General features: G+C 38.7%; 3 protein-coding genes and 1 long non-coding RNA gene across 6 annotated transcripts in view; 1 reads left to right on the top strand and 3 right to left on the bottom strand.

Moving 5' to 3' along the window:
* LOC104224535 (ATP-dependent zinc metalloprotease FTSH 12, chloroplastic) overlaps positions 1 to 13,576 on the top strand; it is a 16,658-nt gene extending 3,082 nt beyond the window's left edge. Inside the window, exons 3-20 of one of the 2 annotated variants that reach the window (XR_710371.2) lie at positions 1,872 to 2,092; positions 3,470 to 3,747; positions 4,108 to 4,185; positions 4,276 to 4,518; positions 4,627 to 4,767; positions 4,854 to 5,021; positions 5,746 to 5,858; positions 6,905 to 7,121; positions 7,424 to 7,495; positions 8,255 to 8,374; positions 8,458 to 8,574; positions 8,660 to 8,836; positions 9,304 to 9,423; positions 9,532 to 9,606; positions 10,245 to 10,352; positions 12,568 to 12,648; positions 13,043 to 13,298; positions 13,405 to 13,576. Coding sequence is in view for 1 of the 2 variants with exons in the window: in XM_009776218.2 (XP_009774520.1) it covers positions 1,872 to 2,092; positions 3,470 to 3,747; positions 4,108 to 4,185; positions 4,276 to 4,518; positions 4,627 to 4,767; positions 4,854 to 5,021; positions 5,746 to 5,858; positions 6,905 to 7,121; positions 7,424 to 7,495; positions 8,255 to 8,374; positions 8,458 to 8,574; positions 8,660 to 8,836; positions 9,304 to 9,423; positions 9,532 to 9,606; positions 10,245 to 10,352; positions 12,568 to 12,648; positions 13,043 to 13,120 (2,407 nt within the window). In the remaining variant the exon portion in view is untranslated. Of the gene's footprint in view, positions 1 to 1,871; positions 2,093 to 3,469; positions 3,748 to 4,107; positions 4,186 to 4,275; positions 4,519 to 4,626; positions 4,768 to 4,853; positions 5,022 to 5,745; positions 5,859 to 6,904; positions 7,122 to 7,423; positions 7,496 to 8,254; positions 8,375 to 8,457; positions 8,575 to 8,659; positions 8,837 to 9,303; positions 9,424 to 9,531; positions 9,607 to 10,244; positions 10,353 to 12,567; positions 12,649 to 13,042 lie in introns of both variants that reach the window. The other variant, XM_009776218.2, reaches the window with a different exon arrangement.
* Positions 13,577 to 23,957: 10,381 nt separating this feature from the next.
* LOC138870608 (uncharacterized mitochondrial protein AtMg00810-like) lies at positions 23,958 to 25,896 on the bottom strand. The gene is made up of 2 exons (XM_070148430.1): positions 25,800 to 25,896; positions 23,958 to 24,874 (listed from the first exon to the last, which is right to left on the bottom strand). Exons 1-2 carry the CDS (start codon positions 25,894 to 25,896, stop codon positions 23,958 to 23,960), a joined length of 1,014 nt encoding a protein of 337 aa, XP_070004531.1.
* A 17,166-nt stretch (positions 25,897 to 43,062) lies between these two features.
* LOC138872170 (uncharacterized) lies at positions 43,063 to 44,812 on the bottom strand. Its single transcript, XR_011400628.1, has 2 exons — positions 44,435 to 44,812; positions 43,063 to 43,474 (listed from the first exon to the last, which is right to left on the bottom strand). It is a non-coding gene; the product is annotated as an uncharacterized lncRNA (long non-coding RNA).
* A 600-nt stretch (positions 44,813 to 45,412) lies between these two features.
* LOC104239619 (uncharacterized) lies at positions 45,413 to 59,803 on the bottom strand. Of its 2 annotated transcripts, XM_009794297.2 has the most exons (11): positions 59,637 to 59,803; positions 59,504 to 59,565; positions 53,733 to 53,869; positions 52,583 to 52,641; positions 52,308 to 52,331; positions 51,660 to 51,742; positions 51,487 to 51,551; positions 51,264 to 51,313; positions 46,781 to 46,882; positions 46,010 to 46,069; positions 45,413 to 45,734 (listed from the first exon to the last, which is right to left on the bottom strand). In XM_009794297.2, the coding sequence occupies exons 1-11, from the start codon at positions 59,637 to 59,639 to the stop codon at positions 45,618 to 45,620; spliced, it is 762 nt and encodes a 253-aa protein (XP_009792599.1). In that variant the 5' UTR covers positions 59,640 to 59,803; the 3' UTR covers positions 45,413 to 45,617. The 2 variants fall into 2 exon arrangements, with proteins under 2 accessions (XP_009792599.1, XP_070004048.1); XM_070147947.1 differs by lacking the exon at positions 46,781 to 46,882 and having other exon boundaries at positions 59,637 to 59,752.
* Positions 59,804 to 72,089: the final 12,286 nt, after the last annotated feature.

Below are 72,089 nucleotides of genomic sequence, written 5' to 3' on the forward strand. Positions count from 1 at the left end.
TCACACTTTAATTGAGTTTTGCACTTAAAACCCCAATAAAGCTGGAGTGCATTTTAGAGCTTTTCACATTTGACAATACTGGTACCTCCCAAAGACAACTATCTTTCCAATAACTTCCATTAAATATAAGAGGTATACCCAAATAATTAGTTGGAAGATACTTGATGCTACAGCCTAGCCAATTCCTCTACAATGAGAACTTCATTTACAAGAAAATGAGAACACTTGGCCAGATTTATGTGGAGCCTAGAAATGGCTTCAAAGACAATAAGAATTGCACCCTGATACCTAAGTTGTCTTCTGTCAACTTCAGACGTTATAAGGGTGTCATCAGCATACTGTGGGATGTGGGAAATATGCACTGAGCTAGCACCTTCTCCTCCAGCTTCAACACCTCTGGTCTACTCCATATATTTTTTTATTGGATATGGTAAACCTCACTCCTATGAACCCCTGCCCAAGAGTTAATATTGGCCTTGGATTATGATTCATAATAAAACACCATGAATTATAGTTGATAACTTAACTATAGTAATTATTTCTTGCGGTAGTACTATTAATGTACTGCATGTCTTCCTCTATACTATTGTGTTTATGCATGCTAGCTTTGAGCCGAGGGTCTATCGAAAATAGCCTCTTTACCTGCATAAAGGTAGGGGTAAGACTGCGTGCTCACTACCCTCCATAGACCCCACTTGTGAGACTATACCGGGTATGTTATTGTTGTTGTTGTTGTTGTTGTTGTTGTTGTTGTTGTTGTTGCTAGTACTACTAATGTACTATTTCTAAAATATATCAATGAGCATGCACCTCGGACATCGGTCATACGGGATCAGGGTGACTTGAACTAGAAATTTGATTAAACTAGCATAATTTGGCACAAACATGAGGATATGACTTGAAAATAATTATTGAATAGAAACTACGACTTGAAGTTAGCAATTACTTATAACTACGAAGTACGAGTAGAAGCAAGCAATTATTTTATCAAAGAAAAGTAGAAACAAGCCTTGGCGGATAAAGTTATCTAGTACCTGTTGCTGGTGGGAGGTGGCAGATATCCCGTGGAATTAGTCGAGGTGTGCGCAAGTCTGCCCGGATATACCATGGTTATAGGAAAAAAAACCCAGAAACAACTACAAGTAAGCAATTGAAAAAGCCAGGAAAATGATCATGCACTTGAAGTTAACAATGAGGAGTGAGTGTTAACAATGAGGAGTGAGGGTTAACAATGAGGAGTGAGGTCTAGGCTGGCAAATCACTCACACAGACTCCTTAAGCAACCGCATTTGATAGGTCTATTACTATTCGGTCGAAATATTAACATGAGATTAAATTACCTAGCCCATTTTTCGATCAGTCTACAGGACTATCCTAACCACGTAATCCAAGCATGTCTATGTGAAATCACTCAATTAGGACATATTAAGCTTAACCATAAAGGATTGTCTCGGGTGCTTTTTAGTGTGTCCACTAAATGCATAAAATCTCTAAATAGAAGTCCCATCTAACGAGACCATAGATTGCCTAACCTCGGTCCAACCTTAATTTCCCTTTTCATTTCGATAAGGTTCCTAAATACCATTAATTTGGGCTAAACAACTAATAAGCACAATTGAGCACATGATTAAGCAACAAAACCCTTTGAGCACGTGACCTTTTGTTAAAATGGGGACAAAACCCAACAAAAAAGTCTAGACTAGTAGTTTGATCTGGACCATTATAAGATATTCAACTCAATGCAGTTTATGTTATAGGAGGACACATTTACCTGGATCACCTTATGCAAATATATGTTGTTACTTGATCCATTGGTGCTTGAAGATATTTTTTGATCTCTCAACTCCGTTCTTGGACATTTATTCTTATAGATTCAAGAAAGGTCTGTGGAGGAAGACTACCCCCAAAGGTCTAAAGTTAAAGAAGTTCATTGAAGCAGCAGATGGAACTCTTATTCATGACAGTTCCTACATTGGTGAAGATGCTTGGGAAGATGACACTGGCAGTCATAATATGAAAGAGGTGATAGAGCGTGATACTAGATTGAGAGTAGAGGATAAAGAGGCTCTGAAAGAGAATCTTGGAATTTCAGGTGAGTTTTGTTATTACGCTTGCATAATGTTGTAAGTACTTAATTATCCTTCCCTCTTCAAAAGGAGGTGCAAATGATAATAACAGTATCATAAGCTATTCTAGTTCCTCACTGGAAATGTATAGGTCGTATGCTAGCAACATAGTTCTGTAGTTTCCTATATATTCTTTTTATTTCTTATATAGGATGAAAGAAGAACCTTCTTGATGGTTTCCTGTTCAATGAACAATGAGAAGAATTGTGTAGTAGTATATCAGTATTTTTGACTTTATTTTACTTCAAAATGAATAAGCTGCACTCTGCAATCTTGTTCTTTCTACTTTTTCACTCCCCAAAATATTAGTGAACTTTTAAACTGGTGGATTGTTCTTTTTTTTTTCGGGGAGTGGGGGGTGGGGGTGTTTCAGTATTTTTAAAGGTAGAGGTGCTGCGCGGAGCATTTGATCTATTATGGGGTGGGGTGTAAATCTCAAGGCATGGGACATAAGTCCCACGGATTTTGAACTTTTAATATGAAAATTAGTTTAAACAATAAAAGTATATTAAAATATGAAAACAACCTGGAAACTTGGAAAATAATTTAAACGTATATGTTTCAGAGTGTACAATAAAATCAATGCATTCCAAGGTGTAAAAGCGCGCACAGGGCATAAGGGAAAAGAGTCAAGGTGTAAAGCGTGCATGAGGGGGGAATGCCTCACCTATTGAGGCGTTAGCCCCGTTATCACCTCGGGCTGTGGTAGAGGCTACCTTGCCCCGAGGCTCCTGATTTTTCTTCTAATTTTCTTTGAGATTATCAGTTACTGCGGAAGGAATCATACATCATAAAATGAGGAAAATTTATATCAAATGGCCTCATCAAATATAAATGAACATATAATAAGAGATGTACTTACTACCTTATCAAACATAAGAGATGTACTTACTGTCAATTTTCTGGTTCACCATATCACATAGAAATCTAAATTCACTTTTGGGTGCATCCAGATTAAGGTAATTTCAAGGAGCTGGATTGAACATTGTAGGTTATGCCTGGGTCTTCCTCCAGAAAGGCCGAGCTAATTTTGGTTAAATACGTATCTAATACTTTGTAGTAAAATGCATAAATAACATGGTGCTAAGGTTTTTTTTTTATATGTTTTACATGATACCACTCCTAAACTTTTAGGTAAGTTTGTCAAGCAGAGGTGTAGTAAGTAGAGTTAAGTTCAGAACTTATTATGTTAGAACTGATCAGATTAAATTCTTGAGATTCCCAGAATAATCTTTTAGACTTCAATGAACAATTAGAGTGAATTGTGTTTTTTCAGTTGCCTGGGTGAATCCAGATCATCTTAGTTGCCGTTTGAAGCATTTCTTTTCCTGTTGTTTTTGCAGCTGAAAATCAGGATATGAGTGGAACATGGCGTGAAAGGCTTCAAGCATGGCACGAAATTCTTAGAGAGGAGAAGATAGCAGAACAATTAGATTCAGTAAATTCAAGGTATGTGGTTGAATTTGACATGAAGGAAGTTGAGAACAGCCTTCGCAAAGATGTGGTTGAGAAGACGAGAGAAACCCAAGGAGCCAGGGCATTGTGGATCTCCAAAAGATGGTGGAGATATCGTCCTAAACTTCCTTATACCTATTTTCTTCAGAAGCTTGATACTTCTGAGGTAATTATTCCGCTTTCTCTGTTCCGTGTTTCTTCATACTCGGATATGGTTGTCCCTTTATGTTCTAATGCTTTCAAGTGGACATAAATGTTGGATACTTCTAAGTCATAAAGCGTTATTCATGAATGATGTTATAAGGGAATTGTACTTCAAGTAGTGATGCCACCCCATTCTTCATTCTTTTGAATGATGTTATAAGGGAAAATAGCAAAAGTTATATTTGTGAAACAAATATTTGCCTTTGCTTGAATTCTGGCTGGAGACTGTAATTCTTTGGTTCAGGTGGAATCAAACTAATGCATTATCTTGACGTAGATATGGATTCACTTTCTATTAGATTTGCTAACTTAATATCCGCAGGTGGCTGCTATAGTATTCACGGAGGATCTGAAGAGAGTGTTTGTCACAATGAAAGAAGGATTCCCACTTGAATATATTGTGCGTAAGATATATATCTTTTGTAGAATAAATTCATTACTGTTCCTGAACCGACCTATTTACTGGTTAATGTATTCTCCTCCTTTTCAGGTTGATATTCCACTAGATCCTTTCTTATTTGAGATGATATCAAGTTCTGGAGCTGAAGTAGATCTACTTCAGAAGCGGCAAATTCATTACTTTCTCAAAGTTCTTTTTGCTTTATTGCCTGGCATACTGATTTTGTGGTTTATAAGAGAATCTATGATGCTTCTGCACATCACAACAAAGCGCCTCCTCTATAAGAAATATAATCAACTTTTCGATATGGCTTATGCTGAAAATTTTATTTTGGTATCTTTTCATCTCTATTGGATCTAATCTAATACCTGCCTCTTTTATTTTTCTGAATTTGTTTTATATACCAGTCCCCTTTTAACTCCTATTCCCTTGCCTACTTAGCCAGTTGGAGAAGTTGGTGAGACGAAATCGATGTATAAAGAAATAGTATTGGGAGGAGATGTTTGGGATCTTTTGGATGAATTGATGATTTATATGGGAAATCCAATGCAATATTATGAGAAAGATGTCAAATTTGTGCGGGTAAACTCATACAATCTTTTCAAGACTTACTAAAACTATGTATTATGCAAATCTTTTTCAGTTTGATTCATTTTAATGCATGGCAGGGTGTGCTTCTGTCTGGGCCTCCTGGAACAGGCAAAACATTGTTCGCTCGGACACTTGCAAAGGAAAGTGGGATGCCTTTTGTATTTGCTTCTGGTGCAGAGTTCACTGATAGTGAAAAAAGTGGTGCTGCACGAATCAATGAAATGTTTTCTATTGCTAGGAGAAATGTGAGTTTATTTCTTCTAGTTACAATATTGACGTATAGGGATGAGAATGTTCCTCAGAGTAACAAATTTTCCTCACATGATCTCTGCACCGAAACAGCCACTGGATCACCAGTCTAAAACAAGTTGGAGAGAGGGAGGGGAGCTTGGTCACTGTTTAAGTTATAACCTTTCTTGTAAATCTTAACCTACTGGTGACATGAATGTAATCTCCAAAGAAGCTTCTAAAGCAATAACAAGATGTTCAGTCTAACTAAAAATCTGAAGCTCATTTTATCAAGTGTGCTTTTATGATGAAGTCTGTGCTTTTATGATGAGGTCAATGCAGAAGTTACTTTAAAACTGTTACGCTCCTTTAAATGCATGTTAATGTAACCTCTTGGCTTCACTATTTGCACCATACACGAACTAACAGGTCTTGAGGCTTGGTTGAATTACTGTGGATGAAGTAACTAACAAATTTTTTAACATACTGTGTTGCTGGCTTCGATTCTGATGATAAAATCTCCATCATTGGACAAAGAAATCATGCCCTAATGTTATACTGTTAATGAAATATGTTTTTCTGATGTCATTAGCCTTCAAGTAATAGGACCTGTCACTTCTCTTGAGAATTCTCACTATGATTTGATTTCTGCCCCCTCCCTCCCTCCCCTCCCCTGCCTCGCACGATGTACTCGTGCTAATTCAAGGGGATAAAATTTACGTTCTGTTATCCTCTTTGTAGGCTCCAGCTTTTATATTTATAGATGAGATTGATGCTATTGCTGGAAGGCATGCAAGAAATGATCCGCGCAGGAAAGCAACATTTGAGGCTCTGATTGCTCAGCTTGATGGGGAGTGAGTATCTTAGTTTCACTCCATGGATATAACACTCTTCTTTGCAAAGAAAATTTCATATTAGAGAGCAGTATGATCTGCTGCTTTTGATGAGATCTGATATAGAATCTTATTCTGCAGTGCTGGATATGGGTTCTAAAGAACATTTTCCCCTTCTCATCATGAATTTTTCCGCGCTTCTTCCCTACACTGTCTAAAGTCTCTGGACAGTGAAATCTTTTGCCATTGAGTCATGAGTTTTCTGATATGATAAAACAAAAAATCTTTTGAACTTGGAGTTTTGTCAAACTATAAACAAATATGAGTTGAAATTAGTATCTTGGCAATTGACTAACTTGCAACACCTAACAGTTTAATTAGTATGCTGACATCACTTGCACTTATGTGGACCGTTTGGAAAGAGAGAAATGCGAGAGCTTTTGAAGGAGTAGAAAATGATGAGGAATGGTCTCTTATCCCTTATTGCTTTTTGGTGCACCCACAAGGTTCCCATATATATAGAAGATTGCGTGTTTCCTATCTTTTCGTAAGGTTTCTACTTTTTGGTGTACTAGTATACGGGCCTTTTATGCCCTTCGTTAATGAAATTTATTGCTTTATCAAAAGAAGGGAAAGACATGGCACATATGCTGCTTGCATCTTCTAAGGCATGTAATGGTTTCCTCGGGTTGGACAGAGATTGGCCCCGGGACAAAGGATTGCGATCCCGTAGGGTGAGCTACTGGCCCCACCCCATCTCCACTTGTTCGGGAAAAAACATCAAAGCTTCTGTGATGTAGTTTTGGTTTATATGTTTATCTACTAGTACACTGCCAGAGTAGGGATAAGGCCTGCATACACACTACCCTCCCAGACCCCCACTTGTGGGATTCCACTGGGTGGTTGTTATTGTTGTTGTAGTACACTGCCAGAGCTAGAAGGTTACAGTAATATACATACCAAAAAACGTTATGCTAATATTCTAGAAGTACTGAAGGCAAAGCCACTTTGCCCTCCTATGTTCTTGTTTTGTTTTGCACAAGATAATATTGGATTTGTTTGTGCAGGAAAGAAAAAACTGGTGTTGATAGGTTTTCACTAAGACAAGCTGTCATATTCATCTGTGCTACCAATCGGCCAGATGAACTCGACTTAGAATTTGTCCGCCCTGGACGTATTGACAGACGGGTGTATATTGGTTTACCAGATGCAAAGCAACGAGTGCAAATTTTTGGAGTTCACAGTGCTGGGAAGCAGCTTTCAGAGGATGTTGACTTTGAGAAAGTAAATTGCTTGCTTTACTCGTTCTTGTTACTAGCTTGGAATTTCTTCATCTCATTTGATTTCTTTGAACAAAAAATTACTTTCACATTATATACTGCCTATTTTGAAGGGGTCAGGAGCAACCCTACTACTTCACAGGCCAAAAGGCAGTTGTTTCCTTTTCTTATACCTAGTGTGGGAAGACAATGGACTTCTTTTCTTATTACTTGATGTATACTGATGAAACCCTCCATTTGGAGCCCCTGATGTTGAGGCTCAGGTTTAGGAATTTGATTGAATTGTTTTCCTTTGCGGTGTTGCAGCTTGTCTTTCGTACAGTTGGATATTCTGGAGCAGACATAAGAAATCTAGTCAATGAAGCTGGAATAATGTCTGTAAGTTTGTTCTTTGTATTTTGACCCAGAAACTTCTGTAATCACTGTTGGTGCTTCATAATATCTATTGATCTATTGTTTCCTCGACTAGTATTGTTTTCCTAAATCAATGTTGGCAAGTTATTGGCAATTGACTTAAAAATCACATTATTACCATGGAGACTTGAGAGCACACCATGCATTTCTTTTCATAGAAACAGTAGATTGGCGGATTTGAGATCATGTAATTAGCTTTTTGCTGTAGCGGTTGACTTCACAGTATTATTTTAAAAAAAAAAATTAGAGGGTGGATAGGATAGCATATAATATTCTAAGAACAGAGTAAAATATGGCAAACTTAGGTGGCTGTGACTGAAAGTTGTGGAGCAGATGCCAGGGAAATTAACCAAAATCAGAAGTTAAATATAAGAGCTGTCACCACATGTGAGAGTAAACAAGCAAACAAGTGCTTTTTAAGAATCACCAATCTCAACAATAAATTTATCTAGATAGGGGCAAATTACAAACCCCAGAATTGAACAGATATAACTTAAATTGCATGCATGGCCTACTCTCCAACTTAACTCCTTTATCGCATATCTATGTCAAGCAGTACACCAAAGTTTCCAGACTTTGAGAACTGATTAAAATAATTAAAACTTGAAAATTTACTTGATATATGCTAACTATGTCCTCATTAATCTTCGGTATGACTGAAAATGTTTTCTGGTTTTCCATTTCTCGAGGGTATTTGCTTAAGTAATCAAATTTTACACGCAGGTAAGGAAAGGACATTCTAAGATTGGCCAGAAGGATATTATTGATGTTTTGGACAAGCAATTGCTTGAGGGTATGGGTGTGCTCCTGACAGAGGAAGAGCAGCAGAAGTGTGAGCAGAGTGTATGCAATCTTTCCCTGTTGCTCCTAGACGAGAGACATGATGTATCAGTTTATTGTTGTGATCATTTAAAATCTTGTAATAGGTATCTCGTGAAAAAAGACGATTGTTGGCAGTCCATGAAGCTGGTCACATTGTCTTGGCGCACTTGTTCCCTCAATTTGATTGGCATGCTTTTTCTCAGCTTCTACCTGGTGGCAAGGTATTATGTTTTACATGAACATGAGTTATGTTATATTCAATCCGGCTTTTGTTGATTCAGAACTATTACTCGTTTGAATGAGCAGGAAACTGCGATATCTGTTTTCTACCCTAGAGAAGATGTGGTTGATCAAGGTTATACAACCTTTGGCTACATGAAAATGCAAATGGTAGTAGCTCATGGAGGGCGCTGTGCTGAACGTATTATATTTGGTGATGACATTACTGATGGAGGAATAGATGATCTAGAAAAGATTACAAAGGTAGACCACATTTCTTCAGCTGTTGCAGCATTCAAGCAGCGACAGAGCAAGTACTCTTGATTTTACTGTGTTTTCCTCTTTTGGGTTGTGGTGGGAGCGATAACTATAGGGTGGTGGAGTAATACAGTTTTATCGTTAACGAATATTCTTGAGGTGTGGAGGAAGGTATAATTAAAGGTATTGAGAAAAATTACAACAAAACAAAATCTTTGCTGCCCATCTACATACATTTAGACAAATACCTGCATGCCTCCATATGTTAGTACAAATATATATATATATATATATGTGTGTGTGTGTGTGTGTGTGTGTGTGTGTGTGTGAATACCCGCATTCAAGCTTCTTTGCTTTTATACATGCTAGATTTGCTAATGCTTGTGCTAGTATTAGTAGTGGGGGAGGTGAAAAGAAACAACTTTTTAGTATGTAATTGATGTCAACTCAAATTTATACGGCATCTATGCCAGATTGCTCGGGAAATGGTGATAAGTCCTAGAAACTCCAGGTTGGGCCTTACTGCTTTGACAAAGAGATTAGGATTGGGTGATCGGCCTGACAGTCCTGATGGTGAGATTATAAAATATAAGGTATAATTCTTTCGTGGAACATGAACTGGCTCAATTTAATGCTTGATTTTTTATTTTTTACAACATATTCTCGTTTCACTTACCTGTTTACTCCTCTTGATGATTCAGTGGGATGATCCTCATATAATTCCTGCTAATATGACAGTTGAAGTTTCTGAGCTATTTACTCGTGAATTGACAAGGGTAACTAAAATTTTCCTTTCTTTTATGGTTACATTTGTTATTTCGGACAGGAGAAATGGTTTTGTTTCCATATTGCTAATCTTTCAATATATGACTATTTGCTTGTTATGCTACACGTTCCACTTGTTAAATGCATCAGCAACTTAAAACCCGTCCAAGGTGTATGCAACCAGCCACTACCCGAGTCTCCCAACACCAATAAAAAAAGGAAAAGAAACGGAATCAATCCGAGCTTCTTGATTATACATGCAAGTTCTTTAAAAAGTTACAGTGTCATGGGCCTCCTTCCTGTGTTCTTTGGTAATAACTTGTGGAAAACTCGTCCAACTGCTTAAGAACTGTGGTACTTCTATTACAAACTTTACTCTGGTTTTCCTTTTCCTTTTTGTTTGTATTCACTTTATCGCTTATTGGTGTCGTGCATATCAAAGCTTTTGGTCCACCTTTAGTAGTATCAGCCTATTCCCATCAAAGTATTATTAACTGCTACAAAAGATTTGAATTCTGGGGATTACTACAAATCCATAAGGAAGATAGCAAGCTTATTTAGTTTTGTGATACAAGTTTGAATTATGCATCTGTTACCAGCAGTTCTTATTCTGCTTTTTCGCAATAATATAACTTAATTGCTATCACAGTATATTGATGAGACAGAAGAACTTGCAATGAGGGGATTGATGGCCAACAGGCATATACTGGATTTAATTTCCAATGAGCTTCTTGAACACTCGAGGATAACTGGATTGGTATGATAAACCTGCAGTTATATTCTCTACTATGTTAAGTGTATATTTGATTAGAAATCGAAGTATATTTATGTACCTGCTTTTTGCAAATCAATTCTCAATCTCCTCGCAACAATCAATATTTTCCATACCACGTGCACTTGTTTTGCTTTCTTCTCAATTATTATGCATCGTATAGAGTATCTACTGCATGTTATGTACCTGTTTCCCCACCTATTCAATTGTATGAGTTGTTACATGCCATCTGATTTTTGTGAATAGTTCAGGCCTTTCCTTCAAAAAGTTACTGAAATGCTTGATATATCTGAACTTTAAAACATCTTTCCAGGAATAGCTCTCAAAATAATGAAAAAGAACATATAAAGTTAGAAACATTGTGACAAAATTTTATAGGAGCCAGCAAGTGGATTGACGCGTGAAATCACACCTAAATATTTTGAAGTTTCTTTATAAGCCGGAATGGCATTCCCTAAACGAGAATAGTTTGTGAGAATTAATTTTCCCTCCATCCCAAGTTATGTGGTACTCTTTCCTTTTTAGTCAGTCCAAAAAGAAAGTCGCCTTTACTTATTAAGAAACAATTTATCTTTAGAATTCCTAATTTTCCCTTAATGAATTGATTTAAAGCCACACAAATATCTATGGTTCGTTTTAGATCACAAGTTTCAAAAGTCTTCTTTTGTTTTTTAAACTCCGTGCCGTGTCAAACACCGCCACATATATTGGGACAGAGGGAGTAGATCACTATAGCACTATAAGATGTTCATGGCATGGAAAAGTAGGTCTTTAATGCAAGCACAAGGAGTCTTGACCAGGAATAGAATGTATAATGCATCGAAAAGCCTAAACAAAAAATATATGTACTAGTATGAGTACTCGAACAACCAGAAGGTACTTTGATAAATTTTTGACTATGTTTTTCGTTGTGGTTCGAGTGTCTTATGATGTGATTGTTGCTTTCGGGGTTGAAATGTTAGATTAGAGGATTGAAATATCTGGTAGAAAAAGTCGGAGTTAATTTATTTCCTACTTGAGACACGAAAATTTGACGGGACTTGGAAGTGCATATAGATTTGTACCGCAAGTAGAGGAAAACGTATTTCATGTTACCTCATGATAAAGTCCTAGTCGACTCATCGACACGTGGTAATTTGGGGAGATAATTTATGGATTATTTCTGGTGTTGATAACAATATGCTAAATCTGGTTTCAGCTAGAATATTCTTCATGCTTAGAAGCTCCAAAAACAACCTATCGTGAACTATTTTATTGAAAAAAACCTATTATAAACTGTATGTATGTTATATTTTGACAAAGAAATCTGGCATAGAAAATCTTAGAAAACATGTTGTAATTGGACCAGTATATGCTATAATAGAACTAGCAGATCAAAGAGCTATGTAATACCTAATGTGGCTGACTTAAATCAAATAAGAGATATATATGTATATACACCAAATGCACACTCAGCCTATTTTAAAGGAATCGTTAACTTATTTGGTTCAGAAAGATATAGTTTAGAACGTCGAAAGAGATGGTTCCTTTATATCTTGCTAAAAGTAGGAGAGATCAAGTGCTAGAGCATTCACAGTACTAAAGAGGATCTTCTTTATAGATAGCAAGAAGAGGATGTTGCGGTCTTACGGAACAAAAGGAGCTTATTGTTAAACAGATACTTAAACATACGTGCCAATTTAAATTTATTCCATCGTCGCTCCTCAAGCTCTGTCAAACAGTGGTAAATTCAAGATGGATATTAAAATTTGAGACTTGGACGGAAAATTTTAAAATGCCTAGCAGACATGCCTCTAATGATGTTTAACAGTGGTAAACACCATACTGATTAACTGTTTTAAACAAACCTCAGTTTTCATTTTGTTTCCGCATTACCGAGATTCCTAATTGGATTGGCTCATTCAGGAAAATGGTAGTTTGCATTCCAGGGAGAACATTGGACATTTTAATTCTTATTCTCTGACTGCATTATTTGGGCGTACTATCTGAGTGGTAAAACCCGTATATATTCTTTAATTTTATCTTAGTGCCTACTTGTGGACTTCTTTTCTATTTTATAACTTCTTGTCTGGCATACTAATCTACGCTTTATTTTTTTCATCAAAATCTGGGATGTACTTTCAGTTTTTATTTTTGACTTGTCAGCATCTTTTGTTTGCATCCTTGTTTCTGTTGACATCCTCTGCTGGTTCTTCTTCAGGAAGTAGAGGACAAAATTAGAGGGTTAAGCCCTACCATGTTTGAAGATTTTGTGAAGCCTCTTCAAATAAACATGGAGGAGGTAATATTCTCATCTTCATATATATGTTCCAGTTATTATGTGAAGTCTTTATAACAACCATTTTCCATAACAGCAATAATACTAGTTCTTTACTGCCTTAGAAGCGTGAAGATAGGGATCATATAGAATGTGTACATTGCACCCCGGTTAAATGTCTGCTGTTATTTTATTTAAAATATTCTTTCAATTTGCATTACGGAGAATTAGCCCTTTCAAAGTGGAAGACTTTACAATAGCTTAGCACATGCTGTTATTATGTTGCTGCTTTCGGGGGCTCTTTCTTGTGAATATTTGAGCTGGCAACCTTATACTGTCATCCACATTTTTATCAGGTGTCTTGGTTTTGATTCTTGTAATTATAATGCACATAACAATCTGTTTTTAAAATTCTCAGGAAGGACCATTGCCTCATAATGACCGTTTGAGTTACCAACCGCTGGACATTTATGCCGCACCCCTCCACAGATGTTAAAATCAGTGGTGGCTGTTGGAATTTTGTGGTCAGACTAGTATGGAAAGTCGTCGAGTAGTGAAATTTGGGGCGCAGAGAATAGAGATAATTACATTTTTTCGCATCAACTCTGACCAATGCCTTCGTCAAATCCAACGCAAGTGCCGATGGAAATACTGCTAATAGATAGATACGTTGGGTAGGCCTGTGCACTGTTTCATTCTTGGCTCTAGTATTCATCTTTTTGTCTCTCGCTTTTTTCTTCTCTTTTTCCTTTCCCTTATATTATTTCATGCTTTATTTAGAGGAACTTTGTATAAGAGAAAAGCAGGAGGAAGAGAATAGAGAGCTCAGCAGTTGGAGATTTTGATGATCGATCACGTGCTTTGTATAAAGGATGTTTTCCCCAATGCTTTGTATAACTGATTTTAAGACTATTTATGCATCATTATATTGCAAAGCTTATGTTTTGCTACCTATCATTTTCTTTTATAAATCGTTTACTCATTCATCAATGACGTTAATCGTTCTTTTACATCCTTTTCTGTTGATTACGTACGCCAGAAAATCACCCTCTTCTCCCAATTACTAGCAGCTTGGCAAATATCCAAAACATATATAAAAAGACCAATAAACAAAATTGGTAGCTAAAGCAGTTTTAGCTCATTCATGGGTCTTTTGCAACTCAACTCTTGGATCTTTATTTAACTTCGCAAGTGAAGATACTGATACAATTCCAGTACTTCGCGATACAAATTTGGAAAGAACTTGAGTGTTCCTAAAGAGTAAAGCAAGGAATTACTCTTGAACAGTCCACTCGAGCTGGTAAACCTAGATGAATTTAGAGAGAAGAGAGATTTTATTGATTATCTTCCAAAAAAAACAGAATGAATACAAATTAAGTCTAGGTTAGCTAATAAAGGAAGAGTAGTTTGGGCGGGAAATTAGTTGTAACTAATTTCCGGACCCATGTGCATAACATGTGCTCTAACTACCCTCTAACAACCTCCTAACTAATTGAGCCAGCTTAGCAACTAACATTAGCTAATTTTACTAACTAAAATCGATTACAATCAACAGAAATGGAAGGTGACTTAATTGGATCATATCAATACCACGCTCTTCAAAACAATCCTTGTCCTCAAGGAGTGAAATGTGGAAACTGCTTCTGAAACTCTAGCAAATCCATCCATAAACTGTCTTCTGGAGCAGCATTCAGCCATTTAACTAAAACTTGGGTGGCAGGTTTGCCCCTCCTTTTGACTAGACGTCGATCCATGATTGCTTCAGGGGCTAAAAGGAGGTGGCCCGAGTCTGTATGGACTGTTGGAAGTGTCACAGATGCCACATGAGAGCCTAACTTTTTCTTGAGTTGTGAGATATGGAATGTAGGATGTATCTTTGACTCAGTAGGTAGAGCCAATGTATAGGCTACTAAACCAACTCGGGCAATTATCTGGAAGGGACCAAAAAACTTTGCTGAGAGCTTCTGGTGTGAATGATCTCTTAAGGATAGCTTCATGTATGGTTGCAACTTGACATAGACCCAATCACCAACTGAAAAAACTCTATCAGTTCTGTGTTTGTCAGCCTGAACCTTCATTCTATTCTGAGCTTGCCCCAAGTGGAGCTTCAAAAGTCTAATGGTGGCTTCCCTTGCTTGTAAACTTCTGTCCACCAAATCTTGAGAGTCAAAAGGCAAATATGGTAATAAGGGTGGAGGCTTATGTCCATAAACCACTTCATAAGGGGTAGTATGAATAGAGGAGTGGTATGAAGTGCTGTACCACCATTCAGCTAAGGTTAACCAGTGAGGCCAGTCTTTAGGCTTGTCAAATGTCATGCATCTCAAATAACACTCTAAGCATCGATTTAAAACCTCAGTTTGTCCATCTGTTTGTGGGTGATAGGTAGTGGAAGTGAGGAGAGACACTTTCTGCAGGCTGAATAATTCCTTCCAGAATTTGCTGATGAATATGGTATCTTTATCTGACACTATGGACTTAGGCATCCCATGGAGCTTAAAGATTTCGTCCATGAAAAGTTGAGCCACATCTAAGGCAGTGTATGAGTGTTTAAGTGCTAGGAAATGTGCTGATTTACTAAGCCTATGCAACACCACATATATGACTTCTTTGCCAGCAGCTTTTGGTAAACCTTCAATAAAATCCATTGAGATGTCCTGCCATACTTAATCAGGAATTGGGAGGGGCTGTAGTAGACCAGGGTAGGCTGTATTCTCACCCTTGCATCTCTGGCATGTGTCACATTCCCTTACAAACGAGTAAATATCTTGTCTCATTTTCTTCCAATAGAATTCCTGTCTCAGCCTGTTCAAGGTTGCACTGATCCCTGAAGGACCACCCGCAGAACTCTCATGGAAATAGGCTATCAACTTTCTTCTCACAGCAGCATCAGAACCCACCATCATCCTCCCTTTTTCTGCTCAATATACCAGACTGATACAGGTAGTAAGTTTTAGGACTTTTAGATGGTTGGATTTGCTGAATGAGTTTGAGCAGATGAGGATCCTTGTTCCAAGATTGTTTGACTTCCTCCAATACTGTTGATTGAAGGCCATAGATACTGAAGAGCTGCACTGTATCACCTCTTCTGGAAAGTGCATATGCAGCCAAATTCTCCTTCCCCTTTTTGTATAGTATAGTGTAATCATAGCCCATCAGTTTGACCAACCACTTTTGTTGGCAAGGTGTGGTGATTCTTTGCTCAAGTAAATACTTAAGGCTATGATGATCAGTTTTAATGTTGAAGTAGACCTAACAAATAAGGTCTCCATTTTTGTACAACAGTGACCAATGCTAGCAACTCTCTTTCATAAACAGATAGAGCCTTGTTTTTGTCTGATAAACCTTTACTGAAGAAGGCTATAGGTTTGCCTTCTTGTATCAGAACATCCCCAATACCTTCTCCTGAGGCATCAGTCTCAATAGTGAACTCTTTGGAGAAGTCAATCAAAGCCAGCACAGGGGCAGTAGTTAAGGCTGCATTCAGTTTCTCAAAACTTGCAATAGCACTTTGATTCCACTGAAAATTTTCCTTTTTAACCAAATCATGAAGGGGCCTAGCAAATGGTGTCATAGTCTTGAATAAACCTTATATAGTAGCCAGTCAACCCAAGAAATTCCCTTAGTGCTTTGATTGTGTTTGGTTGAGGCCAGCTTAGGACAACTTCCACTTTGAGCCTATCCATGGACACCCCCTCCTCAGAAATAACATGACCTAAATAATCTATCTTTGTCACCCCAAAATCACACTTGCTCTTCTTCACATATAGTGTATTGGTTCTCAAAATATCAAAAGTAGCTTCTAAATGCTTTAAGTGATCAGACCATGAAGAACTGTAGATAAGTATATCATCAAAGAAAACTAAGATGAATTTCCTAAGGTGAATGTGCAATATATGGTTCATGAGGCTTTGAAATGTGAAAGGTTTATTAGTTAAACCAAAAGGCATAACTAGGAATTCATAATGGCCATGATGTGTTCTAAATGCAGTTTTGTGTATATCAGCTTCAAACATCCTAATTTGATAGTAGCCAGACCTAAGGTCCAACTTGGAAAAGTACCTTGCTCCATGCAATTTATTCAGTAATTCTTCAATGATTGGGATGAGAAACTTGTCTTTGATTGTGCAATTGTTCAGCTCCCTGTAGTCTACACACAACTTCCAGGTCCCATTCTTTTTTTAACCATTACAATGGGTGAAGAATAAGGACTAGTACTGCTTCTGATAATACCAGTAGCTAACATCTCATCCACCATCTTCTCTATTTCATCATTCTGAACCGCAGGATATCTATAGGGTCAAATGTGCACTGGTGAAGTTACCTCCTTCGGAACTATTTTGTGATCATGAGTTCTAGAAGGTGGTAGCTCAGTAGGAGTCTCAAACAAATCATTGTACTTCTTCAGTATCCCCTGCAATTCCTGGTTATCCATATCCTCAACAACCTCTCCTCCCATAGCACATAGGCTAGCTCCTATTGTCTGCTTCTCTTGCGCAAACAGTCCCATTGAAATCATGCAAAGCTCAACAGGTTTGGCTAACAGTTTGTCCATTCTTCTTAAAGCAATCACCTTCACAGCATGAGGTTGGATTCCTTTGAGAGATACCTTTCTTCCATTAAAGTTGAACTCCATATTGAGTTTCTTAAAATTCCACACGATATCACCCAAGGTGATTAACCATTAGGTGCCCAACACAATACAACACCCTCTAATAGGTAATATCAATATCTCTGAGTTGAAAGCCACTCCTTGCATCCTCCACTCCAGGTTCTTGCAAATGTAATGGCTCTGCACCTTGCTACCATCAACAACTGATACATTAAATGGAGCAATAGCAGTCATCAAATACCCCAGCTTGTTGGCAATATTGATGTCCAGAAAATTATGTGTGCTCCCAGTATCAATAAGAACCTGTACAACCTTAACTTTGACAGAAACTGTCACCCTCATAGTTCTAAAATCATGAATTCCACTTATAGCATGCATTGACACAAGAGGCAAAATGGATCCATCTTCATCTGTTTCTAACCCCTGGGCCATTATTGTTAAAAGTTCAGTTGCATCCAACATTACCTCCTCTTCTAATTCAACTAGATCCTGTTGTTCCTCTACCTCCATGTAGAATAAATGCCTCTTATTTTTGCACACATGCCCAAATGTATATTTTTCATTACAGTTAAAGCATAAACCCTTACTCTTTCTTTCCTCCATCTCAGCAGGGGTTAATAATTTGGGTTTATTGTATGTTATTTTGGGATTTCCCACAGGAGTGGGAATAACTTTGTGCGACAGACTAGGTTTGGTATAGGGGATATTTTGGTTTAATGAGTTTGGAAATTTGGGAGTGTTTCTGGGAGTAGGCAATATAGATGCAGAGGTGAAGACCTCCTTCTGCACAACTAAAGTCTGCTCCTGTATCCGAGCCAAACTAATAGCCTTAGCTAGGGTTCTAGGACCTAACATTTTAACTGGCAGTCCAATCTCAGATTTTAACCCTCTGATGAAACAAATGACTACATAATCTTCAGATAACTCGACTCTAGTAAGTAATTCATCAAAATGATCAACTTAATCTTGCATTGAACTCACTTGTCTAAAGTCCTTCAGATCTCCTATAGGATCATCAAACAATTCCGATCCAAATCTGGCATATAAGCACCTAAGATATTCACTCAGTCATGCGATGCTTCATAAAAGACTGGTGCCATTGAAGGGCCCTGCCTTCAAGTTTGCAAGAAGCAAGTTTCACCTTCGAACTTTCAGGAGTTCCATCGACATCAAAGAATTGCTCAAACTAGTATAGCCAATCCTTCATCCCATCTCCATTAAATTTTGGAAATTCAACTTGATAACCCCTAGTTAGCAATTGGTAATCGTCATTCCTGGTTTGCACAACTGCTGGAACTTGATCTGCAACTGTGGCTTCTCCCGACGACTGTGCATCACCTTCCATGGTCAAATTGCCTAATATCATTTTTCTGATTTCCTCCATAGCCTGCGCCACCCTTGCATCCATCATCTGCCTCAAATCAAAAACAGAACTGACCACAGTATCCATGGAACCTTTGAGATTATCGACCTCTTTTCTCAATTCCTATATCCATGTGTTCTGATCCCCCATTGATTGGTCTAAGAATAGAGTGTTCTGATATCAATGATACAATTCCAGTACTTCGCGATATAAATTTGGAAAGAACTTGAGTGTTCCTAAAGAGTAAAGCAAGGAATTACTCTTGAACAGTCCACTCGAGCTGGTAAACCGAGATGAATTTAGAGAGAAGAGAGAGAGTTTGATTATCTTCCAAATAACAGAATGAAAACTGTGAACGAAATAGAAAGAATAACTTGTGTTCTCATTCCAAGAGGTGAGCAATATAAATACATGTACATCATATGCTAACTAAGGAAAGAAATAAAAGAGATTCCTACAAATCTGCTATTTATGTACACTACTAAGAAAGAGTCTACATTCATTCTATAATAAGTGTCTAGATTCATCCTATAATAAGTGTCTAGATTCATTCTATAACACTCCCCCTCAAACTGGAGCATATGTGTTGATCATGCCCAGCTTGTTATAAAGGTAACCAATTCGAGTACCATTCAATGCTTTAGTGAACAAATCAGCTAGTTTCTCTCCTGTCTTCACGTAAGCAGTGGAAATCAAGTTCTCTTGAATTTTCTCACGAATAAAATGACAGTCAACTTCAATATGATTGGTTCTTTCATGATACACTGGATTTGAGGCAATATGGAGCGCAGCTTGATTGTCACACCAGAGCTTTGATGGAGTAGGATGCTTCAACCCTATTTCAGTTAAAAGATGGTGTATCCACATTATCTCACATGTTGATTGTGCCAAGCTCTATACTCTGATTCTGCACTGGACCGAGATACAACATTTTGTTTCTTACTTCTCCATGATATCAAGTTTCCACCAACAAATACACAGTAACCAGTAGTAGATCTTCTGTCAATCTTGGATCCAGCCCAATCTGCATCTGCAAAACAATCAATGCAGGAATGCCCATGGTTGCTATATAATATGCCAAATCCAGGAGCTCCTTTTAAGTAACATAAGATCTGCTCCAAAGCCTCCCAATGTTTGATTGTGGGTGTGGACATGAATTGGCTAACCATACTTACTGCAAAAGCAATATCTGGACGAGTCACAGTGAGATAGTTTAATCTCCCAACTAACCTCCTGTATCTATACGGATCATTAAATGGCTCGCCATCATCTTTCATATGATGCAAATTAGGAACCACTGGAGTACTGCAAGGTTTGGAAGCCAACTTACCAATTTCTGCCAGTAAGTCAAGAATATACTTTCGCTGAGATAGAAAAATCCCCTTCTTGCTTCTAGTTACTTCTACTCCCAAGAAATATTTCAGTTGTCCCAAGTCTTTTGTATGAAACTTAGTATGCAAGAAAGACTTGAGAGAAGAGATTCCTGCATAGTCACTTCCTGTAATCACAATGTCATCAACATATACAACAAGAAAAATAGATCCAGCTGTTGATTGCCCGTAGAAGACTGAATGATTACATTTGCTCTTTTTTAGCCCAAATTCTTGAACTACCTCACTAAATTTACCAAACCAAGCTCGAGGACTCTGCTTCAAGCCATATAAGGACTTCTTTAAATGACAGACCTTTCCATACTCCCCCTCAGCAACAAAACCTGGTGGTTGCTCCATATACACCTCTTCATGAAGATCACCATGAAGAAATGCATTCTTAATATCCAATTGATGCAAAGGCCAATTCTCAAAAGCTGCTAGAGAAATGAACAAGCGGACATAAGTAAGTTTGGTAACCGGAGAGAATGTGTCTGAATAATCCACTCCATAAGTCTGAGCATACCCTTTGGCCACAAGTCTGGCCTTAAGTCTTGCCACAGAGCCATCTGGATTAACTTTGACCGTGAAGACCCATTTGCATCCCACTGCTTTCTTTCCACTAGGTAAATTCACTAAATCCCAAGTATGGTTTTCCTCTAAGGCATGTATTTTCTCAAGTATTGCTTTAGACCATCCAGGATTATTCAAAGCCTCTTTCATCGCTTTGGGTATAGAAATGGAGTCTAGAGACGCAATCAAAGATCTAGACGCGGGGGATAAGTGGTCGTAGGAAACAAAATTAGCAATAGAATATGTGGATTTGCAAGTACGTGTACCTTTGCGTAAAGCAATGGGAAGGTCAAGGTCTTCTGGAGGATCAGGCGTAAGAGGAACAGATAATGAAGGAACTAGGGCAAGAGACGAATCATTTGTCTCTCGCCTGCGTGAGTAAACTTGAACAATTGGTGGTCTTGCTAACATAGTTGGAGCAGGTGTTAAAGGCACAATAGTCGGTTGGTGCTCGATAGAAGAGCTAGGAGAAGAAGGAACATCATCTGATTGTTCTGTCAAAGTACGGGTAACCTGATATACTAGCCACTCATTTTCATCCCCCTGACTTGTAGTGGCGGGAGGTGCATAGAAGAATGGTATAGTCTCTGAAAACACCACATCAATTGACACCAGATATTTGCCAAGTTCAGTAGAATAACACTGATACCCCTTCTGAAGGCAAGAATAACCAAGAAAAACACACGTCAATGCCTTGGGATCCAACTTGGTAACAGATGGTCGGACATCTCGAACATAACATGTGCTTCCAAACACCTTAGGTTCCACAGGAAATAATGACTTATTTGGAAAAAGAATACTGTAAGGCATATTACCTCCAAGCACAGTAGATGGCATGCGATTAATCAAAAAGCAAGCCGTCGAGACCGCATCAGCCCAGAACTGTTTAGGAACTTCCATTTGGAATAGAAGTGCCCGAGCTGTCTCAAGTAGATGCTTATTCTTCCTTTCAGCAACTCCATTTTGAGAGGGTGTAGCAATACATGAAGACTGATATAGTACACCATGTTGTCTCATGTAGGACTGAAATAACTCTGACATGTATTCTTTAGCATTATCACTCCTTAGAATACGTACCGAAGCATTGAATTGAGTTTTGACTTCAGCACAAAAGGCAGAAAAGTGAGTAAACACTTCAGAGCGACTCTTCATAAAGTAAATCCAAGTCATTCGGGAAAAATCATCTACAAAAGTGACAAAATACTTATGCCTAGTTTTAGAAACAACAAGACATGGTCCCCAAACATTAGAATGAACTAACTCAAAAGCTGACTCAACTCGCTTGTTAACCCTTGGACCTAACGAGATGCGATGATGTTTTGCAAATCGACATGACTCACAATCCAATGAAGAAATATTCTGAAATTGAGGACAGAGCTTCTTCAACAAAGGTAAAGAGAGATGCCCCAATCGACAATGTGCTTCAAAAGGAGACACGATACTAGAGCATGCAATAGACTGTGGCTTTCATTCATCAAGGATATAGAGATCACCAGATAAATACCCTTTACCAATAATTTGCTTCGTCGTAAGATCAAGAAACAAACAATGATTGGGAAAGAACGCTACACAACAATTAAGGTCTCTAGTGATTTTACTAACAGAAATCAAATTAAAGGCCAAGTTTGGTAGACTTAATACAGATGACAAGGTAATAGAGGAAGTCGGTTTAACAGTCCCAGATCCAACACTGCTACATGTTCCATCAGCTACAGTAACTGAAGAGGGTGCTTTGTGTGATCGAAAGCTAGAAAAAATATTTAGATTACCTGTCATGTGATTTGTGGCACCTGAGTCAATCACCCATTTATTTGAAGAGGTGATAAGACATGTCTTATCTGGCCCGGCAAAAGCAGTAACTGAAGAAGATTCCTTAATTGATTTATGATATTGAAGGAACTCGAGAAACTCATCTGAAACTAGAATTGTTGGACTAGAAATTGTATCACTATTTCCTCCTTGCTTACTATTTATAGTCATCCTATTTCCAACTAATAAAACTCACTGTATCAAAATAAGTGATGGAGAATCCAACTGAAAGACCCAAACAGAATATATTCGAAAGCAGAAATCAAACAATACTTGAAAAAGACAGTAACCAGCGCAATCAAAAACCTGAGAATAGCCACACTCAAGGTTGCACTCAAAAAGATAATTTTTGAAATCTAACCAAGCTTCAGATAACCTCCAAGAGACAATATCAAATCACAAATTGGTGAGCAACAGTCCAATTCACTGTTGCACCTGTAGAAAACCTCTGCCAATTCCCAGAATCAAAATAACAATCAACAATTAATAAAAAAATTTCAAACCTGACCAAAAAGAATGTTCACAGATTCAAGTTTCAAGGCTCTTCTTCTCCAAAATGTGGTCCAATACCACATGACCACCACAATTCAACCAAAACTTCGAGGCAAAGTCGTAACGGGAAGCTAGACCAAGATTGGTCCACGAACGCGCCTCCACACGCAGCTTAAACAGAAGTATCTCCGGCAGTTTCATCGGCGCGTGAGACGCACGTGCTTCTCCTCCGACCACCAGATTTTGGGGTTTTGTAGATCGGGGGAGTTTCTGATCTAAGTCCGACAAAGCAGGATACCCTGCTCTGATACCATGTGAACGAAATAGAAATAATAACTTGTGTTCTCATTCCAAGAGGTGAGCAATATAAATACATGTACATTAGATGCTAACTAAGGAAAGAAATAAAAGAGATTCCTACAAATCTGTTATTTATGTACACTACTAAGAAAGAGTCTGCATTCATTCTATAATAAGTGTCTAGATTCATTCTATAACAAAAACAAATCAAGTCTAGGTTAGCTAATAAAGGAAGAACAATTTGGGTGGGAAAGTTAGTTGTAATTAATTTTCGGACCCATGTGCACAACATGTGCTCTAACTACCCTCTAACGACCTCCTAACTAATTGAGCCAGCTCAACAACTAACATCAGCTAATTTTACTAATTAAAATTGATTACAATCAATGGAAATGGAAGGTGCCTTAATTGGATCATATCAGATACTTATGTTTTGTTTAATTTATCGATTTCAAAAGAATACTCTCTCTTTTTTAACCATCACTTCACTCTCTGTTACAGTAAGATCTCTGATGTCCTGCTACTTTAAGCCAACAGGACTACAGTGACATCAAACGCAATACTGTTTAATCGTTCTCTTTCCCCCAACATTGCAGGAATATATTGTTAAAATATTGTAGTTGCCTTTTGTTAGAAACCAAAGAAGTTCTATATTTCATATCTAGAAGAGAAGATTACAAGGCCTATTTATAATACTAATTCACCTAATCTATTAGTTGTCATACACCTACTATACAACTCATATACATGTGCTAGCTATGATGTAGTACATGTGTATACATGTGCTAGACAACTTGTATGTCAACACTCCCCCTCAAGTTGGAGCATATATATTGATCATGCCCAACTTGTTACAGATATATTCAACTCGAGCTCCATTCAAAGCTTTTGTGAAAATGTCTCCCAATTGATCTCCAGTTCTAACATGACCTGTAGAGATGAGCTTTTGTTGAATCTTTTCACGAACAAAGTGACAATCTATTTCAATGTGCTTAGTCCTTTCGTGAAATACAGGATTAGAGGAGATATGAAGAGCAGCTTGATTATCACACCACAACTTTGCTGGCAATGTAGTTTGGAAGCCAACTTCACTTAATAGTTGATGTACCCATACAACCTCACACACAGATTGTGCCATAGCTCTGTATTCTGCTTCCGCACTAGATCGAGATACGACATTTTGTTTCTTACTCTTCCACGAAATCAAGTTTCCACCAACAAAAACGCAATATCCTGTCGTGGATCTCCTATCGGCTTTTGACCCTGCCCAATCTGCATCTGTGAAACACTCAATGTTAGTGTGTTCATTATTCTTATATACTAGACCCCGTCCTGGAGATCCCTTTAGATAACAAAGAATCTGCTCCAGAGCCGCCCAATGCCTGACTGTTGGGGAAGACATAAACTGACTCACAATGCTGACAGAGTATGCGATATCGGGACGAGTTACTGTAAGATAGTTCAGTTTCCCAACCAATCTCCTATATTTCTCTGGATCTTCGAATAACTCACCGTCTTCTTTCACGAGTTGTGTGTTAGGAACCATTGGCATGCTGCATGGTTTAGATCCCAACTTTCCAGTTTCAGCTAACAAGTCAAGAGTATATTTCCTTTGGGACAAGAAGATGCCTTTCTTGCTCCGTGTAACTTCAACTCCCAAAAAATACTTTAGTTGCCCTAAATCTTTCGTCTGAAATTGAGTGTGAAGGAAAGACTTTAGAGTTGAAATTCCTGTAATATCACTTCCAGTAATAACGATGTCATCAACATATACTACCAATAAAAGAATACTGTAAGCACGTGATTTTTGACCCTCCCCGAGAATTTTCACATTTTTAGCGTGAATATGTGAAATTGGGTCCAATATAGTCATTTTAACTATTTTACTTTATTTCGTTGCAAAAAGAAAAATCACAAAAAATATATATATAATTTTAGTTTATGTATTTCTCATAAACTTGAAAAATATATTTCTCATAAACTTGAAAAATACAAAAACAATTGTACTTTATTTTGGTACTTTATATAAATTTGAAAATTACAAAAAAATATATATAATTCTATTAATGTTTTGAAGTCGTTTTAATACAAAAAAAATATTATTTCATATTTTGTCTTTATTAAAAAAAACGAAAATTACAAAAAAATAGTTTTATTAATATTTTATAGTCATTTTAACGTTGAAAAAAATACAAAAATATTACTTCATATTTTATCTTAATATTTACGAAAATTACAAAAATAGTTTTATTAATATTTTGTAGCCATTTTAAATCCTTAAAAATATTTTAAAAAAAAGATATAGTTTTGTTAAATACTAGTCTTATTTTTGGTAGTTATTTTGCTTACATAGGACTAGTTAAGTAGCGTGTTCCTATTTCTCGGGTCCGGGCAAAAGAATAATATTCGGGTTCAAACTACCCAGTTTTAGGCCTAATTTTCGGACCTAGCCCATAATAAACCGTGTCCAGGACACGTGGGGAACCCCACCACGCGTGGGGGACATAAGTCTCGAACCCCACCACGCGTGGGGCTCATTTTTCTTGACAAACCCATGTCAAATATACGGATGAAACAAAGGAACAAGAGGATTTTGGAATTTTTGAAACATACTACTGTTCACGCTCCTTCTTCAAGAAGAAGAAGAAGCAAATACCCTCGCCGGAAACCACCAGTCCATCACCTTCCCCCAGCTCCCTCTCCGCCTCAACACCACCACCATGCTGCCCGCAACCCCACCGTCCAAACGCCATAACCAACGACCCCAAAACCCTCGCGTCCAAAACCACCGGTAACCCCCCCCCCCACGTACCAGCTCCGTCGAGCTGCTGCTCGCTGCATCGCCACCCCCCACGACCAGCTTCCTCCATCGACACCATCACTGACCCTCCGCCATCGTCAACCAACCATCGACGAAAACCACCCCATCTCCTTCCTCCTCAAGAAAACCTAGGAAACAACCCTAGCAAAACCTACTCCACCAGTCCGGCACTTGCTCGTCGTCCACCTGCTCCGACGACGCCAACTCTCTCACGTCCAAGCTCCAGCCATACCCCGACCGGAGTTGCTCCACCATTTTCAGCCTCGCTGCTTTCCGAGCAGTTGGTTCTGCATGCTTTCGCGTCGCACCCCCTCCCCGTCGTCAACAAACACCCAAAGCTAAGCCCGTCAGCATCCCCCTGGCGTCGACCTTACTACTGTCGGCATTGTCGAGCAGCTGTTGGTTGCCTCGATTCGACTTTGGTCCGAGCTTTCTGTTTTTCCGGTGAGTTTGCTTTTGCTCGTCGAGGTGTTTTGTCCGAGGTTTCATCATTGTTCTTCGTCGAGTGAGGTCCGGTTCGAGTTCCGTAGGAGGCACTGTTTGTCGTTCTAGAATTGTCGAGGTTCGAAGGTTGGTGTTCTTCTTCCTTTATTTCATTTCATTCGTTTTGCATATTATGGTTCAAAAAAAAATGAGAATATTTGATATTTATGAATGTTAACAATGCAATTTTTGTTGTTGCGTTAAAAATGTTTATTCTAAGTTTAGTTATTGCATGCTTAAAGTAAATGTGAGCATATGAACGAGGTTATTCGATTTTTTTTTCATTTTTACCATGGATATTATTACCTGTTAGAATCATTGCTTTTTTTTTTTTTTTTGTTTAACCTCGGATGATTTCATTGGTAGAAAATCGTAGTTGCCTTAAGTTTGCCCTCAAATAATAAAAACGAGATGAGCTTTGCCAAATAAAAATGCATAGATTGCGGAGCCTTCACAAAATATGTGTATTAAATACTTAGATTCTGGGACGGGCCGTTTAGCAAATTCCGCGGCCCTACCAAAAATAATAATGCGCTAGTTGCTTTAGGCGCGCCTTTAATAATGTTATCTCCCTAAACTCGGGTGCACATGTATGTGACCCAAATCCAAATCTCAACGGAGTCGAAATATGTCTCTAGTCACGGGCACATTGATTGTGACGTGGCCCGAGATGCATGTCCATGACGTTGCAAATTCCTTTTAAAAAATAAGAATGAGATGAGCCTCGCCGAATAAAAACACAAATTGCGGGGCCCTCAGTAAATACTTGTTTAAAATTACTTAGAATTCAGGAGGGTCGTTTAGCGAATTTCACGGCCTCCGCAAAATAATAACGCGATAGTCTCTTTAGGCGCGTGTTTAATAATTTACTTTCTTAAGCTCGGGTGTGCATTTCATGCGACCCAAATCCAAATCTCAAAACATCAAATAAAATGCGTTCCGGATTGTGGGTGCATTTCATGTGACGCAGTCCAAAGACGTGTTTTAAGCGATGTTCACATTCTTGTAAAAACAATAATAATAAAGCGGTTAAAAGTTAAAATTGGCACATTGGTTCATAATTGTATTTTAAAATCAGATAAATAAGCCGAATATAACAGTTGAGCGACCGTGCTAGAACCACGGAACTCGGGAATGCCTAACACCTTCTCCCGGGTTAACAGAATTCCTTATCTAGATTTCTGGTACGCAGACTGTAATATAGAGTCATTATTTTCCTCGATTCGGGATTAAAATTGGTGACTTGGGACACCCTAAATCTCCCAAGTGGCGACTCTGAAATAAATAAACAAATCCCGTTTCGATTGTCCTTTAATTGGAAAAAACTCCCTTGCGCCCCTTGCGGGTGCGGAAAAAGGAGGTGCGACAGCTCTGGCGACTCTGCTGGGGAACAGACCCAGAACCACTGGTTCAGGGTTAAGAATTCGAGCTTAGATAAATTGTTATATTTGGCTTTATCTGATTTTTACATGTTTTGAGCCTAATGTGCTAAATGCTGCTTTTACCGCTTTGATATTACTTGAACTGTACATATAAATTGTGCTGAAACCTTTCTCTCCTTACCTCCGGGGAGAAGCTCGCTGGACGAGACTCCCTATTCTGTTAGTGTCAATACCTGAAATAAGAAAGAGGTCGGACAAGTTACAAAGCCGGACGATCTCGCGGGTCCCCGGTACGTAGCCCCCTCCTCGGCTCGAGTTGTCCGCTCGGGTACACAGTCTAGAACGTATACCCAGGTTTTGAACCTAGAATAACTCAACTTCATGCCGGATCCCTAGTAGGAGCGTTTATTTGCATCATGTGCATTTGACTTAGGGGACTCAACACAGGGGTTGGGTCCGTCTAGGACAAGCAACCTGAAAATAATAGACCATCTTTTGGCATCCTATGTGCTACATGTTGTACTTATTCAAGGGTGAATGGGTCGTTTGGCGGACCAATAATAGTTGCGGACAAATAACACACCTTGTTAGGTTGATCACATTTAATAAGAAGGCCGCACGTTTTTCCAGCATGATGTTATTTTAATCAAAGCATGGGGAACATTTGTGGAATCCAAGATTTCTTGGAATTCCCTATGTCCCCCACGCTTGCTTTTTGGGAAAGCACATGGGGAACATTTGTGGAATCCAAGAAGTCTTGGAATTCCCATATGTCCCCCACGCTTCATATGTTGGGAAAAGCGCATGGGGAGCATTTGCGGAATCCAAGAAGTCTTGGAAATCGTTATGTCTCCCATGCCACATTTTTGAAAGAAATAATAAATATAAAAAATAAAATTACAAATACAAATAAAAACAAAGCATGAAAATTCAAAAAGATTTTGTATGTTGTCATCATTTTCCACATATAAGAAAATCGTGAAAAAAGGAGAAAATAACAGCATAGAAGTCCGAGTAGAGTCGAAACTCTGCCGAAAATTTGAAAAATGAAAAAATGTCTTGTTAGTTTGTTATATTAAAAGCAAAGGGAAAAAAAATCATCATTGTTCTGTCTGGTGTTTTTTTTAAAATATTAAAGAAAATAGTTTGTTTTGCCATTAAATGAAAATGAAAAAGAGCCTGGTTTTTTTTAAAAAAAATATATATATTTTTATTTTTATTTTGTTTGTCTATGAAAATGCCAGAAATAAAAATAAAAAGAGTCCGGCGTTGAATGTGATTTTATTATTTGTTCCAAAAATAAGTATATATATATAATCCAAAAAAAAAGTTCAAAAGAAAGTTCAAAATTCAAAAGATAAAATAGATAAATAAAAAAAAAATCCGAAAATATTTTGATTCTTCTTTAGAAAATTCAAAATTCAAAAAAAAATATTTTAGAAGCATTTCTTATATTAAAGGTAAAATTCCGAAAATGTGTTCTTCTTTTCTTTAGAATAAAAAAACGAAATTCAAAAATATTAGTCTTTCTTTTAAAAAGAAAATCAATCAAAAAATAATATTTCCTCGCTTCTTTTAAAGTAGTTCTTTTAAACGAAAATTCAAAAAAAAAAGAGTTAGTTCATCTGCTTATTATTATTTGCCTACTCATTCTTATTTGCCCGAACTACGCGGGTTTGATTCTCACCGGATGTGAGATACGTAGGCAACCCTCATCGGGTCCAACCCCACCTTTTGCTAAAAAGCCAAAAAAAAAACAAATAATAATAATGATAATAATAATAAAAAATACATGTCAAATTTTAGTTTTGTCATAAAGAAGTCGGGTGACGCTGTTTTATCAAGACATAGCCGAATGTTCCCGAAAGGGACGCCGGAAGGCTGACTTTGCATAAACAGCCACCTTTGGGTCATTTTAAGATTTGGTCCAGTTGACCCACACAGCCTTAAAAATCTTCGTCCCCGAGACGTTGACAGGCCGTGTTTGCAATATTGAGTTTCCTATTTTTGAAAAACAACAAAAGAGTCATAACTAAGTCAGGAGATGCTGTTTGTCATAATTAGCCGAATGTTCCCGAAAGGGACGCCGGAAGGCTGACTTTGCGTAAACAGCCACCTTTTGGGTCATGTTTAGAATTTTTGGTCTAAGTTGACCCACACAGCCTTATAAATCTTCGTCGCCGAGGCGCTGAAGGGCCGTGTTTACAACGCCAAGTCTTTTATTGTAATTTGAAAAGAAAAAAAAATCAAAGAGTCAGCGGTCATGTGAATACCGTCTTTTGTCATAATAAGCCGAGCCAGCTTCGGCCGCATCTTAAACCGTTCTTGCCGAAATAGCTTAGAGTATCTTTCAGTTGTCGAAAGGTTATTTTCGTAAAAGAATGGACAAGTTTGTAAAGTGTCGAAATAATCCTCCCCGACCTCAAAATTCATGTGAAAATTGGAAGGGGCCACATTTGCAAAAAATAACCATTTGGTTAAAATTAGCAAACAGAGGAAGGAAGTTGGCCATTTGTTTTGAAGTTTATAAATCTTTTGTCTAGAATATGCGGTTTGTTTAATTTTCAAGTTTGTGGGTAATCTTTAAATCCTTGAAACCCAGTTTGTTTTAAATTTTAAAAAAAATGTGTGTTTAGTATTGTTTATCTTTTATTGGTCCGAACTACGCAAGGTCTGATTCATGCGGGGTCATGATACGTAGGCAATCTCCATAAGATTCGACCACACACAAAAGAAGTAATGAAAAAGAGAAAAAAAAAAGAAAAAAGGAAAAACAAAGGTAATAAATAAATAAATAAATAAATAAATAAATATATATATATATATATATATATATTGATAATAATAAGGACCGACTGAGTCCATTCTAACATATTTGGTTTTGAATTGTGAAGAAAGTTGAGGTGGTTGGTTTGTGCCTCAAAGAAAAATGACAACTAACGTCGAAGCTGCTACAAGTGCTCCAGAGACTCAGAGTGGGAAGGTTCCTCGTCATGAGTCACAATTTGCGACACAACAAGAGCAGTACCACTCTCCTGAGTATCACTCGTACTCGTTTGATCTTGCTGCAAAAGCTGAGAAGCCTGCCCGAAAGATGGTACAGGAAGAAATGACCCAACGAGTGAAAAGCTTAGAACAATGGTTGGAAAACATGCAAGGGCTAGCAGGCCAAAAGAGTGTTGCCTTCAAAGATCTATGTATGTTCCCCGATGTCCACTTGCCGCCTGGTTTCAAGACTCCAAAATTTGAAAAGTACGATGGACATGGAGATCCCATAGCCCACCTGAAAAGGTATTGCAATCAACTGAGAGGGGCAGGAAGAAATGAAAAATTGTTGATGGCTTATTTTGTGGAAAGCCTTACGGGAGTAGCCTCCGAATGGTTTATGGATCAAGACACGTCTCGCTGGTATGTCTGGGATGACATGGCACAGGCCTTTGTCAGACAGTTCCAATACAACATCGACATTCCCCCAGACCGCATGTCCCTTTCAAACCTGAAGAAGAAACCAAGTGAAAGTTTCAGGGAATATGCCATAAAATGGAGAGAGCAAGCAGCTCGAGTTAAGCCACCCATGGATGACCACGAGCTAATTACTGTCTTCCTTCAAGCGCAAGAGCCAGATTACTTTCAAAACATGGTGTCCGCAGTTGGCAAAACCTTCTCGGAAGCAATCAAAATTGGAGAAATGGTAGAGAATGGTCTTAAGACAGGCAAAATTATAAGTCAAGCTGTTCTTAAAGCCGCAACTCAGGCTGTCCGGGTTGAGTCAGATAATCTTAGCGACGCAAATGAGGAGATTGAAGAAATCATGATGACATCAGGGTCTAGAAGAGGTCCCAGAAGAACATCTCGAAAGTATGAGCAGCCTCCTCAAATTTTTCATGGCTCCCCTGAGCAGTATTATCCACCTCAGGACGCTCAATACTCTGTCGCTCCACCTCAGTATGTTGTCCAGCCACCAAAACACCCCAGGAGGCGAGCACGAGCATCACAAAATCTCCAGAAGTCTCCACAAAATTTTCAGGTGCCCTATAACCCACAGCCAAGCCAGTGGTATAAAGGGGAACAAAGGTTGAAAGATAATTTTACACCAATAGGAGAGTCCTATGAAAGCTTATTTGAGAAATTAAGGAATCATGACATGATTGCACCTATTCCTCCAAATCGTGTGGACCCACGTGCAAGAAGCTTTGACCCTTCTAAAAGGTGTGAATACCATTCCAATGTCCAGGGGCACAATGTTGAAAGCTGTCGGGATTTGAAAAGAGAAATAGAAAGAATGATCCAAGAAGGGCGGATTGTGATCAATAACAGTGACATGGAGCACTCGAACCCTATCGAGAACTTGTTGACAGAGGGTGACGATGGTGAAGCGGGTAATGGTCTTGGCAGTATTGATGCAAAGCTCAGTGGCTAAGATGCCAATTTTTTGGGAGGACGCTTCGTTCCTTGGTCAGCAAGAGAGAAGCTTGTGGTGGCTTATTTTGCGGTCATTTCTGTTGTTCGGATTATTAGGATTGTAATTCGGATTTGTTTTGTGTCAATGTCTTTCCGCTTATCTTTCCGTTTTGTCATAGCGGTTTGTTTAAGTTTTGTCCAAGTTGTTTAGGATTTTATTCCGGTTTGCTTTGTTTTTAAAACCATTTGTTCAGTCCAATGCAAAAAATTCAGTCTTTGATTATTCCCAGTCATCTTTCTGTTTAGTCATTATGTCATTTTTATTCAGCACCGATTCTAGGGACATGACATGCGCACACACTTTGGGCCTAGTCTTTAAAGTTAATCATAAAACCCTGGAAAGGCGATCAGACCATTTAAAGAAAATAAGGACGGTTTGAGATTATTCAGAGCTCGAGTCATGTGGAACTGGGGCAAGTTAAACACAAAGAAAACCGTTAAAGAAAGATTCGCCTAAATTGGCATGAGGGTCGTTCATAATAATGAGAATGAGAGTGTCGCCCAACGGTGCTTTAGAAGTGACAAATGAACAAACAGATGTTGAATATAATTGTCAAGTCCAGCACCATCAGAAGAGACTACAAATTTAAAGTGTGTTGTTTGCACTTGGCATGTTTTGAAGACTGAAATGACGAAGGCATTTTGTTCTGCTACCTAAACACTTTATCCTTCGTTACCCCTTTTGAGCCTTATTTATTTTTCTTTCATACCCCTCGTTCGGAATTAGTAGCAACGAATAGAATACGCAAGCGTGGCAGGTAAACAAAAGAAAAAAAAAAGAAAGAAAAAAAAACAACAAAACAGAAAAAGAAAGAAAGAAGAATGATAACAAAGAAAAAAGGAAAATCAAATGAAAAAGAGGAATTGGGAACTACGTTTGACCTGATTCCTCAAAGAGGATACGTAGGCGCTTCACGGCTCGGTCATAGTTTGGAAAGAAAAATGAAAAAAATCAATTAAAATATCCCCAAGCAAGAAACTGAGGCAAAAGTTGCGTTTGTTGTAAATAAATCTAATTCCGAAGGTTGTAACTAATAACCCAAAATTAATGCATTTTTGAGCCTTTTATACCCTTTCTTTCTAGCCCTATCCAAAACCCACATTACGGTCCAAAGAAAGACCTTCCGATCAGTCTTCAAAAGATGCCAAGTCAGACAAATGAAGAGTCTTACCGGCAAACATAACATTCTGTTCCACAGCAGAAAAGACTCTAATCTCCAGCAGAAAGAGTCATACCGGCGACACTCCAAATCCCCAGCTAGAAAGTGATACAAATGAGAGAGTCTTATCGGTGAAAACCTTCACAGGCACCATAAGGCGATGAAAGCTGAGAGAAGAACCAAAAATGAGAGAGACTTGATAGTGAAAACCCTTCGGGCACTACAAGTCGAATAAGATTGAGAATCAGATGGGGAATCGCCAATTGAAGATCTTGAAAGATGATTGACGGTAAAGGATAGGCCACATCCGCATGTCATTACCATTAGAGTCGGTATCTGCATTTGATACATTTTATTTATAGTTTCTTTTGTAAGAGAGTCATCGTTTCCTTTGTCTTTTATTTTGTTTCTTTTATCTTTCTCCTTTCATAGAAAAATTCCCCAATAGAGTCTGGCTGGTCAGAACAAGTATGAAATGACTTCAAATATGTCATCAGCTTTTCAAGATGAGATCTGACTAGTATATCCAAATGGTATAGTCGGCGAGGAACAAGCGCGAGGCCAGTGTCAAAAAAGATATCCCCAGCAAAGGGAATTGACAAAAGGATTGACGAGCGTCAAGAGAGATATCCTTGCCAAACCCAAACCTCAAAGGCCAAGGCCCAGGAACAGAGCAAGGAGAGCAGTGAGCATAATTTGGCGAAATCCATACTAGACTAAAAGGTCGGGGAAATGCCAGTTTCCAAGCTATGCCACAAAAGAAGAGGGATATCCCCCAGCAGGAAGGGATTATCCCCAACACATAAGATCATCCCCAACAAGTTGCTGAACGCAGAGCAAGGAAGGAGAAAGGGAAAGCCATCCCAGTAGGAGTATCACAACCAACCACCATATTTTAAACTAACAATTTTGTTTGATTTGAAACAGGTAAAGGAAATGGCATTGATGCCAGAACTGCGTGCCACAAGGGATATTATCAAACTGGGGCAGAAAATTTTCCTTCCATTTAGAAAATTTTCTGGAAGTCAGGTACCCCCAGCTGATAACATTTTACCCCCCAACAGGTAAGTAAATCAAGGAAGGTAGTCTTTGAAGGAAGAAGCTATGCAAAAACAAAACAAAAAAGGAATAAAAAAAAGGGGATAATAATAAAAAATGGGGAAGGTAGAAAAGGAAAATTCATCCCAATCCCCAGCAAGTATTCGAGGTAAGACATTTTCAAGTCTTAAAGATATTTTGGGTTCATCCGCCCTCAAATAGGATATGTCGGGTTCATCCGCCCTCAAATAGGATATGTCGGGTTCATCCGCCCTCAAATAGGATCTGTCGGGTTCATCCGCCCTCAAATAGGATATGTCGGGTTCATCCGCCCTCAAATAGGATATGTCGGGTTCATCCGCCCTCAAATAGGATCTGTCGGGTTCATCCGCCCTCAAATAGGATATGTCGGGTTCATCCGCCCTCAAATAGGATATGTCGGGTTCATCCGCCCTCAAATAGGATATGTCGGGTTCATCCGCCCTCAAATAGGATATGTCGGGTTCATCCGCCCTCAAATAGGATCTGTCGGGTTCATCCGCCCTCAAATAGGATATGTCGGGTTCATCCGCCCTCAAATAGGATATGTCGGGTTCATCCGCCCTCAAATAGGATCTGTCGGGTTCATCCGCCCTCAAATAGGATATGTCGGGTTCATCCGCCCTCAAATAGGATCTGTCGGGTTCATCCGCCCTCAAATAGGATATGTCGGGTTCATCCGCCCTCAAATAGGATATGTCGGGTTCATCCGCCCTCAAATAGGATTTGTCGGGTTCATCCGCCCTCAAATAGGATATGTCGGGTTCATCCGCCCTCAAATAGGATATGTCGGGTTCATCCGCCCTCAAATAGGATATGTCGGGTTCATCCGCCCTCAAATAGGATATGTTGGGTTCATCCGCCCTCAAATAGGATATGTCGGGTTCATCCGCCCTCAAATAGGATATGTCGGGTTCATCCGCCCTCAAATAGGATCTGTCGGGTTCATCCGCCCTCAAATAGGATATGTCGGGTTCATCCGCCCTCAAATAGGATATGTCGGGTTCATCCGCCCTCAAATAGGATATGTTGGGTTCATCCGCCCTCAAATAGGATATGTCGGGTTCATCCGCCCTCAAATAGGATATGTTGGGTTCATCCGCCCTCAAATAGGATCTGTCGGGTTCATCCGCCCTCAAATAGGATCTGTCGGGTTCATCCGCCCTCAAATAGGATCTGTTGGGTTCATCCGCCCTCAAATAGGGTATGTCGGGTTCATCCGCCCTCAAATAGGATATGTTGGGTTCATCCGCCCTCAAATAGGATATGTTGGTTTCAGTCTTTACTTTTAAGTGTTGAAGTTGGGAGCCCGCCCAGATAACAGAGGCATACATTCAGTCTTTTTATTTCAAGTGTTGAAATTGGGAGCCCGCCTAGATAATAGAGGCATACATTCCACGTCTTTACCCATAGGAGATGCATTTCCTCCTAAGTTTTAGTTTTACCCATAGGAGATGCATTTCCTCCTAGGTTTGTTTAGTTTCACCCATAGGAGACGCATTTCCTCCTAGGTTTGTTTCAAGTTTCACCCATAGGAGATGCATTTCCTCCTAAGTTCAGTTTTACAATAGGAGACGCACTTCCTAAGTTCAGTTTACCATAGGAGACGCACTTCCTAAGTTCAGTTCTACCAATAGGAGACGCACTTCCTAAATTTATTGCACCCAATAGGAGACGCACTTCCTAAGCAAGTTTTTACCGGTAGGAGACGCACTTCCTAAGAATAGTTCACCAATAGGAGACGCACTTCCTAAAGTTTAGTTTCACCCAGTAGGAGACGCACTTCCTAAGAACAGTTATCCCCAATAGGAGACGCACTTCCTAAGTTTATTGTACCCATAGGAGACGCACTTCCTAAGTTTATTGTACCCATAGGAGACGCACTTCCTAAGTTTATTGTACCCACAGGAGACGCACTTCCTCAAAGTTAAGTTTACCCATAGGAGATGCATTTCCTCCTAAGTTGTTTTTGAAAAAAAAAACAAAAAAATGACCTAGTCTGATGAACTTTCTCCTAGGATCAAAATCTTAGTCTGATGAATTTTTCTCCTAAGATAGAGACCTAGTCTGACGAACCTTCTCCTAGGATCCAAATCTTAGTCTGATGAATCTTTCTCCTAAGATAACCAAAAAACAAAAAATGACCTAGTCTGATGAACTTTCTCCTAGGATCAAAATCTTAGTCTGATGAATCTTTCTCCTAAGATACCAAAAAGAAAAGACCTAGTCTGATGAACCTTCTCCTAGGATCAAAATCTTAGTCTGATGAATTTTTCTCCTAAGATAGAGACCTAGTCTGACGAACCTTCTCCTAGGATCAAAATCTTAGTCTGATGAATCTTTCTCCTAAGATAACCAAAAACAAAAATGACCTAGTCTGATGAACTTTCTCCTAGGATCAAAATCTTAGTCTGATGAATTTTTCTCCTAAGATAGAGACCTAGTCTGACGAACCTTCTCCTAGGATCCAAATCTTAGTCTGATGAATTTTTCTCCTAAGATAGAGACCTAATCTGACGAACCTTCTCCTAGGATCCAAATCTTAGTCTGATGAATCTTTCTCCTAAGATAACCAAAAAACAAAAAATGACCTAGTCTGATGAACTTTCTCCTAGGATCAAAATCTTAGTCTGATGAATCTTTCTCCTAAGATACCAAAAAGAAAAGACCTAGTCTGATGAACCTTCTCCTAGGATCAAAATCTTAGTCTGATGAATTTTTCTCCTAAGATAGAGACCTAGTCTGACGAACCTTCTCCTAGGATCAAAATCTTAGTCTGATGAATCTTTCTCCTAAGATAACCAAAAACAAAAATGACCTAGTCTGATGAACTTTCTCCTAGGATCAAAATCTTAGTCTGATGAATTTTTCTCCTAAGATAGAGACCTAGTCTGACGAACCTTCTCCTAGGATCCAAATCTTAGTCTGACGAGTTTTTCTCCTAAGATAGAGACCTAGTCTGACGAACCTTCTCCTAGGATCAAAATCTTAGTCCGATGAATTTTTCTCCTAAGATAGAGACCTAGTCTGATGAACCTTCTCCTAGGATCAAAATCTTAGTCCGATGAATTTTTCTCCTAAGATAGAGACCTAGTCTGACGAACCTTCTCCTAGGATCAAAATCTTAGTCTGATGAATCTTTCTCCTAAGATAACCAAAAAACAAAATGACCTAGTCTGACGAACCTTCTCCTAGGATCAAAATCTTAGTCCGATGAATCTTTCTCCTAATATGCTAAAAAAAAAACATTTTGAAAAAAAAAGTCATTTTCCTAAAGCCAGGCGCCCACCTGTATAGAACAGAGGAATACATTTCAGTCCTTACATTTCAAGCATTGAAGTTAGGCGCCCACCTGTATAACAAGGGAATACATCCTAATCTAGTGTTTAGTTCACTCTCAGCAGTGCATCAGTAGTATCAGTGGGCTACGATTTTGCTAACGACTCACAAACCTCCCCAGTGCAAACTGGGTTAGGAAATTTTGTTTGTTTTGTTTGTTTTGATTGTCAGGGACCCGCCTGTAGAACGGAGTTTGTGGTATGTCAAAGATCGAAGAAGTCAGGAGTCCGCCTGTCAAAGATCAAGCAGTGACCCACTGGAAAGCAGAAGGATTACAACAGAAATCCCCAGCATTCAATCCAAGTTAGAAGCTCGCCTCAAGAACGCGAATCAATAGTCTGGGATGATCAACAGAAGCTGGTCACCAAAAAAAAAACAAGAGAAAAGAAGAAAAAAAAAAGAAGAAAGAGAAGAGCCCAAATTACGGAAGTAGAGAACAAAGGTGGTCTGCTCAAGAACTAGCACCTACAACTAGCAAGTATCAAGGTTCAGATCCAAAGTCTGTATGAAGCACCATTCAAGACTCAAGACCAAGTTTCAGAAGACTTAAGAGATAGGAATCCTTGTAACTAGTAGCTGATAGGCTTAGTTAGTCTTTTTCAGTTTTCATTTTTGTTGTAATGACAGGACCGCGGACCGGAACCTCAACGGAACGGCACCTCGATCGGCTCTTCACCTCGGTACACTTCACTATCTCTCTCATCCCGAACTACACGTGGCCTGATTCCTGTATAACCAAGGATATGTAGGCAGCTCAGATACCAGGGCTCGGTCACATTCCCTCCCTTTCCTTAAGTGTAGTCCGTCCAAGTAATGGTCGGGTCAAAAACACGTCTAGTCGTTCTTTGTCGGAAAACTCTTCGTGTTTCCAGTCAAAGAGGGGCAGCTGTAAGCACGTGATTTTTGACCCTCCCCGAGAATTTTCACATTTTTAGCGTGAATATGTGAAATTGGGTCCAATATAGTCATTTTAACTATTTTACTTTATTTCGTTGCAAAAAGAAAAATCACAAAAAATATATATATAATTTTAGTTTATGTATTTCTCATAAACTTGAAAAATACAAAAACAATTGTACTTTATTTTGGTACTTTATATAAATTCGAAAATTACAAAAAAATATATATAATTCTATTAATGTTTTGAAGTCGTTTTAATACAAAAAAAATATTATTTCATATTTTGTCTTTATTAAAAAAAACGAAAATTACAAAAAAATAGTTTTATTAATATTTTATAGTCATTTTAACGTTGAAAAAAATACAAAAATATTACTTCATATTTTATCTTAATATTTACGAAAATTACAAAAATAATTTTATTAATATTTTGTAGCCATTTTAAATCCTTAAAAATATTTAAAAAAAAAGATATAGTTTTGTTAAATACTAGTCTTATTTTTAGTAGTTATTTTGCTTACATAGGACTAGTTAAGTAGCGTGTTCCTATTTCTCGGGTCCGGGCAAAAGAATAATATTCGGGTTCAAACTACCCAGTTTTAGGCCTAATTTTCGGACCTAGCCCATAATAAATCGTGTCCAGGACACGTGGGGAACCCCACCACGCGTGGGGGACATAAGTCTCGAACCCCACCACGCGTGGGGCTCATTTTTCTTGACAAACCCATGTCAAATATACGGATGAAACAAAGGAACAAGAGGATTTTGGAATTTTTGAAACATACTACTGTTCACGCTCCTTCTTCAAGAAGAAGAAAAAGCAAATACCCTCGCCGGAAACCACCAGTCCATCACCTTCCCCCAGCTCCCTCTCCGCCTCAACACCACCACCATGCTGCCCGCAACCCCACCGTCCAAACGCCATAACCAACGACCCCAAAACCCTCGCGTCCAAAACCACCGGTAACCCCCCCCCCCACGTACCAGCTCCGTCGAGCTGCTGCTCGCTGCATCGCCACCCCCCACGACCAGCTTCCTCCATCGACACCATCACTGACCCTCCGCCATCGTCAACCAACCATCGACGAAAACCACCCCATCTCCTTCCTCCTCAAGAAAACCTAGGAAACAACCCTAGCAAAACCTACTCCACCAGTCCGGCACCTGCTCGTCGTCCACCTGCTCCGACGACGCCAACTCTCTCACGTCCAAGCTCCAGCCATACCCCGACCGGAGTTGCTCCACCATTTTCAGCCTCGCTGCTTTCCGAGCAGTTGGTTCTGCATGCTTTCACGTCGCACCCCCTCCCCGTCGTCAACAAACACCCAAAGCTAAGCCCGTCAGCATCCCCCTGGCGTCGACCTTACTACTGTCGGCATTGTCGAGCAGCTGTTGGTTGCCTCGATTCGACTTTGGTCCGAGCTTTCTGTTTTTCCGGTGAGTTTGCTTTTGCTCGTCGAGGTGTTTTGTCCGAGGTTTCATCATTGTTCTTCGTCGAGTGAGGTCCGGTTCGAGTTCCGTAGGAGGCACTGTTTGTCGTTCTAGAATTGTCGAGGTTCGAAGGTTGGTGTTCTTCTTCCTTTATTTCATTTCATTCGTTTTGCATATTATGGTTCAAAAAAATGAGAATATTCGATATTTATGAATGTCAACAATGCAATTTTTGTTGTTGCGTTAAAAATGTTTATTCTAAGTTTAGTTATTGCATGCTTAAAGTAAATGTGAGCATATGAACGAGGTTATTCGATTTTTTTTTCATTTTTACTATGGATATTATTACCTGTTAGAATCATTGCTTTTTTTTTTTTTTTTGTTTAACCTCGGATGATTTCATTGGTAGAAAATCGTAGTTGCCTTAAGTTTGCCCTCAAATAATAAAAACGAGATGAGCTTTGCCAAATAAAAATGCATAGATTGCGGAGCCTTCACAAAATATGTGTATTAAATACTTAGATTCTGGGACGGGCCGTTTAGCAAATTCCGCGGCCCTACCAAAAATAATAATGCGCTAGTTGCTTTAGGCGCGCCTTTAATAATGTTATCTCCCTAAACTCGGGTGCACATGTATGTGACCCAAATCCAAATCTCAACGGAGTCGAAATATGTCTCTAGTCACGGGCACATTGATTGTGACGTGGCCCGAGATGCATGTCCATGACGTTGCAAATTCCTTTTAAAAAATAAGAATGAGATGAGCCTCGCCGAATAAAAACACAAATTGCGGGGCCCTCAGTAAATACTTGTTTAAAATTACTTAGAATTCAGGAGGGTCGTTTAGCGAATTTCACGGCCTCCGCAAAATAATAACGCGATAGTCTCTTTAGGCGCGTGTTTAATAATTTACTTTCTTAAGCTCGGGTGTGCATTTCATGCGACCCAAATCCAAATCTCAAAACATCAAATAAAATGCGTTCCGGATTGTGGGTGCATTTCATGTGACGCAGTCCAAAGACGTGTTTTAAGCGATGTTCACATTCTTGTAAAAACAATAATAATAAAGCGGTTAAAAGTTAAAATTGGCACATTGGTTCATAATTGTATTTTAAAATCAGATAAATAAGCCGAATATAACAGTTGAGCGACCGTGCTAGAACCACGGAACTCGGGAATGCCTAACACCTTCTCCCGGGTTAACAGAATTCCTTATCTAGATTTCTGGTACGCAGACTGTAATATAGAGTCATTATTTTCCTCGATTCGGGATTAAAATTGGTGACTTGGGACACCCTAAATCTCCCAAGTGGCGACTCTGAAATAAACATGTAATATCACTTCCAGTAATAACGATGTCATCAACATATACTACCAATAAAAGAATACCATCATCAGACTTTTTATAAAACACCGTATGATCGCAATTGCTTTTCTTCATCCCATATTCTAGAACAGCCTCACTAAATCTGCCAAACCAAGCACGGGGACTCTGTTTCAGCCCATAAAGAGATTTTCGAAGACGACATACCTTTCCACACTCCCCCTGAGCAACAAACCCAGGTGGTTGCTCCATATATACTTCTTCCTGAAGATCTCCATGTAGAAAAGCATTCTTTATATCAAGCTGATGCAGAGGCCAATCATAAGTAGATGCCATGGAAATGAATAATCAAACAGAAGCTAACTTGGCGACCGGGGAAAAAGTATCCAAATAGTCGACTCCATAGGTCTGTGCATACCCTTTTGCAACAAGGTGTGCCTTAAGGCAAGCTACTGTCCCATCGGAGTTAAACTTAACAGCAAATACCCACTTGCACCCAATAGCCTTTTTGTTAGTGGGCAGATCAGCCAACTCCCAAGTACCATTCTCATCTAAAGCCATCATCTCTTCTATCATTGCATCATGCCAACCTGGGTGGGACAATGCTTCACGAATAGTTTTAGGTATCCTAGCAGAATCTAATGATGCAATAAACGAGCTAGAAGAAGTATACAAATGGTCATAAGACACAAAAGAAGAAATAGGATAAGTACATTGTCGTGTACCTTTGCGAATGGCAATAGGAAGATCCAAACTAGGATCTGAAACACAGGAGGTTGGATCTACCGACGAAGTAGAAGTAGGTAAAGGATCGGGTTCTGAGGTTTGTTGTCGCCTGGTATACACACGAAGAACATGTGGCTGCTCGGATGGTCGATCGAGGGAAACGGGTGACTGAGGAAGAGGTGTTGGAGAACTAACTGGATGTGTGACAGTGTAGACCAAAGTATCATCTTCTTCCTCAGGACTGTTATAAACATATGAAGAAAAGAACGGATAATTTTCATGGAATGTGACATCGGCAGACACTAAGTACCTTTTGAGATCTGGAGAATAACACCGATAACCTTTCTGAAGACGTGAGTACCCTAAGAACACACACTTAAGGGCCTTTGGATCTAATTTAGTTACCTGTGGACGAACATCACGAACAAAACAAGTACAACCAAATATTTTGGGTTCAATAGGAAATAATGGCTTAGAGGAAAAAAGAATGTTGTAAGGAATATTACCATGAAGTACAGAAGATGACATACGATTTATTAAAAAACAAGCTGTAGAGACGGCATCAGCCCAAAAACATTTTGGCACTTTCATTTGAAAGAGGAGTGCTCGGCCTACTTCAAGAAGATGTCTATTTTTTCGTTCCGCAACCCCATTTTGAGAAGGGGTGTCAACACAAGAAGATTGATGTAGAATACCATTTGTAGCCATATAATCTTTAAACAAATCCGAAAAATATTCTTTTGCATTGTCACTCCTTAAATTACGAACGGAAACATTAAAATGAGTTTTTATTTCAGCACAAAAAGCACAAAAAATTGAAAACAACTCCGAACGATTTTTCATTAAATATAACCAAGTAACACGAGAATGATCATCCACAAAGGTAACAAAATATCTAAAACCAGTTTTAGAGATAATAGGACATGGACCCCAAACATCGGTGTGAACTAACTCAAAAGGTAAGTCGACCCGTTTATTGACTCTAGAAACTTTAGGAAGGCGATGGTGTTTAGCAAACTGACATGACTCACAATCTAAAGAGGAAATACTCTGAAACTGAGGATATAACTTCTTCAAACTAGACAAGGATGGATGACCCAATCGACATTGTACATCAAAGGGAGACAACACAGTTGAACAAGAAATGGATTTCGGCACCTGTGATTCAATAACATAGAGACCCCCAGACTCAGAACCTTTACCAATAATCTGCTTCGTCGTAAGATCCTGAAAAAGACAATAATTGGGAAAAAATGAGACACAACAATTTAGAGTACGAGTAAGTTTACTGACAGATATTAGATTGAAAGAAAAATCAGGCAAATTTAAGACGGAACTAAGGGAAAGAGAAGATGTTGGGTTAACAGTGCCAGACCCTAAAACATATGAGGTAGACCCATCGGCTAAAGTAACTGTGGAACATTGGGTATGTGACTGAAAAGTGGAAAAGAGTTTAGAGTTACCTGTCATATGATCTGTGGCACCAGAATCAATGACCCATTTGGATGACGAAGAGAGGAGACACTTAGTGGTTTTACCTGACTCGGGGATAGTATTGATAGGAGGAGATGATGACTGAGATGGTGAAATAGTCTCGGAAGTGGCGATGTTGGCATACTGAGATCTTTTGTTCTTATTCTGAAGCTTCACACAATAACGTATGGTATGACCGAGCTCGTGACAATAAAAACATTCAACTTCCCCTTGCTTTAGGTCTCGACTATCGCTACTCCGATTGCGATTACTATGACTCCTATTCTTTTGGACGCGGCTAAGCAGAGCACCACTATCAATCGTGGCTGTCGGACCTGGATGAGACTTTTCCGTACGCAACACTCTTGTAAAGGCCTCTTTCAAGGAAGAGATAGCAGTCCCAGATAAAATCTGCGATTTGGCCCCTTCAAATTCGGGAGAAAGACCAGAAAGGAAACTCATGACCGCCAGTTGTTCACGCTGAGCCTGTTGTACCTTCACATCTGGACTAAACGGCAATATAACATTAAGCTCATCATACACCTTCTTAAACTCTGAGAAGTAAGTGGTGAGAGAGCGATCTTGCATGGATGGATGGTAAAATGCCTGGCACACATCATACATGCGAGACAAGTTTCCTTTGCCAGAGTACAAAAAATCTAAATAATCCATTAGATCCTTCACATAATCACAATGAGAAACTAGATCATTTACCTCACTGTGCATCGAATTCTTGATTTGGAGAAACAATTTTGCATCCTCCTTTAACCAGACTGATTTAGTCTCATCCTTGGGTGGATCATCAACCAAGTGGTTCTCTTTGTCGATGCTCCGCAAATAGAGACGGATCGTCTTACTCCAATCCATGTAATTGGAACCCATGAACTTATTCTCCGTAATTTTGGACATAACCGGAATGACATCAACGGTAGGTTTCGTTTCAGTCATCTTGCACCCGAATAATAGCAGAATCAAATAGTCAAGAACAGTGCAGTGAAATTTGAACAGTGCAGTGAACAGTGATATTTGAACAGTACAGTGAACAGTGAATAGTAATATTTGAACAGTGATCTTGGAAAATGAAAGTTGTCAGGAAAAAATGGCCGGAAATAGTGAAATAGAATCAAAGCAGCGAAAAACTGTTTTGAACAAAAATAATTCGAACGGGAAAAAAAAATTCCCAACAACAAACTGATGAAAAAACTTCAATGCTCTGATACCATGTTAGAAACCAAAGAAGTTCTATATTTCATATCTAGAAGAGAAGATTACAAGGCCTATTTATAATACTAATTCACCTAATCTATTAGTTGTCATACACCTAATTACACCTACTATACAACTCATATACATGTGCTAGCTATGATGTAGTACATGTGTATACATGTGCTACACAACTTGTATTACACCTACTATACAACTCATATACATGTGCTAGCTATGATGTAGTACATGTGTATACATGTGCTAGACAACTTGTATGTCAACACCTTTGGAAGTCGAACAAGACACACAACTGCAATTTCCCATTCCCTTCCAATAATTCAAACATTCTCTTGCGCTGGAGAAATGCCAGAAAGATGAAGCTGAACGCTCAAGTGTTTTTCCATTGTTAGATCCAGTACTAGGAGTTAGTATCAGTTTCCCTAATTTTTTGCTCTTAGGGAGTTTTTCCAAAGAATGACTCATTAATTAATCAAGTAAATCCAAACAAGAAATGATAACTTTGAATCGACAGTGAGGACTAGTACAGTAACACGCAAGACTCATCTAAAATTCCAAGTGGTCCTTTACCTCACTTATTTTGTACAAGGAGTTGTTCTTGGAAGCAAAAAGTAAAAAAGTGTTTTCCACATCATTGAAAGTGACAGCACTCCATCGGTACTCCAGGATTCAATCATTCATCCGACTTTTTCGCACAATGACCCTTTTCAATCAAGTATTCAACAAATTCATCAAGAAGACATGGCCAAGCTCCTTCAGCATCATAGTTTGATAATGTAGAGTCCACAGTCTGCGTACGACATCATACATACCAATATAATGTTCTGTTCTTTTTTCCTTTAAAAATAACTTGAAATAATACATACTGAGGTGCAAAACATTCCGGCAACTTTTTTCTCTTTTTTGTAAGTACAAAAACCTTTAGGCATCTTTTGACATGATTTAGATAATAGACTAATAGCAGAAAGTCAGACGGAATTGGATGGAGTACGGGGAGAAGGTGGAGAATATATAGAGAGGGTGTGTTTGAAAGCTAATACGCTAAAGTGATGAGTTGGAACTTACCTTTGCAAATTCCAGTAGCTGTAGCCAAACATCACGTGAGATAACCTTCATATTCCGGTCCTGAATCAGTTGGCAACAAAAGCATACCACAAGAAGAAAGGACATGGGTGAGTTATAGTATCCTCAATAAGCGCAAAAAACACTTGTAACAGCACATTAGTTGTCATGCGGAAATAAGAACCACTTGAAAATCATGTGCACATTAAAATAGACACAAATCAAAAGGGCTGGAGCATTATCAAGCATGAGATTACATCAAGTAAACAGAACCAATGAGCATCCAGCAAAATACGGCATGATGTCATCTTCATTAAGCAAAAAAACTGAATCGTCAAACCTAGCAAATGTATAGCCTTTTTGGCCAAGCTGCAAAAATCAACTTATTTTGAGAGTGCTTTTTTTCAAAAGTGCTTTTCTCAAAAGTACTTTTGGTGTGAAGCAGTTTGTGCTTGGATAATTAATTTGAAAAGCACTTCTAAGCAGCAATTAATATTTGGCTAAGCTTTTAAAAACTGTTTCTAAGTGTATTTTTCTCAAAAGTGCTTTTGCAAAGAAACTACTTTTTTATGCTTCTGCTTCTCCTCAAAAGCATTTTTTTTTCTTCCAAAAGCTTAACCAAACACTTCAACTTTGAAAGAAAAGCACTTTTTAAAAAAAAAAAAAAAGTGCTTCTAGAGTCGAAGAAGCTTGGCCAAACAGACTAGTAGTCAGCTGCCTGTAAATAGAGAACAACTTAAAAAATGGATATCTGAGGATTTTCCTCTCAATTACCTCGAGAAACTGACACCAATGCTCAACCAATGGCCACTGCATTTCTGCAAAGAATAACTGCCACAACCCAATTGCCGTTTCCAAGGCCAAAGATTTCTGACCCTGAAAATTATGTGGATATCGTTATCCCTAGTGCAGTAGAGGAAGCTCAGAGAGAGTATATACCCTTGTATAATGTCAAATATACGGAAATCTCCATTTAAATGTTTACTAAGAGATCTATAAATAAACAATCATTACCTAATATAACGAAGTAAGATAGACATACAACAACAACAACAACAACAACGACCCAGTATAATCCCACAAGTGGGGTCTGGGGAGGGTAATATGTACGCAGACCTTACCCCTACCCCGAAGGGTAGAGAGGCTGTTTCCAGGAGACCCTCGGCTCAAAAAAGCAACAGGAGCCGATATATTAGTACCATAAAAATGCATAATAAAATAACAGCAATATAAGAGATATGAAATACAGAATACGAAATACGAAATAGATGGCTGGTATAGTAAAACTAGCAGGTAAAGCCCTGCATCAATAGACGACCAATGACATTCTTAGTCTAACTCCTAACTGGCTAGTCTCACTCTATTGTGCTGTAGAAATATTCACAACTTTCCCCTAACCTACAACCTTAATGCTCGACCTCCATAATTCCCTGTCAAGGGCCATGTCCTCAGTAATCCTAAGTCGCGCCATGTCCTGTCTGATCACCTCTCCCCAATACTTCTTAGGTCGCCCTCTACCTCTCCGCGTGCCCACTACAGCCAGTCGCTCACACCTCCTCACCGGTGCATCAGTGCTCCCTCCTCTGAATGTGCCCGAACCATCTGAGTCTTACTTCCCGCATCTTGTCCTCCATGGGGGCCACGCCCACCTTCTCTCGAATATCTTCATTCCTAATCTTATCCATCCTTGTATGCCCGCACATCCACCTCAACATCCTCATCTCTGCTACTTTCATCTTCTGGATGTGTGAGTTCTTTACCGGCCAACATTCAGTTCCATATAACATGGCAGGCCTAACCACTGCTCTATAAAACTTACCTTTTAGTAACGGTGGCACTTTCTTGTCACACAAGACTCCCGACGCTAACCTCCACTTCATCCACCCCACCCCTATACGGTGTGTGACATCCTCGTCAATCTCCCCGATCCCCTGAATAACCGATCCAAGGTACTTGAAACTACCCCTCTTGGGAATGACTTGAGAGTCAAGCCTCACTTCAACTCCCGCTTCCGTCGGCTCAACTCCAAATTTGCACTCGAGGTATTCCGTCTTCGTCCTGCTCAACTTGAAACCTTTAGACTCAAGAGCATGTCTCCAAATCTCTAGCCTCTCGTTGACGCCGCCTCGTGTCTCGTCAATTAGAATAATGTCATCAGCAAATAGCATGCACCATGGCACCTCCCCTTGAATATGATGAGTCAGTGCATCCATCACCAGGGCAAATAGGAATGGGCTGAGCGCAGACCCTTGGTGCAACCCCGTAATAACTGGAAAGTGTTCAGAGTCGCCTCCTACTGTCCTAACCCGAGTCTTAGCTCCAGCATACATGTCTTTAATCACCCTAATATAGTCAATCGGGACCCCTTTATCCTCTAAGCAGCTCCATAAGACCTCCCTAGGAACCCTATCGTACGCTTTCTCCAGATCAATAAACACCATGTGGAGATCCTTCTTCCTATCCTTGTACTGTTCCACCATCCTCCTAATAAGGTGGATAGCTTCTGTGGTAGATCGCCCCGGCATGAACCCGAACTGGTTGTCTGAAATAGACACTGTCCTTCGCACTCTCATTTCTACCACTCTCTCCCAAACTTTCATGGTATGACTTAGTAATTTGATGCCCCTATAGTTGTTACAGCTCTGGACATCACCTTTGTTTTTATACAACGGGACCATTGTACTCCACCTCCACTCTTCAGGCATCCTATTAGTCTTGAATATAACACTAAACAATGCAGTAAGTCATTCCAAGCCTGCTCTACCCACACACCTCCACAGTTCAACCGGAATTTCGTCTGGCCCGGTAGCTCTGCCCCTTCTCATCTTACGCATTGCCTCCATGACTTCGTCGATCTCAATGTCCCTACAATTACTTAATTCATGGTGGCTGTCGGCATTCCTCAATTCCCCAAGTATAATATCCTGATCCCCTTCTTCACTTAGAAGTTTATGAAAGTAGGTCTGCCACCTCCTCTTAATCTGGTCATCTCCCATCAAAACTTTGCCGTCATCATCTTTTATGCACCTCACTTGGTCCAGATCCCGAGTTGTCCTCTCTCTCGCCTTAGCGAGTCGGAATAACTTCTTCTCCCCACCTTTGTTCCTTAGTTCCTCATACAGACGAGCAAAAGCTGTCGTCTTAGCCTCCGTCACTGCCATCTTCGCCTCCTTCCTAGCTACCTTATACCTTTGACTGTTCTCTCTCTTCTCCTCCTCGTCAGTGCTCCCTACTAACCGCAGGTAAGCCGCCTTCTTTGCTTCCACTTTACCTTGGACAACTGCATTCCACCACCAATCTCCTTTGTGGCCACCATTGTGGCCCGTAGATATCCCTAACACCTCTCTCGCCGCCTTTCTTATACAGTCCGCCGTCGTCGACCACATTGTGTTTGCGTCCCCACTACTTCTCCAAGCTCCCATTGCCGATAACCTTCCTTCCAACTCCTTAGCTTTATCCTTAGTTAAGGCGCCCCACCTAATCATGGGGCATCCTTGTACTGACCTCTGCTTCCTCCGTATCCTAATACAAATGTCCATCACCAAAAGCCTATGCTGCGTCGACAAGGTCTCACCTGGGATAACCTTGCAGTCCTCGCACAACCTCCTGTCGCATCTCCTGAGGAGGAGATAGACATATACAGCTGAAACTACAGGCATGGCATTTGTCACCCTAAAATGTTGTTTAGTAAGCAAAAGGGTAAAAACGTATCTCTATCCGAACCATACTCTTGGGCTCTTCCTGGTTATGAAAAGTAACAAACTGCGAAATGTAAGTAAAACATGCAAAACTAGTACAAGCCAACAAAGCGGAAAAAAACATAAAGATCTGCTGCCCAGTGGTGTTCACTGTATACTGTAGAATTCTATTCGCTATGGTAAGACAGGAGATTTTTTTTATGGTTCAAAAGTTATTTATTGATATCACATGAAGAAAGTAGTAGCGCTAATATACAGGAATCAGATAATATATACAACAATCATCCCATAAATCAAGCCAAACCATGGATGCAAAGTAGCATACTCCTGTAACACAAAAATGTAATAAATGAAATAGAAAGGAAATTTTAACTTTGAATAGCGGATTTTCAATTCCTTAAAAAGGTTCTACTACTCTATTCTCTCAAAACTGCTTAAAAATGACCAAGGCTTTGATTCAAGATTTTTCCCTTCAGTTTCGGAAGTGTAGGTACCTGCTTTCAAGTGTTTAGCACTTATACTATTTTGTTTAACATTGGTGGTGTTTGCAACTTGTGTGCACCTCGACTAATATACCGGGCAGCTTATCCGGCCCACAAGCACAAGTTGCCAAGGTAATCATGTCCAATGAAAGTTGGAATGCATGGGCTCACACCAAGTTTTATAACTGAAATTCAAACATGGGATCTCCTGGACTTCAACAATAGTGTGTGTGTGTGTTGGGGGGGGGCAAGTGTTTTAGGTGTTCTAACTGGGATCTCCAGATTGTTACTCCACTCAGCCACTATACCATTCCCTGTGTACAGGACTTATCGTATTTTATCAGCTTTCATTTTGATAGGTACCATTCATACAATTTCTTGGTTTCCTCGCTTTAAGATTAAACCCAAAATCAAATTTATGCCTTGGTGTGTCTTGTTCCACTGTGTAGTGACACGATGCGAACTGCTGCAAACAAAGTTTTCGAGGTACTGTACACACAACATAAACCTTGTCAGTGTCTTCTATTTGAAGTAGAGGTGCTTATAACTAATGGCGTGTTGTAATTTATTAAATTTTTCCTTTTCCATTCAAATCTATTGAATAACTTCAACAATTTACTGCAACATCCCAATTAAAGGTGATTCGTTTGGCTTTAGATTGTCTTCTGCTAATGAGCGTGCATAAAAAACCCAGTATTAAGTGCTTGTACCCCAAGATTCTTGGTATAAGCTAAGTAGCTTCCTATGTACGAACTATTCGGTTAGACTAAATAGTAAACACGGAATAACTTTGAAATGCATCACGGCTTATCTGGTAATGGGGGAAAAAGGAGAATCCTTTTCGGAATCGGCAGCAATAAACTGAGTTATTGCATCTTAGAGACATACTAGTATCTGACAAGTCAAATGAATACATGAAAGACAAGGAGAGCCAAGCAAATGAAGAAGCTTCTGAATGTAAAATAAATAGCAGTCATTTAGAATTAATTAATTGAAAAAAAAGAAAATGCAAACTCAAGACAGCCTTAGAACTTTGAGAGAAAAAGGGTACTGAAGGATCAGTAATAAAGTACAAACCTTTTCTTTTGCCCAATCAAAAGCAAAGTTGTAAATTTCACGGAAAGTATCTGGAAAAAGGTTTTAAAAAAGATCAAAAGGTAAGGAATTCTTTCATCTAGTCAGATAAAATTACCAGTTAAAGAAAGATTTGATATCCATACTGAAATTTCAAATAAGAAATTATTGAATAAATGATGTAATTTCTTTGACCAGCAATGGAGAATTCCATGTCATGACATACCTTCATCTTTCAGCTCAGATCTCAAAAATGGGATTTTTTTCTTGAACTTCTCCAATGAATCTATTCTGCCATTCAGGATACAGCTTCATTATACATTAAACATCTAAAATTTGTACTTGCCACAATAAAAGAAATTCAACTATAGAGGGGCAAAGGCCTTAATCTAGGCTTACTCAAGAGACTGTACTCCACCAACGAACTCCTGCTTGGAGAATTCACATATGGTTTCAGCTTGAAAGTGCCATGAAAGCACCAACTGTAATTGAAGGCAATTGTAAGTGAATTTAAAATATTATCTTTCAAGTGAAAACTTATTCTTTTACTCAAAATCAATAAAAGAGGAGCAAGCTGCAGGAGAATCAACCCGATTAGTATGGCTTAAATTTTACTGTGACATGTGTCATTTTGATTGTATGAGTTAAATAGTCCTTTTTCATTAATTAATTTTTTCAATACAATACAATCAATAAAATCTTTTTTGCATCGCCCCGCTCCTCCCCCCACCTTCAAAACTAGTACTCACTCCGTTTTAATTTTTATGAACCTATTTGACTGGGCACAGAGCTTAAGAAAAAAGAGAAGAGTTATGGAACTTGTGGCTTAAAAACAATCCATAGATATTTGTGTGGCTATAAATCATCTCATTAAGGGTAAAAGAAATTATTTAAAGTTAATCGTTTCCAAATTTAAAAAGGGTTCATTCTTTTTGAAACTGACTAAAAAGGAAATAGGTTCATTCTATTTGAAACGGATAGAGTATTTGAAAGAGGTGGAGAGACAGAAATAGAGAAGTAGAGGAAAGTGATAATAATTTCACATACCATAACTATATCCTGAGGTTCAACCTGACAAGAAAACAAAAGGTTTTACATCAATCAGGCATGATCACCAAGAAATTATCAGGAAGGTAGGAAGAAGACAACGGAATATACCATATACAACAGCATGTGATACTACAGAAGTTTAAATTAAGATTAGAAGGACAAACTATACAACTCAATCTACTGTAGACAACACCTAAAAGCACTTCTCTTGAATTCTAATCATGGAACATAGTAATTCTTGACTCGTTAGATCAGCCAATTGGGTAAAGCACCTGAAGGTCATTGCAGAGGTTGCTAATACCATCAGCCATAATCATGTCAGCCTTCGGGTCTGCGAAATGGAAAAGAGTAATATTTGTTTACATACACACATATAGAGATTGCCATATAAAAGAGATCCAATAAGATAATGCAATTTTGCTCACAAAGTATACGTTATACAATAGAACAATCTCAATAAAGATGCCTTTAAATGCAAAGAATGACGAAAGCTACTTTAGCTTTTAATAAAAGGGCATTCCTTCACAATTGTTTACCATAGCATCATGCAAATCAGGTTCTCCGTCTACCATATGTGTTTCCAATTGTTTGTTAAAGAGAATAGGCTTATTAGTAGATCAGTATTTATGATGGCAAAAGTCTCATCCATTGATTTAGGAAGAGAGTACAAATTACACACCCTATCCCTTGTTCCCATAGCCAACTCCATTCCCATTCCTAGAGGAAAGGGGTTTACAAGAGAAGGGGGTCACTTAAGAGACATGAGAGATCAGAGGAGTTGGTAGTTGTTGGGATGGGTTGCATGGGCAAGGTTACAAAAACGAAGGAACATCTGACGGAGAGTTCAATGTTTCAATGATTTCTAAAGGGGCAAATTTGTACAAGGGAAAAAGGATATAGGTTCAGTTGGCACCTCATGGTAGGAACAATTTCTTTCAAAGAGTACTAACGGCAGGATCACTCTACATGATAACCCGGCGAAATAGATAATGATTATCCTACTACAATGTTAAAATGTAATCCAGTTTATAGTTTAGTGACCAATTTCAGTAAAAGTTCACAATGCTCTATAGTTAAACTTGGATTAGTTATCTGTAAGAAAAAGGATCATAATTAGCGACTTCTTCCAGGATCAAGACATCAGAATGATTGTCACCAACCTGTAAGGTTTACTGGATACCAGTAGTTATTTTGACTGCCCCAATGTTCCAGCTAGTAATGGTTATTGGCCCAGATAACCAAAATAAATTATTAAAAATAAAAGAGAAAATTCAACAAGTTTGTGCAGATGCTTTTGTTTATTGATAAAGCATATGTACATTATTCTATAAGAAAAACAATATCAAAGCAAGGAGTAAACATGTAAACTGTCAAAATAATAAGTAATATTCAGTTTGCAAAATTATAGGAGACAGTCTTTACCTTTGTATTTATTGAAAAGCAGCTCCCATCGATTTTTCTCCTGAACTACCTTAGCATTTCCCTCGTTGTAGAATGCTTCCAATGCTCCTTCAAGATGCCAATCATGGGTCTTCATAGTCTGAATAGCAACTTTCTCACTGTATACAAACATAAAGATTAAGGGGGGTACGCTATACAAATAGGGCCTCTCAAGTTAATCCACAGTATTTTTTGGTAAAAATTTAAAATGTTCATGTAAACATTAATGTTCTTTTAGAGGATAATGTGACAAAATAAATGAAAAATGAATTTGCTTAAGATCCCGAATTGGGATAAAATGCAACCATTTGGCATTCAAATATCACAGAAATTGCTAATGTTTTGCTCTCAAATCATTGAGTCTTTTCATAATGAAACAAACAAGTGTGTATACATATATACACACGCATACATAAAGATAGGGGAACGGAAAACGAGAAAAGGATTACAAGGTGGGGAATCGAACCCCAGCTAATAAGGTGGAAGTTTAGGTAGCCAACCAGTTTAGCTACCATGATTCACCATATGACATAATAAATGTCATGGTTCCACCGTACTAAAAAATCAGCAAATAACAACCTAAACTTATGTTTAATAACCAAGAATTATGAATGACTGTGATACTTCAACATGTCACAGAAATAATAGTATACAAGAAAATACCTGGAAAATAGATGCTCCTTTCGACTTACCCTCTTTAAGATGCGCTAAAAGTTGCTAAAATTCAATATCCGACTCTATATTGAAGACCATAAAATTATAATTAATGCTTATAATTTTAGAGAGGCAAGTAGCATTGTTTTAATATTACTTTTACCCTAATATATTTTTATGACAAATTTATGCGGTAAATGAACTTCCTAAGAACCGAAATGGTAGCATCAAATTTGCATAGAATATCAAATGATTATATTATTGATTATCTTATTCCGATGATTTAGAGTCTTAAATTTCTGTTCCTAGTCGTTAAGATGTTGTTGTAACTTTCTCCTCCTATTTAGGGTCTGTTTGGATAGTTCTTAACCATTAAGTTGTTGTAAAGATTGTCTAAATTCTATATTCTCAGCACACAATCAATAAAAAAAACTCTTTTCATTCTATCGCAGTCATATATTTCATATGGTATCAAGAGAAAATTAACTCTCATGTGTCCAACTTTTTTTTTCCCTGATAGTCGTCTGACCCTTCCTATTAAATGGCCGCAAACGTCTCTGTCCTCAATTTCGATACCAAAACCGATATAGTTGTTGTTCAATCTAATTTTGTAATCCAGTTACCCAACAAATTAGCCGGCAGCCACATCTTTTCCCTCCGGAAAGCTCAAGGTGTTATGCTTATGCGTGGTCACAACCTCTTAGGCCATCTCAATGGTTCTCACCCTGCCCCTACTCGTCAGTGTCACAGTGTTATCAAAGGCGAGAAGCGCAAATAAGCTCTAAGGCGCGTTGGGGCTTTAAGCGCAAAGCGCAAATAAAGCGTGAGCTTTAATGAAAAGGGTGAAAATGGAGAAAAAGTAAAAATATGTATATCTAGTCCAAGACTAATAATTATATGCATGAATAACAAATATATGGAAAAAAATTTACGATAAAGTGTAATATCAATTGTTCAGTGTTGCCTTTTCATGATTACACTCATTGGCAAGGAAAAGTATGCCTTAGAGCCTTGATGCGACACTGAAGCGCCCGCAAAGCGAGGCGAAACGCTCAACATGTTTTGAGCCTCGCTTTCGGGCTTAAGCGCGCCTTTGACAACACTACAGTGTCTCAAAACAATTGAGATGTCGAAAATGCTAAATACGTTGCATGGTATCGCCAAAAAAAAGCTAATACAAAATGCTATCTTGACCTCAGTTAATCCAACACTTGCTGGTACTATCACCATTGCAGTCAGCTAAGGCTACTGGGATGCTCTACATACTGCATACGCAACCAAATCTCAAGCAAGAATCTTTAGTTTGCGTGATCATTTGGCTCGTCTTCCCAAAGAGACCCTTCCCGTTGTATTTATCTCCACCAAGCCCAAAAGAAATTGCAGCAGGTGATGGTAACACCATTCAATATCTGATACTGGTAACACTAACATAAGTACAACGCATCCTCACTTTAAGTTTCTCAATACCTTACACTCTCTTGCTCCTTAACAATAACCTCAATTATGTTCCCAATTTTGTTGAGATAACTACACTACTATTGAATTTTTCTCTTTTTATTATTTTGTGAAGGATTTGAGTATGAGGGAGCCTCTACTTTGCGAGCAGAATAGAGATAGTTGTATGAGTGGCCATTAGACAATCATACCATTCACCTTAATGCAATGTCGTCGTTCCTCTACACTTGTGCCATTTGGCGTTTAAGCTATCCTAATCGCTATATTTTAAATAAGAATTGCCACAAATTTTCTGTTCCTCACTCATTCACCTAAGCCATGAACCGAAGTCCACATTCATCGCCACCTCTTTCTATTGCGCCAACCATTCTTCTCACCCACCCACCGATAATCCTTCCCAGCCCAACCTTGCTTCAACTCTATATATTACCACTTCAATTTATCCAATAATCATACACTTCAAAACTGTTATATAGTTTATGTATATATGCTTAGTACCACATTGGAATAGGAGTAGTATGTATTTGTAGAGTGTAGATATAAATAGGCTCCTAGTATTGTAGTAAATCGATATCAATAACATCTTTCTCTCGTGCCTGTATTTCACAGTGATATCAGAGCTTTACTGATATCAGAGCTTTACTGAGAAAATTATCATTATGCATCATTCCAGCAACTTCCGGGAAGAAAGGCCTTGTCGCCATGCAATTTTCTGACGACTTAAGAGGTTGTCCGCCTTTCCATCGGTGTTGTGCAAAAACCAACACTACCACAAAACTCCTCAGGCTCAGGCGACCAACCGCAGTCAATCCCACCGGAAAACTCCCTCCCACGCGCCGGACAAAGGAGGAATTTCCAGCGAGATCTGTTGCACGTGTCGGCGGCTCCGCGCGTAATCTAATCCACTATAGATGCAATTGGTTCAGTCCAAAAAACACTTGCCCATATCACAAGCCTCCGCATCTGAGCATAGATTCTGTGGGAAGCTCGAGAGTTTGATCTATACATGGCTAGGTTTAACTTATTCCAGTGGCAAGAGGCTATCGGGAATCAGAAACCAAGCAAGAGTTTCTGTCCTTTCAAGACCCACCAGCCGATCATAATTGCTTTTACTCTGGATGGGAACTCGATCTAAAATCAGTTCCATTCATCTTTATAACCTTTCCCTACTTGCAATTCCCCAGTTACTTAGATTTATCTTTGTAGCACTACACTGGTAGGAGTATTGTAACATCCCAGTATATGTCCATCAAACATTAACCCTGGAACCTATGGAATTTTAATGCCCTTTCATCCACCACAAATTGGTGCCATTATTATCTATATGACAAATGATTGTTGCAGCTTCATTTAAAGGCTAGAGGATGCTACCTGAGCAAAGCTATAACTCCTATACTGCCGAGTTGGATTCCTTTGACTGATAAATTCTTTTCTCCGTAAATAATGGTATCTTGTTAGCAGTGCATGTTTATCCCATATGGTGGTTAATTTCCAGAATGATGATCATTTATCATCTTCTTCCCTTAGTAGTTTGTACCACAGCAAGGTGATTGAATATGTCCACTATATTGCATCTGCTGTTTTGCTGTGGTTAATCCTGATTCTACTAAAAAGCTTCTTCTTCCCTCAATAATGTTGTACCAAAAGCAGAGGAATTATATCGTGTAGCTTGATTAGTTCAACCGAACTTTCTCTGGCTACAAAATAAGTTTTTCTCTCCATCATTTTTAAAAATTTATGGTGTTAAGTATATCAGATTACACTTTACATTGCCATATTACTCGGTTACTGTGTAAATAAAAACTATCCACTATCTTCACTGAGAAAGAGGTCATCAGTAGGTGGATGAGAGTTAAGAAAGGAGCCATGGAATCCATATTCTTTTATGCAACTCCTCATTACTAACCAAAACTTTTTTCAGTTACTCTCCTGCTGCACAAATATCTCATCACAATATATGGTATAGAGACATTAAAGAAACATACAAAGTTAATTAACTTATTAAACTTCATACTATATCAAATTGTGTCCCATAAATGAGGCACAGGGAGTATAAAGCATCTACAAACACTAAAACTTATACAGTCAAGTAACACATTTCTCCCAAACAATCTCACTCCACAATCAATTGTGATAACTCTAATAAACAAAATGACTCTCATTATGTAACTAAATTATGAAATTAATGGCTACACATCAAGAAATTGGGTTAGCGTTCGCCCAAGGAAGTAGCAAGAAAGTCTCACGCGATATTTCCTGAAGTCCAAAAGCAATATGTTCAGTTAACTCATTACATTGTCTACTAGTATACAAGAATTCTTTATGAGCATAGCCCCCTCGCAGGAAGATGAAAAAAAAAACGCCTCGGGCATAGCCAAAAAGTTACAAAAACATGCTTACATGAGCAAATTTAACCAAAAAGTAACAAAACATGCTTATATGAGCTTATTTAACTTTCAGTCCACTAGAAATTGAAAGCGACCACCCAAACACACAAAAACTAAATGGAAACCTACCCCTAGACCTTACAACTTCAAATATCTACACCAATGTGATAATGTTTGCAGAAAATGAGAAACAAAGCATATCTAATTGTATTTAACTTTCAGAAACTAATAACTCAGAACTTGATATAAGGATTTGGTAATCTAAGATATCAACAATTGGAAATGTTTTCAGTTCCTTAATTTTGTTGCGAGAAATCATTCATTGGCAAAACAATTATTAGGTTATGCTATTTTGGGATTTGCTTTAACCGAAGCTATTGCCTTGTTTTCCTTAATAATGGCCTTCTTAATCCTCCTTGTCTTTTTGAAAAAATAAAATAAAAGAGTAGAAGCGGGCTAGTCCCTGAAAATGCCCAATTCCCAGAACTCTAATGACTTCTTTTGGGGGCATAACACGAAACACAATTACCATTTTTTTGTTTTGATGAGGTCTTATTCAACATAAGGTACTCCTTTTTGTGCTTAAAGGAGTTTATCTAAGATTTACTTCCCCGTTTCAATTTACGTGTGGTAGTTTGACGGGGTACGAAGTTTAAGAAAGAAATATTTTTGAAATTGTGATTTTAAACATGTTTTAAGATTTCTATGGGTATAAAAATATGGTATTATGGGTAAAAATAATTAATTTTCAAATATGAAAAGATGTCATTCTTTTTTGGAACAAACTAATAAGGAAATAATATCACGTAAAATGGAACGAAGAGAGCGTCTATGAGAAATTTAGAAGTTCATGATTTTAGGGTTCGTTTGGCCATACAAAAATTCATTTTTTCGAACTTTTTTTACTCTTTTTGGAAATAAGTGTTTGGCCATGAAATTTTTAAATTTAAGTTGAATTTCGAAATTTTTCGAAAATTTGAAAAACTCCAAAAAGCTATTTTTTAAAATTTTCACTTCCATAAATTAAAAAATAGCTCCAAATTGTATTCATGTCCAAACACATCTCTAATTTTCAAATATCATTTTCACTAGAAAAAAAATCACTTTTTTCCTGAATTTCACAATTCTTATGTCCAGAAGCCCACTTAGCATCTTGGTATCCTCAAATTTTATACACAAAGAGAAGCATACAAAAGACCGTGCAACTGACAATGTAAAATGAGAACAAATGTAAACCCACATGACTAAGGTACCTACCTTGCCCCAGTTACGGCCATGAATTGCTGAACTTTCTCCTTGCGCGCAAACCCCAGCTTGTTCTGCCAAGCAAATGACAAAATTAGCAGACTACAATTAGCTGGAACACATAATAAAAAAAACAATTACGCACCATTTTTACGAACTGATGGAAGAAACCCAAAATTGGGGATGAAAACGATTTGGATACTCCTACTTCTAGAAGATGATTTTCGATTCCTAAAATTTATAAAAAGTTTTTGTTAGTTGGGGGGCTCCCAATGCTTATAACTTGTCGAGAAATTGGAGTAAGCCATGAATTGTGGCGAGCGCATGCGCATGGTGCTGTTGTATAAAAAGGCGAAAGACTAGTTCCCACTTCGCATGCACTGCCTACTTCCCGCTTGTTTTGCCTTTTTGTTTCCTTTCTCCTCGTCCATTTCCTTTTTATTTCTTAATTTTTTTGGTTGGGGGTTTGGGGGAGGATGTGGCAGTTCAGGCATTCAACCTTTGTATCCTACCTCTGTTTGTAATAACTTGGCAAAACTTGGTAATACTATGCTACTATTAATATAATAATTATCCTATTATCCAAAAAGATTATAAAAGTGATATCAATAATTAAGTACCATTCACATAACACAATAGAGAACTAAAAAGAGGGTTCAATAAATGATAAATCCATAATTTGCTATAGGAAAATGAACGACCATACATTTTGATACATCATATGCGAGTTTTTCGTTCATAATTTGACTAAAGCATATTTTCTGCTTTATCCCAATGTATCATTTCATTCCTTCAAAACCACTTTGACCATTTTCCTGTTAAATTAAAGGATGATAAATTTATATTCTGTTAGGTATCTTAAATTTTTTTGTATTTAAAAATATATTCGAAAAGTCAATGGTGAAAAATATCAATGATATGTTAAGAGTGTGCGCCTATGTGTATATAATCGGCGTGCTAAATGAGAGGAAGTGAAAGAATGTTGCGTGCTTCATGGTTGGCTGTAAAATGGCTGCTATTTGTATTTTCACGCTTACCATTGAAGTGGATGATTTCGCCATCACCAAGAAAGAGAAGAATGTAATACACTCTTCGATCCTATTTACTTGGCACATGTTTATCAAAAATATTTGTTCAAAATAATTGTTGTTTTAAAAACCTAAAAAAGAATTCACTATCAAAGAACAACTCGTTTGACTCTTGAAATTTGAACTGTATTATTTTTTCGGGGACAGAGTGAATACTTTATAATCCTTGTATTAGTAATTTCCACATTATATTTCTAAAATTATTAATCCATACATTATAATCCCTATATATCTATGCTTTATCAATCCCTGCATAACCTGTTTTCAAACCAAACAAACCTTGAGTTTATACTATGTATTATAGGGGTGGCAAATGAGCGATTTGGGTCAAATTTGGGCGGGTCATAGTGGGTTGGGCCAAGTTTGTTTAAACTATGGGTCATGACCCAACCCGTCCAACTTGACCCAACTATCCCCTCTTTTATATGCTTTCAGCTAAGCTGATCACCATTACAAAATTAATTATGTATTGTTTGACGCAAAACTACAATGAATATGGAAACACATAGCAACAAGCTCAGTGTATATCGTAACTAGTAGGTGAATTCTAAAATGTAAGACAATTTTTTTGTATCTCATACAATTTATACTACTATTATATTGATCATGTACTATTTTATTCTTAATAATTACTAGTATTAGTATCCGTGCGATGCGCGGACACAAATAACAAATTATAATTTGATTTATTGGAATTACCTTAAAATTTAAAATTTCCAGATAATATGTTTCTTTTTATTAATATTTTTATTTTATATCTGTAACAATGCAACTCCTTGATTTAGTACTTGTATTTTATTTTGTGGTCAATATTAAATAAATACTAAACATATCATGTTTGTGATATGTCTTGTTTGAGCATATTACTTGACAAAATTCTTACTACCTTTTTATGTTTCACCACAAATTCGAATAAGTTTTATCCTTCTATATTTTCACCCAAAACAACTCTCTCTTTAATCTTGCTTATAGTTATTACATTATCTATTACTTTATAATGTCATATTCATGTGATCTTTTATTAGCTTACCAATTGACTTGATATCTTGCTTATTACCCTTTTGATAAACATATATAAATACCAAAAAAATTTATTCCTAAAATTTAATTTATTTTTGTACTTTTATCCTCTTACTTGGAATTCTTTTTTCATTTAAATCTTTCAATAATATATTTGAGTATTATTTAATTATTTAATATACTTATACTTAATTAATTCCAAGTATAAATATTCTCACACTATCTCTATTTTAATCTAAATCTCAAGTTCAAATCGTCTTTCCCTTCTATTTCTAATATTAAATATTTTTAAATTTTTGATTATTGCTATTAAGTTACCTAATATATAGTATATTATTTTCTTATGTGACTTTCATTAACATGCCTCTTTATTTAATATCATAATCTATTTATATCCTTTAATATTATTATATAAATTGATGTATGATTTTTTAATCTTGAAATAAATATTTATTTTATTTAAAATTAATACTCAAAATTATTAAATTATTTAAATTTATTAATAATATTTTTAAGCATTATATATTTACTTTATTTTATTTTTTAAACTAATTCTTAGTATAAATAACCTCGCATTTTCTCTAATTTATTAATATTTTAATTTTTTAATTTTTTTAATCTATTAAACTTCAGTTATGTGGCCTTATCCACATCATGACCTTTTTTTATCATACTTAAAAAAAACTTTTTTATATCAAATTTAAATAAGTTTTATCCTTCTTTGTCCTTTATGATAGAAATTTTGATTTTTTTCTCTGTTTGTTTCTTATTTTGCTATTGTATATTCAATACTTAATATTATTAACATTGTCATGTGCTTTTTATTAGTTTACTTGAACTTAATATCCACTTTTATCACATTCATTTTAATATAATACAAATAATAAATAAAAATTATTTCAATAGTAACTTTAACTCTATTGCTCATATTCTTAAATATGATTTTTCTTATCATATTAAAAAAAAGTCTCATCTCAAATTCAAATATATTTTATTCTTCTATTTTATCCATTGGACCACATTCAAAAATCATCTTATACTTTCAAACCTAACCTAGCAATACTTAATTCAAATATTAATCGTAAAAACTCTAATTGTTGCAACAATATTTTTACTATTATTTTGAAAAATATTTATTTATCCGAATTGTCAACATTAATATAATCTCATTATATATATATATATATATATATATATATATATATATATATATACTATTAAATTATTTTTCCTACCATAACTGAATTATACACAAAATTTAATTAAAGATATTTATAGTAATGTATATTGTTCACAAATAAGATCAGATACAAAGCTTGTACTAAATAAAAAATTATTATTTCAACTTAAAATTAATGTGTAAGATACAAAATAAAAACTTAATTGATTTTTTCTCAAAAAAGGATACATATCATAACTGAATTATACACCAAATTTTAATTGAAGATACCTATAGTAATGTATATTGCACCCAAATAATGTTAGATACAAAGCTTGTACTAAATAAAGAATTATTATTTCAACTTAAAATTGATGTGTAAGATACAAAACGAAAATTTAATTGATTCTTTCTCAGAAAAGGATACCTACCATAACTGAATTATACATAAAATTTTAATTAAATATACCTACAGTAATGTATTTGTACCAAAATAAGGTCAGTTACAAAGCTTGATCAATTAATTAAAATTCGTCCTTACCATAATTATACAAAGAAATGTTAACTAAATTATAGAACTAATAGAGATTTGTATCATAATTAAAAAATAATTCTTATTGAACTACAACTTCCATTAATTATGTTTCCATTTATAATTTAATGTTGTCTTAAAATTGCCAAGTGACTTTTTTTAGCTTGCTACTTGGCTTAACCTCATGCTTCACTACTCTCCTTTTAATATAATATAGATTAGTTGTGATGACCTTTTGGGTCATCACTTGTTTTAAAACGAAATTTTATATTTCGAGGCCTTAAAAACCTCTTTTAGCATCACCTTGATTTGCGTGCGCAGTCCGGGCGTGTAGCCGGAAAGCTTAAATGTGAAAATCTATGAAAAATGATAAGTTTTGACTCTAAAATGAATAAATTTGACTTCGGTCAATATTTTGGGTAAACGGATCCGGACCCGTAATTTGACGGTCCCGGAGGGTCCGTAAGAAAATATGGGACTTGGGCATATGCCCGGAATCGAATTCTGAGGTCCCAAGCCCGAGAAATGAATTTTCAAAGAAAAATTGTTTTTTAGAATTGTTTAAAGAAATTTGAAATGAAATTTGATTGGAACATGATGGTATCGGGCCCGTATTTTGGTTTCGGCGCCCGGTACAGGTCTTATATATGATTTAAGATATTTCTGTAAAATTTGGTGAAAACGGATGTCATTTAACGTGATTCGGACTTAAATTTGCAAAAACAATTGATGTTTTACGAAGTTTGAGAAAAATTCTTTGATTTTGAGGTTTAATTCGTTGTTATTGAGGTTATTTTGGCGATTTGATCACATGGATAAATTCGTATGATGTCATTGAGTTAGTACGTATGTTTGGTTAGGAGCCCCGAGGGCTCGGGTGAGTTTCGGGTAGGTTCCGGGATGCCTTAGGCCTAAAAACACAGTTGTTGCAGGTTTAGAGAAATTTGCAGGTCTCTGAACCCGCTAGTGCGATCTGCGAGAAATCATGTGCGACCACGCAAGGGGCCAGTGCGGTCCGTGTGAGGGTCATGCGGTGCACGATGGAGACTGTGCGGTCGCAGTCGGTTTTGTGCGGTCCGCACAGCTTTTCACTGGGCTGTGCGGCCGCAATCGATTTTGTGTGGTCCGCATAGGGGCGCTGATCTGCAGTATCCCAGGAAGGACTGTGTGGCCGCAGTCCATTTTGTGCGGTTTGCACAGGGGGTCTGAGAGGGGTATAAATAGACGAGATTTTCAGTTATTTTTCATTTTTCAAAACCCCAAAAACATAAGAGGCGATTTTTCAAACAACCTTTCTTCTCCAAATCAATTGTAAGTCATTTTTAACTAGTTTTCTTCAATCAGTAACATCTTTTAACATGATCTCAATTTCAAATCAATGATTTTCATGGAGGAAATTGGGTGTTTTTGGTAGAACCTAGGTTTTTCAAAATTTGGGAATTTGGACCTTGATTTGAGGTCTGATTTCAAAACAAATTCCATATTTGAGCTCGTGGGGGAATGGGTAATCGGGTTTTGGTTCGAACCTCGGGTTTTAACCACGTGGGCCCGGGGGAGGGGATTTTGACTTTTTGGGTAAAACTTTGGAAAAACTCATTTCCATGCATTCAAATTGATTCATTTAGCGTTTATTGATGTAATTAAGTAACTTGTGGCTAGATACGAGCGAATTGGCGGAGGAATTAAGGGGTAAAGCTATAATTGAAACTTGAGTTGTGTTCGAGGCATCGAGGTAAGTGTTTGGTCTAACCCTAGCTTGAGAGATTAGGAGTTGTGTCCTATTTGCTAATTACTTCTTATTGAATACGACGTATAGGCATGGTGATGAGTATCTATACGTTGGTGTCGAGCATGACCGTGAGTCTTAAATTGATATTTGTTGTGTTCCTAAATGATTCTACGGATGCTTTAATTGATGCTTCTCGATATTGGGAAAGGATTTAGTTTATTTTCGTGGAATTTATTTATGACTGAGTATCGGTATTAACTGAGCTGAGTAGAAGTTGAGTTAAGATTGGTTATAGCTGATTCTCCCTTGTCGGGATGTTTATTTCGATATTGTTGTTCCCTTGCCGAGATTCCCTTGTGCTTTTGTTTTGGCTTAAGTGGGTGGTACGCCTACCATAAGATATAATGAAATGGGAGCGGGTGGTACACCTACCACAAGATATAATAAAATAGGAGTGGGTGGTACGCCTACCACAAGATATGATGAAATGGGATCGGGTTGCATGCCTGCAACAAAATGTGAACCGAAAGTGAAATTTGCCTTTGTTTTCCTTATCCTTGTCTGAAGTTGAATTTTGGTTTCCTTATAATTCCCTTGAGACTCTGCTTTATCTGTTATTTTCCCCAAGCATGTTTTTCCCCTTCCCAGCTTTTATTGCCTATATCAGTTTATTTTCTGCCATGTATATATATATGACTGCATAGGTTTATCTGGAGTCTGGTCCTAGCCTCGTCACTACCTTGCCGGGGTTAGGCCATGCACTTACCAGCACATGGGGTCGATTGTGCTGATACTACACTCTGCACTCTGTGCAGATACCAGAGCAGCACTTGGTCAGCAGCAGTAGGGGAGCCAACCTTCAGTCCACCGAGACTAAGAGGTAGCCCTACAAGCGTCCGCAGGCCCGACGTCTCTTCTATCAGTTTTATGTTCTGTTATCATTTGTACTCGAGACAGACTATGTTCGTTTCTTTCAAACACTTATTTGTAGTAATCATATATAGTCCGTGAATGTTGCGACACCAGTTTCTGGGTAGAGGCATATGCAGAATTTCTTATCATTTTGGTTTATTTTATCTAAGTCTTCCGCTTAATCTCATATTCCGCTATTATTTAGCTGTTTATCCTTGTTAATGTATGTTATAAAAAGAATTAAAACAAAAGAGTCAAAAATTCCTAATTTCGTGGCTTACCTAGCTTCTACGAGTAGGCGCCATCACGACTCCCGAGGGTGGGGAAGTCCGGGTCGTGACAAGTTGGTATCAGAGCTCTAGGTTACATAGGTCTCACAATTCACAGACAAGCTCAGTAGAGTCTGAGGGATCGGTACGGAGACATCTGTATTTATCCCCAGAGGCTACAGAGTTAGGAAAAACTTCACATTTGTTCTTTCTTGTCGTGCGATTCTGTTTCTCATTGCTAATTGAACTTCTACTCCGTTCTTTCGTAGATGGCGAGAACATGCGCTTCTTCATCCTCTGCTTAGCAGCCCGAGTCCCCAGTAGTAGCTTTCACGAGGGGCAAAGGGTGAGGGCGAGGCTGTGCTAGAGGTTGAGGTAGGGGCAGAGCTCAACCCCGAGAAGCAGCCCCAGTGGCGGAGCCTCAGGTTGATTTTGATGAGGAGGTTCCGGCCCCAGCAGTTCCGGTGGGCCCAGCTCAGGTCCCAGAGGGATTTATTGCTACCCCAATTCTTCAGGACGCTCTGGTCCGATTAGTGGGCCTCATGGAGAGTGTCACTCGGGCAGGCTTGCTTCCTGTAGCACCAGCTGTCTCTCAGGCTGGAGGAGGGGCCCAGACTCCTGCTACTCGCACTCAGGAGCAGGTAGCTCCTCAGATTCAGACTTTAGTGGTTTAGCCAGATGGAGCAGTACAGCCAAGTGTGGTAGCTCAGACCGGTGATGAAGCAGTTATGTCTGCCGATGCTTTGTAGAGGCTGGATAGGTTCACCAAGCTCTTCATATCTACCTTCAGCAGTGCATCTACTGAGGATCCCCAGGATTATCTAGACAGTTGCCATGAGGTTCTCAGGAACATGGGTATTGTTGAGACCAATGGGGTCGATTTTGCTACATTTCGCTTGTCTGGACCTGCCAACACTTGGTGGAGGGATTATTGCTTAACTAGGCCATCCGGATCACCAGCCATGACTTGGGAGTAGTTCACACAGCTATTTATGGAGAAGTTTCTCCCCATTACTCAAAGAGAGGCCTATCGGAGGCAGTTTGAGCGCCTTCAGCAGGGTTCCATGACTGTTACCCAGTATGAGACCAGGTTCATCGACTTAGCTCGCCATGCTCTTGTCATACTTCCTACCGAAAGAGAGAGAGGGTGAGGAGGTTTATTGATGGTCTTATTCAGCTGATCCGTCTTCAGATGGCTAGGGACACTGGAGTGAGATATCTTTCCAGGAGGCGGCTAATATGGCCAAGAGAGTGGAGATGGTTCTGTCACAGGGAGGTAGTCATGGGTCGGATAAGAGGCCCCGTCATTCAGGCAAATTCAGTGGTACCTCGTCTAGAGGTAGAGATTCATATGGTAGAGGCCATCCTCCTAGGCCCTTTCAGTCAGATCTTCAGGTTTCTCACGGTGCTTCAGGTAGCCGTGGTCCTCAGATGCAGTATTCCGATCAGCAGTCCTACAGTGCACCACCAGCACGTATCAGTGCACCACCGTTTCAGAGTTTCCAGGGTTATCAGCCCCAGCAGCCGAGGGCTTGTTTCATTTGTTGTGACACGAGGTACATTGCTAAGTATTGCCCTAGAGCTTCAAGCAGTTCTCTGCATCAGGGTTCCCGTGCTATGGATCAGGCACCAGGATCCCCACAGGCCACTCAGCCAGCTAGAGGTAGGGTAGAGGTGCTAGAGGTGGAGCTCAGACCGCTAGAGGTGGAGGCAAGCCAGCTGCAGGCCATCCTAGAGATGTAGTTCAGGGTGGTGGGGCCCAGCCCTGATGTTATGCTCTCCCAGCCAGGCCCGAGGCTGAGGCTTCAGATGCAGTTATTACAGGTATGGTTCTGGTTTGTGATAGAGATGCTTCAGTGTTGTTTGATCCAAGGTATACATACTCGTATGTGTCATCTTATTTTGCACCGTATTTGATCATGCCTAGTGATTCATTGAGTGTTTCTGTTTATGTGTCTACATCGGTGGGTGATTCTATTGTGGTCGATCGAGTCCATCATTATTGTGTTGTGGTGATTGGGGGTCTTGAGACTCGTGTAGATTTGTTGCTTTTAGACATGGTCAATTTCGATGTTATATTGGGGATGGACTGGTTATCACCTTACCATGCTATCTTGGACTATCATGCCAAGACTATGACCTTAGCTTTACTGGGTATGCCTCGTTTAGAGTGGAAAGGGACTCATGGTCATACTACCCGCAGTGTTATCTCGTACATGAAGGCTCATCGTATGGTCAAGAAGGGGTGTTTGGCCTATTTGGCATATGTCCGTGATTCTATGTTGAGTTTCCCTCTATTGATTTTATGCTCGTTGTTCATGAGTTTCCTGACGTATTCCCCTCAGACTTGTCGGGTATGCCACCCGACAAGGATATTGATTTTTGCATTGATTTGGCCCCGGGCACTCAGCCCATTTCTATCCCGCCGTATCATATGGCCCCGCCTGAGTTGAAAGAGTTGAAGGAGCAGTTGTAAGACTTGCTTGAGAAGGGTTTCATTAGACCTAGTGTTTCGCCTTGGGGTGCGCCGGTGTTGTTTGTTAAGAAAAGGATGGTTCGATGAGAATGTGTATTGATTACCGGCAGTTGAATAGGGTTACGATCAAGAATAAGTATCCATTGCTGAGGATTGATGATTTGTTTGATCAGCTTCAGGGTGCCAAGGTATTTTCAAAGATCGACTTGAGATCTGGCTACCATCAATTGAGGATTAAGGCATCCTATGTCCCTAAGACAGCTTTCCGCACTCGGTACGGGCATTATAAGTTCTTGGTTATGTCATTCGGGTTGACAAATGCCCTAACAACTTTTATGGATTTGATGAACCGAGTGTTCAGGCCTTATTTGGATTCGTTCATGATAGTCTTCATTGACGATATTTTGATATGTTCCCGCAGCCGGGAGGAGCACGAGCAGCATCTCAGAGTGATTCTTCAGACTCTGAGGGATAGCCAGCTATATGTTAAGTTCTCGAAGTGTGAATTCTGGTTGAGTTCAGTTGCATTCCTGGGTCATGTTGTATCAGCAGAAGGTATTTAGGTTGATCCGAAGAAGATTGAGGCAGTCAAGAACTGGCCTAGACCAGCATCAGCTACAGAGATTCGGAGTTTCTTGGGATTGGCAGGCTACTATCGTCGGTTCATGAAGGGGTTTTCATCCATCGCAGCCCCGATGACCAGGTTGACCTAGAAGGGTGCCCAGTTCAGATGGTTGGACGAGTATGAGGCAAGCTTTTAGAAGCTCAAGACAGCTCTGACTACGGCACCGGTGTTGGTTTTGCCCACAGGTTCAGGACCTTATACAGTTTATTGTGATGCATCTCATATTGGGCTTGGTGCAGTGTTGATGCAGGATGGCAAGGTCATTGCCTATGCTTCGCAGTAGTTGAAGATTCATGAGAAGAACTATCCAGTTCATGATTTAGAGTTGGCAGCCATTGTTCACGCATTGAAGATTTGAAGGCATTATCTGTATGGCGTGGCATGTGAGGTATTCACGGATCACAAGAGTCTTCAGTATTTGTTCAAGCAAAAAGAATTGAATTTGAGGCAGAGGAGGTGGTTGGAGTTGTTGAAGGATTATGATATCACTATCTTATATCATCTGGGAAAGGCCAATGTGGTGGCCGATGCTTTGAGTAGGAAGTCAGCCAGTATGGGTAGTCTCGCTTATATTCCGATTGGTGAGAGACCGTTTGCTTTGGATGTTCAGTCTTTGGCCAACCGGTTTGTAAAGCTTAATATTTCTGAGCCTAGTCGTGTATTATCTTGCACGGTCGCTCGTTCTTCTTTATTGAAGCGTATTCGTGATCGGCAGTATGATGATCCCCATTTGTGTGTCCTTAAAGACACGATGCAGCGCGGAGGTGCCAAGCAGATTACCTTAGATGATGATGGAGTTTGGAGATTGTAGGGTCGTGTTTGTGTGCCTAATGTGGATGGACTTCGAGAATTGATCTTTTAGGAGGCCCATAGCTCCCGGTACTCTATTCATCCGGGCGCCGCGAAGATGTATCAGGATTTGCGGCAGCATTATTGGTGGCATAGAATGAAGAAGGATATCGTAGCATATGTGGCTCGCTGTTTGAATTGTCAGCAGGTCAAGTACGAGCATCAGAGGCCTGATGGGTTATTTCAGAGGATTGTGCTTCCCGAGTGGAAGTGGGAGTGGATCACTATGGACTTTATTGTTGGACGCCCGCAGACTCGGAGGAAGTTCGACGCAGTATGGGTCATTGTTGATAGGCTAACCAAGTCAGCGCATTTCATTCCTGTGGCAGTCTCCTATTCATCCGAGAGGTTAGCTGAGATCTATATCCGGGAGATTGTTCATCTTCATGGTGTGCCTGTATCTATCATTTCGGATTGAGGTACGCAGTTTACCTCGCGGTTCTAGAGAGCAGTTCAACGAGAGTTGGGCACTCAGGTTGAGTTGAACACAACATTTCATCCTCAGACGGATGAGCAGTCCGAGCGGACTATTCATATTCTTGAGGATATGCTCCGAGCTTGTGTTATTGACATTGGAGGCTTGTAGGATCAATTTTTGCCTTTTACCAGAGTTTGCTTACAACAATAGCTACCAGTCGAGTATCCAGATGGCTCCTTGTGAGGCTTTATATGGTAGGCGGTGTCGATCTCTGGTTGGATGGTTTGAGCCGGGGGAGGCTCGGTTGTTGGGTATTGATCTGGTTCAGGAGGCCTTGGACAAGGTCAAGATTATTCAGGATAGACTTCGTGCAGCTCAGTCCAGGCAAAAGAGTTATGCAAACCGCAAGGTTCGAGATGTGGCTTTTATGGTTGGAGAGCGGGTATTGCTCCGAGTGTCGCCTATGAAAGGCGTGATGAGATTTGGGAAGAAGGGCAAGCTTAGCCCTATGTTCATTGGTCCGTTTGAGGTTCTCGATCGAGTAGGAGAGGTGGCTTATAGACTTGCTTTGCTGCCGAGCTTATCAGCCGTGCATCCAGTATTTCATATGTCCATGCTTCGGAAGTATCATGACAATCCATCCCACGTATTAGATTTCAGCACTGTCTAGTTGGACAAGGACTTATCTTATGAGGAGGAGCCGGTGGCTATTCTAGACCGTCAGGTTCGTCAGTTGAGATCGAAGAGTTTTCCTTCTGTTTGTGTTCAGTGGGGAGGTCAGCCTCCTGAGGTATCGACCTGGGAGTCTGAGTCTGATATCCGGAGCCGTTATCCCCATCTTTTCCCCGACTCAGGTACTTCCTTCTTCTGTCCGTTCGAGGACGAACGATTGTTTTAGAGGTGGAGAATGTGATGACCCAAAAGGTCATCACTTGTTTTAAAATGAAATTCTGTGTTCCGAGGCCTTAAAAACCTCTTTTAGCATCACCTTGATTTGCGTGCGCATTCCGGGCGTGTAGCCGTAAAGCTTAAATGTGAAAATCTGTGAAAAATAATAAGTTTTGACTGTAAAAAGAATAAATTTGACTTCGGTCAATATTTTGGGTAAACGAACCCGGACCCGTGATTTGACGGTCCTGGAGGGTCCGTAGGAAAATATGGGACTTGGGCGTATGCCCGGAACCGAATTCCGAGGTCCCAAGCCCGAGAAATGAATTTTCAAATAATTTTTTTTTTCTGGAATTGTTTAAAGAAATTTGAATGAAATTTGATTGGAACATGATGGTATTGGGCCCGTATTTAGTTCGGGCGCCCGGTACAGGTCTTATATATGATTTAAGACATTTCTGTAAAATTTGGTGAAAAACGGATGTCATTTGACGTGATTCAGACTTAAATTTACAAAAACATTGATGTTTTACGAAGTTTGAGAAAAATTCTTTGATTTTGAGGTTTAATTCGTTGTTATTGAGGTTATTTTGGCGATTTGATCGCACAGATAAATTCGTATGATGTCATTGA

This window comes from Nicotiana sylvestris, chromosome 6, assembly GCF_000393655.2.
Source record: "Nicotiana sylvestris chromosome 6, ASM39365v2, whole genome shotgun sequence".
NCBI lineage: Eukaryota > Viridiplantae > Streptophyta > Magnoliopsida > Solanales > Solanaceae > Nicotiana > Nicotiana sylvestris.

Excerpts from the sequence above, each read along its gene's own strand:
- LOC138870608 (XM_070148430.1), bottom strand. The coding sequence starts at position 25,896 with ATGGCGTTTGGACGGTGGGGTTGCGGGCAGCATGGTGGTGGTGTTGAG. Across the intron at positions 24,875-25,799 it reads ACTGGTGGTTTCCGGCGAGG|GAATTTCAACTCTAAAGTCT; the intron begins GTATTTGCTTCT and ends GTGATATTACAG.
- LOC104239619 (XM_009794297.2), bottom strand. Across the intron at positions 51,743-52,307 it reads AACCTCAGGATATAGTTATG|TTGGTGCTTTCATGGCACTT; the intron begins GTATGTGAAATT and ends CTTCAATTACAG. Across the intron at positions 45,735-46,009 it reads AGCTACTGGAATTTGCAAAG|ACTGTGGACTCTACATTATC; the intron begins GTAAGTTCCAAC and ends TGTCGTACGCAG.